The sequence below is a fragment of the Cornus florida genome, unplaced genomic scaffold (genome assembly GCF_030987335.1).
Source record: "Cornus florida cultivar Cherokee Brave unplaced genomic scaffold, ASM3098733v1 CherokeeBrave_3.0.0_Hap2_Chr04, whole genome shotgun sequence".
NCBI lineage: Eukaryota > Viridiplantae > Streptophyta > Magnoliopsida > Cornales > Cornaceae > Cornus > Cornus florida.
The window spans coordinates 23,241,441-23,313,529 of record NW_026775574.1 but is presented as its reverse complement, the minus strand read 5'-3'; the positions used below and the strand labels follow the sequence as shown (position 1 = coordinate 23,313,529).

General features: G+C 35.8%; 2 pseudogenes; one reads left to right on the top strand and one right to left on the bottom strand.

Moving 5' to 3' along the window:
- The first annotated feature begins 31,450 nt into the window (after window positions 1-31,450).
- Window positions 31,451-31,549, top strand: LOC132305806 (small nucleolar RNA R71; annotated as a pseudogene).
- A 19,010-nt stretch (window positions 31,550-50,559) lies between these two features.
- Window positions 50,560-51,699, bottom strand: LOC132302993 (UDP-glycosyltransferase 74B1-like; annotated as a pseudogene).
- Window positions 51,700-72,089: the final 20,390 nt, after the last annotated feature.

Below are 72,089 nucleotides of genomic sequence, written 5' to 3'. Positions count from 1 at the left end.
ATGCTAGCATGCTAAACAGATATAGTAAATGGAAAATAAATCATCTATATCATCACATAACTACCAGATAGTTACGTATCCTAAACATGTTTCTACGGCATGCTAAGGCATACAAACATGTAAAAAGGACTATGCAAATAACAATCCCACAAGTCAAAAGCAACAAGGGATGAAATGCCTCTTAAAAGGATGAACTCACTGAAAGTGAATCCCAAAAACCCGGATGGTTCCAATCTCTCACTGTGAAGAAAGGAATCGTCTCTCAGAGTGAACACTAAGGCTCTCGAAACAAAGAGTCTACAAGTCTTTCCTAAGACTAGCTCAAACCCAAGATGGAATCCCAACGCCACACAAGACAAAACAACGACCCAATGGATAGTTCCAACACTATCCATTACGAGACATCAACAGAGAACTCAACTCAAGATGCTAACGAGTTCGATGAGAATTGGACAAGATTATAATGGAACCCTAAAACACCACCCCAAGTCTTAAATGACAAGAGAGAGTAATTAATTGAACCAATGCAATTAATTACACGAAACCACACACAACCTAACAGTAGCTTGTAAGAGCTATTTGGGCAACACCAGAAAGATCCTAGGTCGACACACCTAGACATATCCCGAAACCATTACCCCAAGAAGGCAAAACATGAGAACCTCACCGCTGAGGCTCACATGGCAACTTCCCTAATCCCTAAGGAAGGACTCGAGTCAATCCTGACTCATCGCCCTATGATGATAGAAACAAGCCCTAATAACATCATCACATCCAGGTCATCACAAAACCTCAAAAGACAAAACCAACACCCCGGACACTCCCCGACCACGTCGTAAAGCCACGAAGAAAAAAAGAAATGAAACGGCACCTCCCTGGGCCACGTCTCACTCCTCCAGACAAGGACTGTGATTCAACGCTCATATGAGCCTTACTCACATCAACCGTCAGACCAAGGTCTCGAGACAACCAAACTGACAAGAAGAACAACAAGGTTCCCGTCGTGGGTTCCTTACAGAATGAATTTTTCCTACCCAAGGAAGAAACTCAGCAAGACAGGAATGCATCTAAGGGATACGACAGACCCCAAGAGACAATGCCCTGGCATTAATCTCTACCAACCAAGCTGGAACAGCATGCAATGTCAAAACAAGACATAAAGGTAAACAACTAGCATACAGTATAGCAACAAGCTACCTACTCACACAAGTAGTAAAAATCACATAAGGCATGTCAGTGTATGTAGGAAAAAGACATGAAGCATGATGATATTCTGCATATAATCAATGACGATATACTGCATATAATCATGCTAAGATGAACAAACACATAAGACACGCTAAAGCAAACAAGCATATACAACATGCTAGGCAAACAAGCGTAAATAACATGATAACACATACAAGCATGGACAATGTACTAAAGCCTACAACCATATGCAGTTTGCTAAGGCAAACAAACATATACAACATGCTATAATAAATAAGCATATATTATATGCTAAGATAGACAAGCATAAATCATATGCTAAAGTAGTTAAGGTAAGCTTCTAAACAAGTTGCCATATAAGCAAACAGACTTGTTATTAAGAAGCAATTAAACACATAGAGCATGGCAACACAAGCATGATATGCACCCAAAACCCGTCGTCCAAGGTATTCAAACCTAGAAGCTCTGATACCACCTATGACAGCCCTGAACGGGTCCCGCCGAGTCGGGAAAAGTTGTATTTGAGCAGACGTGCTCAAACGGCAAAACACCGTGAATGAAAAATGACCAAAATGAAAAAATATGAACAACAGAAGAAATGGCGTCAAAAACTGAGTCCCGAATAGAGAGATATGCCCCAAACAAGTGTGGCGCTAACTAGGGCCGAAAACCCGAAAGCTATAGGGTTCAACCGCAAGACAATTCTAAGAGTACATGACTCAACGAAATGTGAAAACGAATCCCGTACGAGGATCCAGGCTCAAAATGAGGTATCTTGCAATAAATTTCGTTAATTGCAAAATGGCCCCTACAAAAAGGGATAACTGCAAAACTTCCCAGAATGAAAATATCTTCCAAAAGATATTTTCTTAAAAACCCCAAAAATAAAATATCTCCAAAATATATTTATGAAAAACACCCCAAGAAATAAAAATGTTTCTGAAGAACTTTGCATCAATGCCTCTATGGACATCTGGAGCAACCAGAGTACTTTTCTACAAAAGTAAAGATACGTATTTCGTGGAAACCACTTAGGATGAAGGTTCATGAAGTCAAAACTCAACTCCAAATATGAAAAGTGAGGTTATGCCAACAAAGTGACAAACGAGGAAAAGGACGAAAAGTGCATAGTGTCAAAAAACGAAAAATGTGAAAATGACGCGGTCCTTTAAGGAAGTTATCAATCCAAGGGAAAGAGTCTCAGAAACCATTTTCGAGGGCTCGAGATGATACTAAGTGATGAGTAACCATACTTAGAAAGGAAAAATCAACGGAAAAAATTTAACCATAAAAATCTGAGAAAAAGGAAAGGAAGGAAAATGACCGGGTCATTACAACTTTGACATTGATACTATTATTTTTGCGGCCAGTCTGTTGGCCAGACATTGTATTGTACCTTATACTAACTTTATTTTCTTTATCATATGCATTGTATTTTTGGATGTCAAGTTCTTATATTGATATATTTATCTGTGATTAACTCCATTATCAGCTGCCTTCCAGTGACTTCAGTGAGATAGTGCTGCCCAAAAATTTTCAGGTCCATCCTTATTCCTCTCTCTTAAGTATATTTATTATCCCATTTACACTTGCATATCTACTGTGCACTGTTATTATCCTCTTTGTTATCTGATCAGCTTTTCTCCTAGTGCCATGTTTTCAGGACCACAGTCAATCCCAAGTTTGGGGGTTGTACCGCCCACTTCAGATACTTGTGTCCCGGCCATTCTTTGCCTTAACTGCACTGGTATACTCTTTCCTTTGTTTCTTTGCACATTGAGGACACTGTGCCGTTTAAGTTTGGGGGTAATGGGTGTTATTTGCAGTGTTTGCTTTCAATTCAAAATTTTGAGCATGACTGGTGTATTTGAGGGATTTTCTATGATTGGTCTATGACTAGCTATGATTTTGATCTTTTGAGGACTATATTGCTTTGAATTTAAAATTTGCTCGACTTGAGAGTCCAATACTCCTTGTATGCCTTGTGGATCCCATTTAGGAGTAAATTTTTTGAAAGATTAATATCTTGGTTCCACTTGTGGTCCACATCATCCTGATTTTGTGATTGTTCTGAGATTCACTCTAGGATTCTACACTAGCACAGGCGCATACTAGCATTCATTTGTGGGGTACATACTTTGTTGATTATTGATTTGGTTATATCCTAATTGAGCTAGTAGTGCATTGAAAAATTTCATTCTTAATAAAGGTGGATAACAAACCCTTTTCATTGAGTAGCCAGGATTTTAGCTTCATCAAGCACTGAATTTCTCGCGCTGAAAGGTGGAGGGCCTAAACTTTAGGTTAATAAATGAATTCTTTAAAAAAAAAAAAAAAAAAAAAAAAAAAAAAAAAAAAAAAAAAAAAAAGAAGTTGCAAAAGCAATAAAAAAGTGAGGACTTCTCCCAAAATGTGAGAAGTGGGAAATGATTAGATGGAGGTTGTTTTGATTTGTAACCTAGTTGATTTGAGCTTGTAAGTCCTTAGGGGTGTTTTAACACCTAATGCCCTAAAGCCGTCTGGTTTAGGAGTCATTGACCTAATACTTGACCTCATGGATTGCTAGAAAGCTTAATAGATTAACACATTGCACTATGCTTCCATCTTTGATCCTTAGGGATAAATAAATAAATAAAAAGTGAGGACTTTCCCTAAAAGGTGAGAAGTAGGAAATGATTAGATGGATGTTGTTTTAATTTTTAACCTAGTTGATTTAGCTTATAAGTCCTTAGGGATGTTTTAACACCTAATGCCCTAAAGTCGTCTGGTTTGGGAGTCATTGACCTAACGCTCGACCTCATGGATCACTAAAAAGTTTAATAGATCAACACATTACACTATGCTTCCATCTTTGATCCTTAGGGATAGAAAAATAAATAAAATAAAATATCGAGTGAAAAGAATAAGCACACCTAGATGAATAAAGCTTTAATAAAAGGTCCACTCTTTGTCATGATGATCGGTACTAGATTTGTGTGCTAGTTTGAGGATAAGGATGTGATCATTTCTTTAGTTGGCTTAGATAGCAACATATTTGATGTTGGTTCACTCAAAAAGGATTCTAGAGTTGTTTTGATTTGCATGATCATTTTCTTGATGTGTGGAGGACCATATTTGTTTGCTTGATCTTAAAATTTTGGGAGATTGTTTTGAAAGGGTTGAAAAATTACATACTTGAGGTAGTTTTCTCCCAATGCTTGTTTGCAATATTGGTGCCTCTTTTATGAGAATGAGCTTAATGTTTGTGGGTATCATTTCTGGAAACCCTCACGAGACTTCACTCATCCACTAGGGGTAACCTAGGAGTTTAAAAGGCTTGTTACATGTGCTAAATGCAATCATGTTCCCTACAAAAGTGGCGTTATCCATTTATTGCTTTCTAGTTCATAGTTGCATAGTTGTTCATTTCATTCCTTTATTTTGTAGTTCATTGCTAGGGCTAGTAATATTTAAGTTTGGGGTTGTGATGAGCGCTAAAAAGTGCGCATTTAAACCTCTTAAGCTCGAGTATTCTAGGACCTTTATCTATCTTATTCTCCCATTTTAGACTAATTTCATGTTATTGCCCTTTTCAGGCGCTTATCCCTAAAATAAGTCAATTCAGCCAAATTTGAGTATAAAAAAAGCAATCTCAAGCTGAATAGAAGAGTGGAGCAAAATGGAAGCAAAGTGGTAGAAAACAGGAAGTTTCAATTGATCAAACACATCTTCGATCGATCTCACAGTGATCGATCCAGCCCTGCCAAGATGGATCAAACCCCTTGTCCTTATCCTCAAGAATTCCCATCTTCGATCGATCCAACTTTCTTCAGATTAATCGAACTTCCTTGATCTTATCCCTACCTACCACTTTTGTCTTTTTCCCAAAATGTCCCAAAAATATCTCAGATTTGTCTTATTTCAAAAAGGCGCCGCCAAAGATTGATCGATCTGGCCTTACTTTGATGGATCTGGCCAGAGTTTAATCGATCTCATCTGAATTTGATCGATCGAACCTCCTTAAGTCTGAAATAAAACAGAGTCCAGCTCATTAAAAGATGGCTCATGGTGCAATCATTGAGAGGACCCTAGTGCACGAGACCTGAACATTGGGTGTGACACTTGAGCTACCTATATAAGAATTTTGAGCCATTTTTACATCATATCACAATATATCTTATATCATATCATCATAAAAATCTTGGAAAGGAGGCTAGAGAGTAGAGAAAAATACACTATTTGGGAGTTCTTCCATTTTTCTAGGGTTTCCATCAAGAAGAAGATCATTCCTACCATAGAGATGACCCTTGAGGGTTAGATGACTATATCAATGAGTGGCTAAACATCTTCTTGGGGCTAGAGTTAGCCCTAAGCATGCCTTCTAGACCATGATGTTTTGTATCTTGAGGGGATTTGTGTTGTAATCTTGTCTTGACATTTGATTTATATATATGAATCTTGTTTTTACAATGATTTATGTTGATTAATACTTCCAATTGATCATTTCATTCTATCCATATGTCTGTGTATGTTTGAATAGATGTTCATGTGTTTATCTCTTGGTTTTGTGATATTGATGCATGTCTATGTGTATTGATGCTATGAATCTAGAGATTGTCAAGGCATAGTGCTTAAATAGAATACTCTTGTAATTTGTTTGATGGTTCATACTCATTTCTTGATAGATTGTGCCCCTACCTTAGATTAATTAGTTTAATTTTCATGTCCTTAGCTTAGATGTAGTGTAGTTGCTTTACTTTCTTAGATGTGAGGACAATCCATGCTTGTTGTTTGATGTTCCATACTTATAAATGCAAGTGATATAATTCTCTAACTTGTTAGTGTGTTGATTGTGAGCTTAAATGAAGGAATAATGGCTTAGTTTGATATATTGTGCTATTCACTAGGTTGTTTAGACAATGTATACTTAATTAGTCAATCTATGTTTGTTGATTCAATCAATCACATCTCTTTGTATTGCAACATATATTTCCCCTCATTCATTACACATTGAGTGTCTAGACTGATGATGTTTAGGGGTGACCTCTGGATCCCAAGACCTCTCTCTCTTATTCTCTACCCTTTATTTATTTTAATTGCCTTGTATTAAATTTATTTTCATTGTAGTTTAATTAACCAATCAAAACACCTTTTGATCATTGGCCCTACTAATCCAACCTTGTTTCTATATTAACATTGCCCCTAATCCCTTGGGACGATCCTTACTCACCCTAGCTATATTAGTAGTTAGAGGTAGTAGTGGCACTTTATAAATTTAAACTTGGCCACACTTTTTATATGCAATTTGGGGTGCTACAACCTTGAACCACACCACCTAGGCCTGTTGGTCAATAGCTTATGTCTTGATCAGATCGAAGTTCTGGGTCCATTGATCGAAGGTTTGTGGCCTGGTCGAATCGAGGTTCAAGGCCCATCGATCGACTTTGGCTTGGTTAGATTAAGGTTATGGGCCCATCAATCAATAGTTTATGGCTTGGTCAGATCAAGGTTCAGGGCCTATCGATCTACAGTTTGTGGTTTGGTCGGATCAAGGTTCTAAGCTCACCGATCGACAGTTTCTGGCTTGGTTGGATAGAGATTCTGGGCATTGATCGATAGTTTGTGACTTGGTCGGATAGAGGTTCTAGGCCCATCGATTGATAGTTTGTGGTTTGGTCGGATAGATGTTCTGGGCCATCGATTGACGGTTTGTGGCTTGGCAGAATTGAGGTTCTGAGCCGATTGATTGATGGTTTGTGGCCTGGTCGGATTGAGGTTCTGGGCCCATCGCTCGACAGTGATGGCGTGGTTGGATCGAGGTTCTGCCCATCGATCAAGTGTTGACCACTTTTGTGCTTTTATTATTTTATTTTTGAAGCCGGCACTTAGGTGATGTTAGCTTGATTTGACTTTTAATGACATGGTATATCTTATGTCCACAGAAGGTATTGTTTTAGGAAGCTTTATTTTTATTTTTCTCTACTTTAAAAGCTAATTTTGTACATATGTATGTGCAAGTGTGTGCAGAGATATATGTGAAGAGAAAGATGTGATTAACTCAATTAAAATGGATCAAATACGTTCTGGTTCTATTTTTGTTATATTTTATATTTTATAAAATTTGAAACACTTGTCATAATTTTATTATGCCACCTATTGAATGAGTAGAGACATTTTTATTAACAGTTATTATCATAAAGTGACTTGATTTAATTTCCATAGGTGTGTTTGGTTAAGAAACTCCCCCATTTTTTCTGATTCTAGTTTTTTTGTAATGACCCGGATTTAACGGATAAATTTTTTTCCGTTGTCTTTTCCCTTCTAAGTTTGGTTTCTTGTTGATTAGTATCGTCTCGAGTGCTCTGAAGTGATTTCCAAGACTCTTTTATGTGGATTGACAACTTCCTTTGAGGACCGAGTCAGTTCCGCATTTTTCGTTTTTCGACACTATTCACTTTTTGTCTTTTCCCTATTTTATCTTTTTTCCTATTTCGTCCTTTCCTCGTTGTCACTTTATTTGCGTAACCACACTTCTTGTGTTCGGAGTTGGTTTCTGACTTCACGTATCTTCATTCTCAATGATTTCTAAGAGATACGTATCTTTACTTTCGTGAGAAAGTACTCTGGTTACTCCCGGTGCCTATAGGGGCATAAGGGCAAAGTCCTTTGGAAACATTTCCCTTTCTTGGGGTGTTTTTCGTAAATAGCTTTTGAAGATATTTTATTTCAAGGGTATCTTAGAAAATATCTTTTGGAAGATATTTTCATTTTGGGGCAGTTTCGCAGTTTTCACTTTTTGGAGGGGCCATTGTGCAATTAATGAAAGTTATTGCTCAATGCCTTGTTTTGAGCCTGGATCCTCGTATGGGATTCATTTTCATATTTCGTTGAGTCGTGGACTCTTAGATTTTCCTCCTGGTCGATGTTTTCCAGTTTCAGAGTTTCTGGTCCCGGTTTGTGCCAAACTTATTTAGGGCATAACTCTCTGGTCGGGACTCGTTTTTTGACACCGTTTCTTCTGTTATTCATATTTTCTCATTTTAAATCTTTTTTATTCACAGAGTTTGGCCGTTTGAGCGCGTCTGCTCAAATTTCACTTTTTCGGACCCAGCGGGGCCCGTTTGGGGCACTTTTTGAGATTTTCTATAAATAGGGGGCCTTAGAAAGAAAAATCAGATTTTTCTCTCTCTCTCCTCTCTCATGGCCGGTCCAAGCTCCATCCATGGCTGCCATCTTCTCTCTCCTCTTTTGGACTTCTTCCCTTCATTAAAAAGTGGTGATGCCTTTATGTTTATTGTTCCCCTCGGCGAGGCCTTAGATTCCAACCGATTGGAATCTTGTCTTGGCCGTTTCTTGAGTTCGGGTTTGAAGTCAAGTTGTGTTTTTGATGGGGCTTCCTTGGGATTCATGTTCGTGATGTTGTCCCCGACAAAACCTAGGAGTTTCGTCTAATTCAGAGCCGATTTATTTTGGTGGGGATTTGAGATTTCATCTCAAATGGAGGTAGGGGATGTTTTAGGATTTTGTATGTGTTGAATGGGGTGTTTTCCATGATTATACAACTTGATTGCATGACTTGTATCAAATCTAGAAAATTAGTAATATTTAATTCTTTGTATAGGATTAAATTTACATGGATGTACCTTGCATGAAATTGACTTATAGCATGCTTTTAAATTAAGACTAGGCATGTTGTTTAACATACTTAAATTTGAAAGCATTTGGATAAGTATGAAAATCTAGAAACTTTAATTAAAATGATTGATTAAAATCGATTTAATGGTTCCTTTAGCTTAATTAAGTTTTGACTTGATATTTGAGATGACTAGGACTTGTATACTAGTATGTGTTAATATGGGACCATTTTATGTTGTTTTAGAATTTAGGGATTTGATTATCATGATTTAATTAAATTTCATTTTGTTATTGAATTGGTCTAATCAAGTTTTGGAATTGGTATATGCAATGACCATGCTATGTTGTTTAACATGTGTAATTTGAGGCCATTTGGTTGAGAATTGCAACTTAGAAGAATTAATTAGTTTACTTGATTAAATTCCGTTTCTATTGCATTATGGATTTAAATCATGTGTTTAACGTTGATTGTATATCTAAAGCATGATTTTAGACTTGTAATGAAATTATGAGATTATGTTTCAATATTGGATTATATTGTTATAGCGTGTAACGAATCGCACACTAAAGATTCGACATGTGATGTTATTATAGCGCGTAACGAATCACGCTCTGAAGATTCGACATTTGTCATCCTATAGTAGTTGTGGATTTAGAGCATGTAATGTGTGGTTACAAACTACTTGTGCATGGGATGTGGTTTCGTATATATATAAGTTGTTAACTTATTTATTTTGGAGTCACTTGGGACATGGTTACTATGATATGGCTAAAGTTCGGCTTTAGTGCGGGAGGTATGTGTTCTCCCCAATTGAGATAATGCGCACTTAGGGTGGTTTTCCCTGCGGGTTAGTGCCCGGAACAACCATTGATCTCTGCAAAATTTCGAGTCTAGATGTCCAAGTCTTCCATTATTTATTTTCATATTTAATTCCAAGTTAGCAATCATGTTTATATTGTGACTAGTGATTTTGGTTATCGGCGATTTTGATGTTGTTAAGTACATCCATGCTTTATGATCTTTGTAGATTTTGATGTTGCCAAGTACATCCATGTTTTATGATTTTAATAAATCATTTTAATGTTATTAAGTACATTCATGTTCATGATTTTTAATAAATCATTGTGAGCTGTTAATGTTATTAAGTACATTCTTGTTTTATGATTTTGATGAATCATTATAAGCTTTTAATGTTGTTAAGTACATTCATGTTCATGATTTTTAAGAAATCATTGTGAGCTTTTAATGTTGTTAAGTACATTCGTGTTTTATCATTTTGATGAATCATTATAAGCTTTTGATGTTGTCAAGTATATTCATGTTGTGTTGTTCAAATGTAAATTAGGAATGATCTTATAGATTCATTTGGAACATAGACGTTAGGTGGCATGATCACTTATGTCGTTTTCGTTCTTTAGATTTCAAATTGATGACTTTGAGAATCTATGTTTGTTGCTTTGTGTAAGCATGCTCCTATGTTGTTGCTTTGTGTAAGCATGACCCTATGTTGCTAAAATAGCATGAATGAGGTGATTGATGCTAGAAATGATCTTAGGTAGCTAGGATGCTCCTTGAGTCTCACCTTTAACATAGACGTTAGGTGGAATGAACCACAATGATTAAATCATGCAAACTTGTAAAACGTAGGTCGATGCATGCTCATTTCCTACGAGTAGCTTTATGTTACCCACCCCTATGATACTGGGGCATATTTCAGGTACAGGATTCAATGTTAGAGATTCTCAACATGCTTGAATGATTTGGGAACTTGAAGGGTTCAATTCTTGTGAAGGTTGGCTTGAAAAGCCATTTGTAACCTTATATGTCAAATGTGTATATTTGCTTCTAGACTTGTAATGTGTGCCTTAGCACACTTTTTGATTCTCATTTTATGTATATGACACGAGGCCAATGGCCAAACTCTTTTTGAAATTACATTTATGTCATGGATGTTAATTTTTGCTTTTAATGAGAACATATGGAAAACCATGTGTTTTAATATGCTATTTTGCACCGGAGCATGCATTGTGTATGAACTTCTTCCATTGCCATTCATTTAATATGCATGAAGTGTGGCCAAGGGCCAAACGGCATTTCGAAACCATTTCATGATTTTAGGTTTCAAGTTTTCATTCCAAACTTCATTTTTGGCATTTTGGCCGTTGGGGGGTCATATTTTGTGTCGGCCATATTTTTGAGTCACGGACCATTATAGCACATCTTATTAGGTAAGTTACATTTGCGCGCATGGTCATTTCCGGGCAAAGTTTCTTCTTTGGTGAAATGAGCCTCCTACGGACTCATTTTACATTTTTGTTGCACATTCTGACCTAAGGGTATTTTAGGAATTTTCTTTGGAAAATAAATTCTGTTCTTCACATGGTCACTTAGAAAATGTGATTTTAGGGGGGATTTCTTTTTCGTGTTTTTCCAGAAAATGCCATCTTAACATCAGAAATCGCATCCAAAGTTCAGCTCTCAGTTTTTAAATTTTGCAGCTTTTTGGACCCTCTGGACCAGTTTTCATGGAGGGGCATTTTGGGCATTTCACATTGCATATTTTTAGGTTTTCCACACAATTCACGTAGAAAACTCAATTTTGAGGGGGATTTCTTCTTTGAGTTTTTCCAGAAAATGTCATCTAGTACCTCAAATTTCCTTTTTTCTTCCAGAAAAACCCCTGCTGCCAGAATTTCTTGTTGCCCATTCTGCCTCCTTCACATGTAAACGGTTACGAGAAGTTTGGTAACCGGTTACATGTGCTTGGGCAGTGTTTTGGTCAATTTTTTTTGTCTCCTAACCGGTTAGGAAGGCTTGGTAACTGGTTAGATGATCTAGGGTTTGCACTTTTTGACCGTTTTGCCCCTTCTTCTTCCGTAAGCCATATCTTCTTCATCCGGACTCCGAATCAAGTGATTCTTGAGTCTAAATTCATTAATTTTTCATTGTCTTTCCAATGGTGTACTCGGTGGCACCCACTTTTAATCTGGAAATGAAGATTTTGCCCCTAGGTTCAATCTTGTTCATTTTTAAAACGTTGCTTCCCCATTTAATTCCTTTGGGTTCCGTGACCTCGTTGAGGGTCATAATGGTGTCTTAGAGCCATGATGTATCTCTAGAGATCGTTGTTTTGTCTTTTGCTTCCACATTTTGAATCCGTTATCGGGTCATCTTTCGGTTCATCACTAACGCACCGGGTTGAAAAACTTGGGCCGTCACATTTTTGATATATTTAGTGTGATATCCCTCGATTTTAGAGCCACGAGTGATTAAGTCCGAGCACAGATCCGAGGGATACCAAACAATTAAGTATGTAAATGAACACAGAATACAAAAGAATAATAAGAAATAATTAAATAAGCTGAAAAGAATTCTAAACAATAATCCTTTAAAATGCTAATTAAATAATCCTCCAATATAATTCATAAAATTCTCCAATAATAGAACAACTTGGGAATCCATCTAGTGGACCCCTAATAATACTCTAGCTGGAAAATAAATAACAGAACTAAAGGAAAACAAAAACTAAAACATAAGTAGTGGTCCTACGTAGTCGGAGGAGTAAGTGACTGTCTCTGCTCAGCACGATCAACCTCTAAGCCTGGAACTCTCGAACACCTAAAAAATGATAGTGGGTCAGGCCCACGAGCAAGTTCTATTCTATTACAATCCAAACAGAGACTCGATATGCATGTACATCCTAGACAACTCAACAATAGCTAAATAGTCCATATATGTGTAAGTACACACTATAGGACGCTCACTAGATCATAGGTCTGTCTCAACCTAAATAAAAGGTAACATGCAAATCGTATGTAAAGTGGGCATGTATACCTTGACCTACCAGGGACCAGGTGTCTATTATGTCCAGTTATCCATCCTAGGCGATATACACACCCTAACCATGATCCTGAGACTCAAGCTCATATCATGGTACTATAATCATATATATATATAAATCCATCCAAAACCAAGGTATGTCATTCCATTGTTTATTGGCCTGACACAGATATAAATAAGACTTAACTTTTATAGTTAAACCATTTCCTTTTAATAGAATAGGTAAAACTTAGTGTTTTGAGCTAATCCATTCCTAATATGCCACCGTCCCATACCGGTGCATATAATTCACGAATCCAATAATTGATGAAGTAGAAATAAATAGTTCATCAATCATAATCTAGAATAAGCATAATAAAAATCTGATATGTATATGTTCATATTATGCATCCAATACAAGATTTAAAAATCATGTCACAGTCATTTAAATTGCTAAATATAAAATTAAGCAATTAAATCCTCTATATCCGTTAACAACATGCAAACTTGAGTAAACTTTCATACTGTTCAAATCATTAGCATTTAGATATAAATTATACATTATAGGATTTTAATATATCATGAAATATTATTTAGAATCCAATTATTAACCCAAAACAGTTCTGGAATCCCAAAACATCCCAACCGGTGCTTAAAAAAAAAAAACTCTAGTACGTATCAAAGCAAAAAAGCCTACTCTTTTCGAAAAAAGCCTACTCTTTTCGAAAAGAGCCGCCTCTTGACCTACTGTAGCCTTTCTTCTCCATCTCTAGCGACCTTCAACCCCTCTGTTCTCCATTGTTAATGGTCCTAAGAGTCCGAACTATGTCCCGAATAACTCCAGATTGTTATATAAATCCATTATGCATTTGTTTAAACCAATCAAAGCAAGAATTCATACAAGAAAACTTAAAATCACGCAATTAAAAGTTCTTTAATATATACTTTAATTTAATTTAACATGTATAACAGATTAAATTTAAAGTTTATTTACTCCTAGAATTAAATAGGTATGTAAAGAACACGAGTCAAAGGGAGGGAGTTAGATATAAAACTTGCCTTTGAGATTTCTGGTTCGAAACCTCAAACTCCTTCTTTGCTAATTAATCCGACGAACTTGGTTGCTTCCGCAGACCCTTTGTTGCTCCTGGTTCAACCCACGAGCAAGCTTCAACGATCCCTCCTTGGTTCAGCCTTGTTCCTAGCCAAACCCTAATTCTCCTTCTCTGTTTTCCTCTCAAATCTCTCTGTATATCTCTCCGCCTCCACTGTTACATGAATAGGGTCTCAAACCCTTAGCAGACATACAACATATATATATAGGCATATAAAACCTAATTCTAATTATATTAAGAGAAGGAAAAGAAAAATAAAATAAATTATATATCTAAATCTGCTAGCTCTCAAAGTCATAATCCGATATAAATATAAAATCCTAAGACTATATAATAATATATACTGAATATTACCACTTATTTAACCATTAATTTTTATTAAAAATGAAATTAACTTTATATACATATATACCCATGGGTAAAACTGTACCCGTTTAATCTCCTATCCAAATAATCCATACTATCCAAGCCCAACTCCTTAAAAAATATATATATATATATATACATTTAATCAAAACAATTAATTTAAAAGTCCACCTAAGCATATAATTTCAATTAACAAATAAATCAATTTAAACAAGTAATTCAATTCCACATGAGGATATAAGTTCAATTAAAACAAATAAATCCATTAAACAATTAACCAATTAAACAAATAGCCAAAAAACAAAAATGAATATAAAATTGCAATAAAACCATAAAAGAAAATACCGAGACTATCATTTTAAATAAGGGGTATTACATTTGGTCTGTGAGATCTTTATTTATAGACCAGTTAGAGTAACCAAGATGGTTAAGTAAGAAAGAGAGGATGACAAATTTGATTCTTACTATGTTAGTGGTTTTTTATTCTTATTGTGGTGGTGTTGAATTGGTTATTAACAATTTTTTTTCCAAGGCTTTTGTCTATTGCTAGTTCCTCATTATCTGGAGCTAAGTCACATAATTCGCTCAAACCATTAGCGCTCCGTCGCTCCATGCTCGAATCGGCATTTTAAGAGTGAATTCGCCAAAAATTCCCGCTCTCATGTTTTTAAATTTGTGAATTCATAATTTTGAATTCGCGAATTTAATTTAAGAATTCAGCCGTTTTTAATATTCAATTTGACGAATTGTTTAAGGAGAAAGCGCGTATTCTATTCAAGAATTCGATGACTTTGGAAAATAAATTCACGGATTTAATGTGAATCTTAAGAAATTTCAGTTTTACCTCCAACTTAAACATACCAAATAAGGTTAATTATGTCAAAAAGTAAATAATTTAATTTAATTAACTAAACTCTATCCTTTATAGGTCAAATAATATAATAATAGAGTTTAAATTTAATAATACTTTCCTTCAAATATTTATTAGTAATGAAATAAAGGAAGGAAATTTTTTTCATATTCTTGGATGATTTTGCTTATGTAGATGATTTGGATAATGATTTAGAAAGTATCGATAAATGGGAGCAGGCTACACTTTATGTTGATGAGATTGAGGCTTCAAGTTCTTCTTTAGATAATGCAACATCTAGTATTTCTTTGCCATCCACTCTAGGAGTTAACATGTCTCAAATAAGCCGTAGAGAGGAAATTTCCCCAGGCAAGAGGCCACGGATCAACTAGATTGTAGCAAAATAGTCTATAACATTTTGTTTTTGTAGTCTCATTTTGCTTTTGGGTTTGGAAGTTTGGATATTTCATGTCAGTTTTAAAGTTTAGTAGTAGAATTTGCAAATTGGAGTTTTGTTGTCTTTTTCTTTTGCTTTTGAACATTGTTATTTCAAAGACAATGATTGTCATCTTGAGAGCTTAAAGCAGGTCAAATGTATAAAAATGAATGAAATTCATTATTATTATTATTATTATTATTATTATTATTATTATTATTATTATTATTATTTTGTTGTTATGCAGTTGTGTTTGGAAGTAAATTTTTTTTGTTTTTATAAAGTAGCTTGTTTGATTGTCATGTTAGATTAATTTATGCATTTTTATAAAGCAGGTTTTATTGATTGTAATTGACTTATATTTGATTTACTATTTTGTCTTTTTATTTGCATGAAATTTATTTAAAACATATATTTACTATTATAAATGAATATTTTATAAGTTTATATCGCGGTGCTCCTGCTCTTAGATTTTTTGGGATTTCCCACTCTCGCGTTTTCGCTCCCACTCCCGCTCCCGCTCCCGCTCTCGCTCCCTCTCTATGTGATTTTGATTTGGAGCTTATATGGTTTCTTCTTAAAGTAATTTTTGAAAAATAGAATTCAAAATAAAAAGAAATAGTTTTCAATGAACTTCAAAAACCACTATCTGAATTAGACCCCTTTTGAACTCCTTTTCATAGAGAATTTTGAAAATCTTTCAATCCTGAGAAAGGTAAACTAACCTTTATAAAACTAAACCAATTAGGCTTCTAATTTTTTATTTATTTTTAAATATATATATTTAATTTTTTTTAATCATTTTTCAAACTCTGCGTAAGAATGGCAACATGGTGGAGTTAGCTAAATCTTACTCCACCCTATTATAAATTATGTCATTCCAACTCTTTCCTTACTTTGGGATGAGTTTATAATTCATATACCATCTATGTCCCTACTCTGGCAAATGACAAAGTACTGACTTTGGCCCGCATATTCCGTTTAATTGAGGGGTAAAAGCAGGATGGGTTATGCCATCTTTATTATTTAGTAAAAAAAGAAAAGAAAAAATAGCCCACTATACTCAAATTGGATTAAAATTAGACCATTAAAATGGAATTTAGATAAATAAGCTCGCTTAACTTTTTAAATTACTGGATACTGAGTATTAGTATATTAATTGACACTTCCAACAAAATAACAAGGTCTTTAGGATATAATAAAAAATAGTTTTCCGGTTTAAAGAGTTGATAGAATGAGGTTTTAAAGTGTGAAAATCTAGTTGCTCATTAAAAAGTTTTAGTTTGCCAACATGAATTATAAATATGAATCCAGTATTCTATGACTCATTAAAGTTAATTAACAATGGGAAAAGATGAGGTGGGATTATTAATATGAATCGACTATACTATGGAAAATAAGAACTTTTGGTGAAAATAAAGTAATCAATAAAGGTTAATTTACTATTTTCTAGAACATATTTTACATCCAAACAAATGGGAGTCCAAAGTGAAGCCTTTTTTAAAAAAAAATAGTAAATTAACCTTTATTGATTACTTTTTTTTTTTTTTTGGTGGTTGGTTGTCAAAAATTTAAGTAAGATGTTTACGAAATAAAATATTTAATTAAAACATAATTACAAATAATTTTCACATCAACTTTCAACAAGTTATTTATATGTCCAACCTGATAGAGTCGACCTCAACCGACTTAGATCAACTTCTATCTAGATCTTTGTCAAATACTGATAAATAAAAATAAAAAATATATATTTTTAAGTTGAAAAAAAAATGGTCAAAACAAACAGAGCCTATGGTGGTGGTGGTGGTCGTCATCCTACCACAAGCTTGGAGAGTGTGCATTAAGGCGAGGGCCAAGTTTTACATTTATAGAAGCCACTACTACCTTTCACTATAAATATAGCTAGGGCGAGTAGGGATCGTCCCAAGGGATTGTGAGGGTCGAACAAGGTTGTGGAATCGCTATTAGGGCTAGTAGGTCAAGTGATCAAACAATTGGTTGGTTGGTTGATTAGACTAGAGAACAACTAAATCAAACTAAGTAATAACAAAAGAATGCAACAAAGAGCAAATAAGAGAGAGAAGAGTCTTGGGGTTTAGAGATCACTACCAAGCAATGCATTTCTATACCATTGAAAAGTGACTAATGAGGGCAAATGGTGTGTTGCAATATTGGTGTGTGTGTGTGTTTGGTTGATTCAACAAGCAAGGATGACTAGTTAAGCATGTATTGTCTAAACATCATGTGAAAGGCACAATATATCTAAGCAATGAAGCATATATTGTCTAAATAACATGTGAAAGGCACAATACATCAAAACAAGTCATTAATCATTTCATTAAGCTCACAATCCAAATACAACATAAGGTTAGAGACATATGCTACTTGCATTCAAAAGCATGGATCATCAAACAATAAGCATGGATTATCCTCCCATTTAACACTACACTACAACTACACTACATTTACACTACTAGCATGAAAATAAACTAAGGGAGAGGCACAATCCATCAAAGAATAAGTATAAACCATCAAGAAAATCACTAGAACATTCCATTAAGTACTATGCTTTGACAATCTCTAAATCTATAGCATTAATACGCATAGACATTCATCAATAACACAAAATCTAGAGACAAGCACATTAACATCTATTCTAACATACATAGACATATGGATAGAATAAAATGATCAATTGAAAGCATTTAACAACATAAATCATTGAACAATCAAGATCTATATATATCAAAGTGTCAAAACATTAATTACAACACTAATCCCTTAATAATACACAAGATTAAGATATAGAAAGTATGTTTGGGGCTAACTCTAGCCCCAAGAGGATGTCTAGCCACTCATGGTGATGTTGCTCTAACCCTCAAGGGCTAACTCCATGGAAGAAATCTGTTCCTTGTTAACGAAGAACTCCCCCCTTTGTGTCTCTAGCCTCCTCCTCTTCTAAGCTTGCTCTCCAAGAGATGATATGATATAATATTGACTCTCACTTGTAAAAAGCAATCCTTATCCTTATATAGGTAGGTCAAATAACACCCAAAATGAGCTGGGGTCGTGAACACAAAATTCCTTAATGATTGGATAAAGGACAACTTTCAATGAGCTGGAAATTTAACTTTTTCGCACTGGAGGAAGTTCGATCGATCGAACCTTGGACTTAGATCGATCGAACTTGGCTGAGATCTATCGAACTTAAGCTGGATTGATCTTCAATGGTAGCGCTTTTTGGATAAAGACAAATCTGAGATATTTTGAAGATATTTTTGGGAAAAGGACAAAAGTGGTTGGTAGGGTGGTACAACTAAATAAGATCAATCATTTGGATAAGGACAAAGCAGTTCGATCGATCGAAGAATGGTGTTGGATCGATCAAACTTTTGAGATCTCTGAAAATGTCATCATGGCTCTGATCCATCTTAAAGTGCTGAGATCGATCATGTTGGATCGATCGAACTTTGATCTGAGATCGATCGAAGATGTTGATTTCCACATTTTTCTTCTTTTTGCTTCTACTTGGCTCCTTTCTTTGATTCATCCCAGAATTGCTTTAATTAAGCTCTTATTTGGCTGAGTTAACTTATTTTCGGAATAAGTGCCTGAAAATGGAAATAATACGAAATCAATCTAAAACGATAAAGTAAGATAGATAAAGGTACTACAATACCTAAGCTTAAGGGATTTAAATACGCATTTTTCAGCACTCATCACACCCCCCAAACTTAAATATTGCTAGTCCCTAGCAATGAACTAAAAAGTAAAGGAATGAAATGAACAACTATACAAGTATGAATCTAGAAAATAATAAATGGATAACGCCACTTTCATAGGGAACACGATTGCACTTAGCATATGCAACAAGCCTTTTAAACCCCTAGGTTACCCCTAGTGAATGAGTGAAGTCTCGTGAGGGTTTCTAGAAATGGTACCCACAAACATTAAGCTCATTCTTTCAAAAGAGGTACCAATATTACAAACAAGCATTGGGAGAAAACTACCTCAAGTATGCAATGTTTGAAACATTTCTGAGCAACCTCCCAAAATCTCAACATCAAGCAAGCAAGTATGGTCCTCCACACATGAAGAAAATTATCATGCAAATCAAAATAACTCTAGAATCCTTTTGAGTGAAGCGGCATCAAATGTGTTGCTATCTTAGCCAACTAGAGAAATGATCACATCCTTACCCTTAAACTAGCACATAAATCTAGTACCGATCATCAAGATAAAAAGTGGACCTTTTATTAAAGCTTTATTGTTCTAAGTGCGCTTACTCTTGTCACCCGATTTTTTTATTTTTTTTATTTTTATTTTTTTAGGATCAAAGGTGGAAGCATGGTGCAATGTGTTGATCTATTAAGCTTTCTAGTGATTCATGAGGTCGAGCGTAAGGTCAATGACTCCCAAACCAGACGGTTTTAAGGCATTAGGTATTCAAATACCCCTACGGACCTACAAGCTCAAATCAACTAGGCTACAAATTAAGACAACCTCCATCTAATCATTTCCCACTTTTCACCTTTTGGGAGAAGTCCTCACTTTTTTTATTGCTTTCGCAAATTTTTTTTTTTTTTTTTTAATCATTGAACAATCAATTATTAACCTAGAGTTTGGGCCCTCCACCTTTCGGCACGAGAAATTCAGTGTTTGATGAGGCTAGAATCCCGGCTACTTAGTTAAAAAGGGTTGTTATCTACCTTTATCAAGAATGAAAGCTTTCAATGCACTACTAGCTCAATTGGGATATAATCAATTCAATAATCAACAAAGCATGTACCCCACAAATGAATGCTAGTGTGCGCCTGCGCTAGTATAGAATACTAGAGTGAATCTCAAAACAATCACAAAATCAGGATGATGTGGACCACAAGTGCAAACAAGATATCAATCTTTCGAAAAATTTACTCCTAAATGGCATCCATAAGGCATACAAGGAGTTTTGGACTCTCAAGTCAAGCAATTTTTAAATTTTAAGCCATATAGTCCTCAAAAAATCAAAATCATAGCTAGATATGGACCAATCATAGAAATATCCCTCAAATACACAAGTCATGCTCAAAATTTTGAATTTAAAACTAACACTGCAAAGCACCATTCCCCAAAACTTAAATGGCACAATGTCCTCAATGTTCAAAGAGAACAAAGGAAAGAGTATACCAGTGCAACTAAGCAAGAATGATCAGGACAGAAGTATCCAAAGTGGGTGGCATGCCCCCCCCCCCCCCCCCCCAAACTTGGGATTAACTGTGGTCCTGAAAATTGGTACTTGGATAAACTCATCAGATAACAAAATGGGATAATTAGTGCACAGTGGACATGTAAGTGTAAATGGGATAAACTGATAAAGAGATGAGAGAGGTATAAGGGTGGTCCTAAAAATCGAGTAGCACTCTCTCACTGAAGTCACTGTGATGCACCAGATAGAGTTAAAAGGACAGATGTATCAATAAAAGCATATGACATCCATCATAGATAAAAACAACAATAAAGTGCAATACATCCAGTGTCAAAGCCGACAGACCCGACTGCAAAAATAATAGTATCACAAGTGTTGTAGACACACAACATAGATAAAGAGCATAAAAAGATAAAGAGACTGGGACTCTCAAGTAGAGGGGGCAGGACGAGTAGAGCAAACTTCACGGATCTCCCTGGCTAAGTCATCAATAGCAGTCATGTACGGCCCAAGTTTTTCAACCCAGTGCGTCAGTGATGAACTGAAAGATGACCCGATAACGGATCCGAAATGCGGAAGCTAAAGACAAAATAATGGTCTCTAGAGATACAACATAGCTCTAAGACACCATTACGACTCTTAACGAGGTCACGGAACCCAAAGGAATCAAATACGGAAGCAACGTTTCAAAAATGAACAAAAATGAACCTAGGGGAAAAATCGTCATTTCTAGCTTAAAAGTGGTGCAACTGAGAACACCATTGGAAAGACAACAAAAAATTAATGAATTTAGACTCAAGAATCACTTGATTCGGAGTCCGGATAAAGAAGATATGACTGACGGAAGAAGAAGGGGCAAAACGATCAAAAAGGTGACAACCAAGAACATCTAACTGGTTAGGAGACCTTCCTAACCGGTTAGGAGGCCAAAATTCATGACAAAAACACTGCCCATGCACATGTAACCGGTTACCAAACTCCTCGTAACCGTTTACATGTGAAGAGGGCAGTAAGGTGCAACCCAAAAACCAGGCAGCAGGGGTTTTTCTGGAAAAAAAAATGGGATTTTGAGGCCCTAGATGACATTTTCTGGAAAAACAAAAAGAAGAAACCCCCCTTAAAATTGAGTTTTATACATGACTCTTGAGAAAAATTGAAAAATACGCACTGTAAAATGCCCAAAATGCCCCTCCATGAAAACTGGTCCAGAGGGTCCAAAAAGCTGTTAAATGGGAAAACAGAAAGCTGAACTTCATGAACGATTTTCGGTACCAAGACGACATTTTCCGGAAAAACATGAAGAAGAAACCCCACCCCCCCCCCCCCCCTAAAATTACATTTTCTATTCAACCATGTGAAGAATGGAATTTATTTCCTAAAGAAAATTCCCAAAATACCCTTAGGTCAGAATATGCAACAAAAGTGTAAAATGAGTCCGAAGGAGGCTCATTTCACCAAAGAAGAAGCTTTGCCCGAAAACGACCATGCACGCAAACGTAACTTACCTAGTAAGATGTGCTACAATGGTCCATGGCCCAAAAATATGGCCGATACAAAATATGACCCCCAACGGCCAAAATGCCAAAAATGTAATTTGGAATGAAAACTTGGAATTCAAAACTATGAAATGACTTCAAAATAGCGTTTGGCCTTTGGCCACACCTTATACATGTTAAATGAATTCTAGATAACAAATTTCATACACAATACACGCTCCGGTGCAAAATAGCATACTAAAACGCATGAATGTAATATAATCTCATTAAAGGCAAAAATCAACATCCATGACATAAATGTGATTCTAAAAGAAGTTTGGCCCTTGGCTTCATGTCATATACATAAAATGAGAATCAAAAGTGTGCTTAGGCACACATTACAAGTTTCGAATCAAATATACACATTTGATAATTAAGACTACAATTGGCATTCCGAGCCAACCTTCACAAAAATGGAAGTCTTCAAGTCCACAAGTCATCCAAGCATAATGGAAGTCTTTGACGACGGCCGCTCCAATACGCCAAACTAAATGTAGTGAATGTGTGGTTCAAGAAAAGCCTTTTATGTCAAATTTAAATTTATAAAAACCACTACCAACACCACTACTAACGTAGCAAGAGTGAGTAGGGATCGTCCCAAGGGATTATACGTGTTGGAATTTCAACTTCGACTCTAGTGTACCAAATGATTGCAAAAGAGAGTTGGGTTGGTTGATTACTTCTAGAAAAGAATTAATTAAAATGCAATAAAAATAAAACTAAGTAGAGATAGGGATTTAAGAGATGAGAAGGAAAGGTCTTGGGGTGTAGAGATCACCACCAAACAATACTATTCCAAACCATAATCAAGTGACTAATGAGGGAAATGAATGTGTTGCAACAATGTTGTGTGTGTAAAAGACATTCAATTGGTAAGGGTGACTCAATCAACATGTGTGAGGCCACAATACATCTATTGGTAGAGGAATATATTGTCTAAACATCATGTGAAGATAACAAAATAATAATTCAAGTCATTGAACCTTTCATTAAGCTCATAGTCCAAGCAATCCATAAGGATGACTTAGTTAAACATGCATTATCTAAACATCATGTGAGAGGTACAAAATATCTATTGGGAGAGGAATAAATTGTCTAAACACATGTGAAAGATACAACATATCATAACTAGTCATTAATCCTTCATTAAGCTCACAATCCACATACAACACAATATTAAAGGAATATGCCATTTGGACTCACAAGCATGGAACATCAAACATCAAGAGTAGATTGTCCTCCCATCTAACTTTACACTACTACTACACTAAATCTATACTACTAGCATGAAAATAAAGCTATCTAGACTAAGGGAGAGGCACAAACCATTAAGAATAGGCATAAACCATCAAATGAACCAAAATAGCATTCATTAAGCATATCATCTTGATAATCTCTAGATCTATAGCATCAATACACATAGACATGCATCAAAAACACTAAATCTAGAGATAAGCACATGAATATCCTACTCTAGCATACATAAACATATGGATAGAATAGAATAGTCAATTGGAAGCATTAAACCATACAAACCATGAAATAATCAAGATTTATATATACATGAATATCAAGATGTATCATACAACACTAATCCCTCAATAATACACAAGATTAGAGTATAGAAAGCATGCTTGGGGCTAATTCTAACCCCAAGAGGATGTCTAGCCACTCATGGTAGTGATGATCCAACCCTCAGGGGCTAACTCCATGGCTGCTCCTTGTTGGTGAAGATCTTCTCCAATGGTTGCTCTAGCTTCCTCCCTTCCTTCCTCTCCAAGAATAGCCTCCAAGATGATTTTCAATGTGTGACAAGAGACTCTAGAGACTCTCTCAAAAAGTGTATCATATTCCTTATATAGGTAGGTCAAATACACCCCATGATGAGCTGTGGTCGTGCAAGGCATATTCTCCAATGATTGGATGAAGGACGGAATAAGTGAGCTAGACTTTAACTTTTTCTCGCTAGAGGAAGTTCGATCGATCGAACCTTAACTTGGATCGATCGAAAATGGGTTCGATCGATCGAACTGCATCTTGGATCGATCGAAGTGGTCTGACTCCTCCAGATAAGGACAAGGCTGAGATATTTCGAAGATATTTATGGGGAAAAGGACAAAAGTGGTTGGTAGGCGTACAGCTGTGGATAAGATCAATCATTTGAATAGGACAAAATAGGGTTCGATCAATCGAAGGTTATGTTTGATCGATCGAACTTGGAATTTCAGCAAAGGCCAAGGTTGGATCTATCGAGAAGTACTGTGATCGATCATAGATGTTCGATCTATCGAACTCTAAGTTGGATCGATCGAACTTTTCAGCTGCACAACTTGATTCCTTTTTGCTCCTTTCTTTCTCCACTTTGCTCCCTCCTTTGGTTTATCTCAGGATTGCTTCAATTAAGCTCTTATTTGGCTGATTTAGCTCAATTTTGGGATTAGTGCCTGAAAATATAAATAACACGTAATAAGTCTAAAACGGCAAAGTAAGATAGATAAATGTACTAGAATGCTTAAGCTTAACGGGTTTAAATGCGCACTTTTCAGTGCTCATCAGTCTCAACTTTAATTCTTGTACCTGAAATATGCCCCAGTATCGTAGGGGTGCGTAACATAAAGCTACTCATAGGAAATGAGCATGCATCGACCTACATTTTACAAGTTTACATGATTTAATTATTGTGGTTCATTCCACCTAACGTCTATGTCAAAGGTGAGACTCAAGGAGCATCCTAGCTACCTAAGATCATTTTTAGCATCAATCACCTCATTCATGAAATTTTAGCAACATAGGGTCATGCTTACACAAAGCAACAACATAGGAGCATGCTTACACAATGCCACAACATATAGATTCTCAAGGTTATCAACTTGAAGTCTAAAATGCAACATCAACTAAATATATCAATTTAGCATAATTAGAATATCTAATACGACACATCAAGACATAGATTCTCTAAGTTATCAACTAGAAATCTAAAAGTGTGAAATCAACTAAATATGTCAATTTAGTATGGATGTACTTAACAACATCAAAATCGCCAATAGCCAAAATCACAAGTCAACAAGGTAAACATGATTGTCAACTTGGAATTGAATGCGAAAATAAATAGTGGAAGACTTGGACATCACGCTCGGAATTCTGCCGAGACCTCAATGGTTATTCCGGGCACTAACCCGTAGGGAAGACCACCCTAAGTGCGCATTATCTCAATGACTTAGAGGACTCACGTCTCCATACTAGAGCCAAACCCTAGCTATCTCAACTCAACAATGTCTCAAGATTCCGAAATAAGTCAAATAAGTTCACAACTTATACATATTACTACTACATAGTAACACGTTAGCAATTTAACTCCCAATAGTGCATAATAAGCATTTCATATCCATAATGCTATGAAATCACAAGCCAACAATATATTCATATTAGAAACATACTCTCATGACTATAAATTAAACAACAATACTCTTCAATGCATATAACACAATCAAGTGAATATATCACAAGTCAAAATCCATGCTTTTAAAATAGAAACAACTTCTAAAACATGATTAGATCCATGGATAAAAAAGATAGAATTTAATTACATCAAAATAATTAAACTCTCTAGATTTCAAATCATTTCCAAATGACCTCAATTTAATATATGATAAAAGACATATCATGGTCATTACATATATTCACACAAAAGCTTAATTAGGCCCATGAAACCACAAAATATATTTTAATTAGTTCTCTTAATTAAAGTCTCTAGATTTCCAAACTCAACCAAATGCTCTCAAATTAAAGTATGTTAACAAACATGCCAAAAATTAATTTAGAAGCATAATACAACTTAATTTCATGCAAGATACGACTATGAACTTTAATCTTTCACAAAAGATAAATATTAATTAAAAAGAGCAATTCTTATTTAATTAATCCAAATTTAATATATGTTAACCAACATATTAAAACAAGATTTTCTACCATACCACAATTCAAATCAAAGTTATATATCATCATGAATTTTAAATCTTATACAAAGAATTAAAAATTACTAACTTTCTAGATTTGATACAAGGCACATATATAAGTTGTATAATCATGCTAAATACTCAATACAACACACACAAAAGCCTAAAACATTTCCTACCTCCATTTGAGGTGAAATCTCAAATCCCCACCTTCATCTCAAATCCCCACCAAAATAAATCGGCTCCGAATCCGATGAAACTCCTAGGTTTTGTCGGGGACAACACCACGAACATGAATCCCAAGGAAGCCACATCAAAAACACAACTTGACTTCAAACCGGAACTCAAGAAATGGCCAAAACGAGATTCCAATCGGTTGGAATCGAAGGCCTCGCCGAGGAGAACAATAAACATAAAGGTATCACCACTTTTTAGTGAGGGGAGGAAGCTCAAAAGAAGAAAGAGAAGGTGGCAGCCATGGCTACCATGAGATCTGGCCAAGAGAGGGGAGAGAGAGAGTGAAATCTGATTTTTCACTTAAAGGCCCCCTATTTATAGAAAAACTCAAAAAGTGCCCCGAATGGGCCCCGCCGGGTTTGGAAAAGTGAAATCTGAGCAGACGCGCTCAAACAGCAAAACTCTATGAATGAAAAAGATTCCAAATGAGAAAATATGAACAACAAAAGAAACAGCGTTGAAAACCGAGTCCCGAACAGAGAGTTATGCCCAAAACAAGTTTGGCGCAAACCGGGGCCAGAAACCTTGAAACTGGAATACATCGTCCAGGAGGAAATTCTAAGAGTCCATGACTCGATGAAATCTGAAAATGAATCCCATACGAGAATCTAGGATCAAAACAAGGCATTGGGCAATAACTTTCATTAATTGCACAATGGCCTCTCCAAAAAGTGAAAACTGCGAAACTGCCCCAGAATGAAAATATCTTCCAAAAGATATTTTCTTAGATACCCCTGAAATAAAATATCTTCAAAAGATATTTATGAAAAACACTTCAGGAAAAGAAAAAGTTTCTAAAGAACTTTACACTTATGCCCCTATGGGCACCAGGAGCAACCAGAGTACTTTCTCACGAAAGTAAAGATACGTATCTCATAGAAATCACTGACAATGAAGATACGTGAAGTTAGAAACCAACTCCAAACATAAGAAGTGTGGTTACGCAAACAGAGTGACAAACGGGAAAGGACGAAATAGGGAAAAAGACAAAATAGGGAAAAGACAAAAAGTGAATAGTGTCAAAAAATGAAAAATGCGGAATTGACTCGGTCCTCAAAGGAAGTTGTCAATCCACAGAAAAGATTCTTGGGAATCACTCCAGAGCACTCGAGACAACACTAATCGACAAGAAACTAAACTTAGAAGGGAAAAGACAACAGAAAAAATTTATCCGAAAAAATTCGGGTTATTACAAGTCAAGATCTCCGTACGGAGGTGAGCAATGTCAGCTCTAATGGCAGCCAGCATATTCAGACGAAGGGTAGCAATGTCAGCTCTAAGGGCAACCAGCATATCCTCCAAACTCTGAAGTTACTCCTCTAAGCGACATATCTGATCATGAGCCTTAGGTGTGGCTAAAGTAGAAGAACTGTCATTCTTAGTCATGGTCTGCAAAAAAGAAATCTTGCAATGGGAGTTAGCGCTAGAATAAAAAATTGAAAGCACAATAGAAACGTGTATGTCAAATAAGATGGACAAAACATATATGACATGAATCTATGCAAGTGATAGGATATGAAGCATACTAAGCAATGCAAGTATGAAATGCATCCAATGTGGAATATCACAGGCATTGGGCATAAATATGATAGCATGAAGTGAATATAAGACGAATGAAGTGTATATGTGAGATCGATCACAAAGGTTGGATCGATCGAAAGTAAATGAGATCGATCTCACAACTTTGATCGATCTGAGACATAAGTTTGATCGATCGAACTGTGTTCTGTGAAAAATGAGAAGTCACAGATCTGTGACTGTGGAAGCACGGGACCCACATGAACATGTTCATGGGCCCATCAACACAACAAATCATCAATTACCATCACCCAAACAAGGCCCATACTCCCAAAATCGAATCTAAATACACAAATATATACAAAATATATACACATATATACATATATAAACTCAATGTTTCGAAGCTCATCAATGGTAGATTTATCATGAAAATGGCATGGATTACACATGTAAAGCATCTATGTATAAAATCTAAGCTTCAAAACCTAAATGAAGCCTTGGATCTTACCTCAACCGAAGAGAGAAGTGGAGATGAAGAGGGAGTGAGATTCGGGGTGAGCTTGATGTCGCCGGAGGTGTCACCGGAGATGAGGAAGATGGAGAGTGCACAGTGGCGATGACGAAAGAGAGAAGGGGGGTTAGAGTTTGAAAGAGTTGGATTGATCTTTGTAATCAATCTCACAACTCTCAGTTTCTATTTTAAAAACAACCCCGACAAAGTTCGATCGATCGAACCTCAACTGAGATCGATCGAACTTTATCTTTTCTCTTTTCTTTTTTTTTCTTTTTTTTTTAATTGAATAAACAATAATAATTAAAAACTAAATAAACTAAGATATTTTTGTATTTTTGAAAACTTTTTGAAAAATAAAATAAAATAAAATAAAAATGAAAATATTTTTGGATTTTTGAAATTTGAAAATTCAAAATAAAGTCAAAATAATGAAATGAAGAACTGAGATCGATCAGAACAAGAGTTCGATTGATCAGACAGAAAGTAGGAATATGCAGGTTTATGGCTCAGAAAATTGGCCAAGTGTTAGAACTTGAGATCGATCGAACTTGAATATTCGATCGATCAAAAAACTTCAGATCGATCTTGAAATATTTTCGATCGATGAGTCAGAGAGCTGAAATATGCAGGTTGATGCAGGCTCAAAATTTTCTAAGTGTTGGATGCAGGTGGAAGTTCGATCGATCGAACTCTCATTTAAGATCGATCGAACTTATGCAAAATGCTTAATCATAACACAAAAATTTATGCAATCCTAATCACAGTTCCTATCAATGCATATGAACCAAAAACAAGTATTTAGACTTCGCAAGAAATGAAATTTAAGATAGAAATGAGGGAGGAATAGGGTTTTGACACCCTACGATATGTTTTTGCTAGTCTTTAACGTCTCTAGCAAGACATTGGGCTCTTTTAGCCCGGATCAAAGATCTTATAATGCATCCCCTCCTTGTTGGGGTGATAGATGCTTTGAACTCCACCCAACAAATGGTTCTTTGAAGAACTTGTTGGATTAAGCTCAAAATAAACTTTTGATCCTTTGTCTATGCAATCACAACCTTTGGGCTTCCATACCCTTTCAAAGCAAGAATTTGAAGCAACACTTTGAGAATGCAAGGTTGAACATGATTCCTTTGAAGTTTTGGTCTTATACAAAAGCTCACTTCCTTGACATTAAAGATCATGACATTTATCTACAACATTAATCTCTCCGTCATATTTGTCAAATGAATTGTGTGTGGGATTGAAAATATTCAACTTCACCTTCATGTGGCCAAATGAGATTTTCATAATCCCCGTCCTACAATTAATGTTGGCATTAGCAGTTGCCAAGAAAGGACGGCCAAGAATAACGTGAATTTGGCTTTTAGGATTGGGGATCGGTTCCGTGTCTATGACAACGAAATCAACCGGGAAGAAGAATTTATCAATTTTAATTAAAGCATCCTCAATGAGAACCCTAGGCTTCTTGATAAATCGGTCGGCAAGTTGCAAAACTACCGACGTCGGTTTTAATTCTCCTAGGCCCAATTTAACATAAACCGAGTATGGAAGAAGGTTAGCACTTGCTCCTAAGTCAAGAAGTGCCCGATTAATGATATGATCACCAATGATGCATGAAGTAGTAGGTGAACCAGGGTCCTTAAACTTTGGCAAAGTGTTATGTTGCAAAATTGAGCTTACTTGCTCAATCAAAACCACTTTTCTTGGTGCTTGGCTCTTGTTCTTCCGCTTTTGGGTGCACAAGTCTTTCAAGAATTTGGCATAAGCCGGAATTTGCTTGATTGTATCCAAAAGTGGAAGATTAACTTTTACTTGCCTAAACATTTCCATAATTTCATTTGCCTTTTGCTTTTCCTTCGAAATGGACCCTTTTAAGGCATCCGGAAATGAAACTTTTTCAAACACTTTTTCAGAATTTTCTTTTGAACTCTCTTCAACACAAGAAGTTTTCAAATCACTTTGTTTCAAATCATTTTTCAGCAAAACTTTTTCAATATCATTTTTCAAACACATTTTTCAAGACTTTCTCATTCACAAGATCATGTATATGTAATGAAGAAGGAATGGGATGTGAAACGGGACGGGTGACAACTTAAGGTTGCACCGGTTCACTCTCTTCATTGGACACTTCTACTTGATTGTCCACAACCCTACCGCTCCACAAGGTGGTTACCGCATTAACATGTTCAATGTTGTGGCCTTCGGATGAGGAATGGGTTTCCACAACTCATTGTTACTTAGGTGGGACTTTAATAGTCATCTTTCCCTTCTCTCTTGCTTTAAGAATGCTTGTTATTTGCCCTACTTGGGTTTTTAGCTTCGTAATAGATTGAGAGTGAGAATGGAGCAATTGTGTGTTAGCCTCTAAAGTGCCCAAAGCATTTAAAACTTTTTCTTCAAATGCGGGACTTCTAATATTTCCTTGGGAATAAGATTGGTTGGGAAAATGAGAATTAGCAAATTGATTCCCTTGTGATTGATAAGGTCTATAACCTTGGGATCCTTGGTTTTGAAGTGGAGGTGGAATGTACTTCCCTTGAAAATTGCCTTGGGAAGCGTTTGAGCCCTTTCCTTGGTTTTTCCAAAAGAAATTCGGATGATTCCTCCAACTTGGATTATAATGAGTACCATAAGGATTGTTCCCTTGGTTCACAAAAGCTGCATTAACTTGTTCATTTTGTACTTGTCCGTGAGGACAATGAGAAGTAGAATGAAGAACCCTAGAACAAGTCATACATGTTTCATTTGATGCACGATGAGAATGGTTAGGGAAGGAAGATACTTGGTTCGCCGAGTTTTGGTTAATCAAAAATTGATCAAACCTTTGAGATAAAGACTTCATTTCGGCGGCTATTTCATTTGAATGGTCGACTTGATTTACGCCAATACTCTTCATACCTTGTGAATTTCTACTATTCTTGGATGATAATGTTCTATGCAAATAATTTTCACTCATGCTCTCATAAAGACGCCACACGTCATCCTCATGCCTATTAATGTATGAGCCATCCATAGAAGCATCAACCATACCCTTATAATTATCCGATAAGCTCTCAAAGAAATATTGAACTAATTGCCATTTGGGCATGTCATGATGTGGACACTTCCTAAGCAACTCATTGAAGTGTTCCCATGCCTCATGAAACGTTTCTTCATCCCCATGTGTAAATTCTCTAATTGAAGTTCTCATAGCATTGGTTTTTGAAACCGGATAGTACTTCTTCAAGAATTCTTGTTGCATTTCTGCCCAAGAAGTGATTAAAAAAGGCCTAAGATTGTTAAACCAATACTTTTCCTTGTCTTTTAAGGTGAATGGAAAAAATTTAAGTCTTAAGACCTCTTCCGGCATGTCCGTATATTTTACGGTGGAACATATTTCAAGAAACTCATCCAAATGCATGTAAGGTTATTCACTTGGAAGTCCATGATAGTTAGGAAGCATTTGAATGGTTTGTAGCTTAATTTCATAATGATGTGCTCTAAATGGAGGCAATTGGATGCCTGTAGGTGCATTATACTCATTAGGCACATAATGGTCTCTTAAAGCAAGAGGTGGATTAGCTACTTGAGGTGCAACATGAACACCTTGGTTTTGAATTCCTTGATTAATGATGGGAGGCTGTGGAGCATACATTGGCCTTGGCATTCCATATGGAGCTTCACCTTGTTGTTATGGTGGTTGGTGAATGTATGGCCTAGGCATGCCTAATGGTACTTGTATGTTCTTATAATGCACATTTGGATGAAGGATACCTTGTTGGTCTATGTGATCAAGGTCTTCAACATGATCATATTATTGTCATCCATTGATAGATTGGTTCTATTTGAACTTCCTCTTCCCCTAGGATTTCTAACGATGGATTCAAGATACAAATCTAAAGGGATAAGAGTGGGTCTCAATGAACGATGTCCATGCATGCACAATGCAAAACACAACAAGCACAAAGAATGACAAACACTATGCCTTCACAACAATGCAATTAGACTTCTTCCACAAACACTTAATTCATACTCCCATGCTTCAACAACAATGATGCAAAGAACAAATAAGAATGCCTCCACGCGGGCTCACGATTTGTCTAAGGGATTGAGTAAAGAAAGTCTCACAAAGGTCCTTTAGCACTTCAACTCCAAATTTAAAGCTTAGCTTAGCAAATTTTTAAAATTTTTAGCTTTTTATTTTCTTTGCTTTGCTTGAATGCTCCTTTGCTTGCTTCTTCTCCAACAATGCACTGAGTCAAGTAAGAACAACACAATAAGTAACCAAAAAGAAAAATAAAAATAAAGTAAAGACACGATCAAAAGAGTAGTAATCCTAATTGATTTCACAATTTCGACGTTGCCAAATCAAATCAATCCCAGGCAACGACGCCAAAAACTGGTGGTGGTCGTTATCGTCCTACCATAAGCTTAGAGAGTGTGCATTAAGGCGAGGGCCAAGTTTTACATTTATAGAAGCCACTACTACCTTTCACTATAAATATAGCTAGGGCGAGTAGGGATCATCCCAAGGAATTGTGAGGGTCGAACAAGGTTGAGGAATCGTTATTAAGGCTAATAGGTTAAGTGAACAAACAATTGGTTGGTTGGTTGATTAGACTAGAGAGCAACTAAATTAAACTAAGTGATAACAAAAGAATGCAACTAAGAGCAAATAAGAGAGAGAAGAGTCTTAGGGTTTAGAGATCACCACCAAGCAATGCATTTCTATACCATTGACAAGTGACTAATGATGGCAAATGGTGTGTTGCACTATTGGTGTGTGTGTGTGTTTGGTTGATTCAACAAGCAAGGATGACTAGTTAAACATGTATTGTCTAAACATTATGTGAAAGGCACAATATATCTAAGCAATGAAGCATATATTGTCTAAACAACATGTGAAAGGCACAATAGATCAAAACAAGTTATTAATCCTTTCATTAAACTCACAATCCAAATACAACACAAGGTTAGAGACATATGTTACTTGCATTCAAAAGCATGGATCATCAAATAACAAGCATGGATTGTCCTCCCATTTAACACTATACTACAACTACACTACATTTATACTACTAACATGAAAATAAACTGAAGGAGAGGCACAATTCATCAAAGAATAAGTATGAACCATCAAGAAAATCACAAGAGCATTCCATTAAGCACTATATTTTGACAATCTCTAAATCTATAGCATCAATACACATAGACATGCATCAATAACAAAAAATCTAGAGACAAGCACATGAATATCTATTCTAACATACATAGACGTATGGATAGAATGAAATGATCAATTGAAAGCATTTAACCACATAAATCATTGAACAATCAAAATCTATATATATCAAAGTGTCAAAACATTAATTACAACACTAATTCCTTAATAATACACAAGATTAAGATATAGAAAGCATACTTGGGGCTAACTCTAGCCCCAAGAGGATGTCTAGCCACTCATGGTGATGTTGCTCCAACCCTCAAGGGCTAACTCCATGGAAGAAATCTGCTCCTTGTTGATGAAGAACTCCCCCCTTTGTGTCTCTAGCCTCTTCCTCCTCTAAGCTTGCTCTCCAAGAGATGATATGATATGATATTGGCTCTCACTTGTAAAAAGCAATCCTTATCCTTATATAGGTAGGTCAAATGACACCCAAAATGAGTTGGGGTCGTGCACACAATATTCCCCAATGATTGGATAAAGGACAACTTTCAATGAGTTGGAAATTTAACTTTTTCACACTAGAGGAAGTTCGATCAATCGAACCTTGGACTTGGATCGATCGAACTTGGCTGAGATCTATCAAACTTAGGCTGGATCGATCTTCAATGGTAGCACTTTTTGGATAAAGACAAATCTGAGATATTTTGAAGATATTTTTGGGAAAAGGACAAAAGTGGTTGGTAGGGTGGTACAACTAGATAAGATCAATCATTTGGATAAGGACAAAGCAGTTCGATCGATCAAGGAATGGTGTTGGATCGATCAAACTTTTGAAATCTCTAAAAATGTCATCATGGCTCTGATCCATCTTGAAGTGCTGAGATCGATCATGTTAGATTGATCAAACTTTGATCTGAGATCGATCGAAGATGTTGATTTTCACCTTTTTTCTTCCTTTTGCTTCCACTTGGCTCCTTTCTTTGATTCATCCCAGAATTACTTCAATTAAGCTCTTATTTGGCTGAGTTAGCTTATTTTCAGGATAAGTGCCTGAAAATGGAAATAATACTAAATCAATCTAAAACGGTAAAGTAAAATAAATAAAGGTACTAGAATGCCTAAGCTTAAGAAGTTTAAATACGCACTTTTCAGCGCTCATTAGCCTACCCTCTTCTCTTCACCAATCGTCAAACTTTAGACCTAGGGATTGACCAAGCTAGCCAACTCCCAACTCCTAAGCCAAAGAGGTTTCTTTTTACTTTCATGCATGAAGTATCTCGTAGACCTCTTAACAATTAACACAACGAGGATTGAAGGATTTGTCTGATGATTTCAACATTCCATTATGGGAATTGTGTTCCAACTAATCTAAGAATTAATTCTTAATATGGTAATAGACATTTCAAGAATGCGCAGTATGAAAATAATTGTGAAGGATTTGTTCGAAGATTTTATCCTTGAATTATATTTGTGTTCCAGCTAACATGAGAAAACATTCTTATCAAAATTGAAACATGGTAGGCATAATGAAAGTCATAATAAAGTTTCGGAGACTGTGTGCCTTGGAATAGTTGAGCAGTCACTGTTGTGTGAGCTAGCTAGGTTTCAGCGTGGACTGAATTTTTTCATTTTTCTTTTTGCGTGTGTGTGTGTGTGTTTTTATTTAAAGGTCCGCATCTCCTTTGCATAACCAGAGATTAAGGGGTTGTTTTCAATGACTTATTGTAGAAGATAGCAGCAATTAAAAATGGACAATACTTGCCTACTCATCGGTGAGTAGGCAATCTCTCCTGAATAGGTAAGTGGCACAATAAAATTATGACAAGTGTCCTAAAATTTATAATATATATATATATAACAAAAATAGAATCACAACTGGTTTAACCAATTTTTAATTGGATTAACAACATCTTTTTCCTCATTTATGATATGATATAACAATATTTTCTAATTGTGCTATTCTAGCTTCGATAGTACACCAACCGATCTTATACAAATCAAAGGCCTATAGTATACTATATATTATCCCTATAAATATCAGAATATGTGTCCGGGCATTAGCAAAAAAAAATTGAATTGATATCTAGCAATAGCATTTTGAGGGGCTGGTTTACTCTCTACCTTCTCAAAGTGGAGAATGTATATGTGATTGATATAGAGAACCATTACTAGAATCATATAATGCTTCTGGTTTGTGCTTAAAATATAATAATAATACTAAATTCTTGCTCTTTTCTCATCCACCTTAGGATTGTTGTAGTGAGAATGAGGATTACTTTGGAAGTGGAGGCGAATGGGTATTTTAATAACATTATTTTTGTTTCTTTATATATATATATATATATATATATATATATATATATATATATATGTATATGTATGTATGTATGTATATGAATTTATATTTGTACAGCTATGGTGGAACCTAAATTTTGATCTTTCGATTCTGAGGAACAAAAACAATGTATTGTTTTAGGAAGATATTGTTTTTGTAAGGTGTAAGTACCTGATTTTTGAGTCAAACTAAAAAAGAGAATGTATCTGGGAATATCACTAAAACAATATGAGTAATACAGAAGAGCGGGTTGAGGCGGGGAAAATCATCCTAATCTAAGAATTGAAAACAGTGGTAGAGAAGAACGAAATCTGAAGTCTGACAAAGCCCAATTTCTTCCTCTCATCCTTTTTCGTCAACCACCCCTTTATAGCCCTAGGTCATCCAAGTTGTATCCATTGGGCCTGTGGATAAAGTCAGTCGGGCCCATGTCCATTTACGACTTATGATGCCGTAAGCCAAACTTTTCCGGATCTGTTGCCAGGTGTACATACCTTCCTTAAATGACCTCAACAATGGTGCTTTAAGGGTCTATATCCTTCCTCTAGCCTGTCTTTTGTGTTTTATCCTCAAATTAGGTCTGCCTAGCAAGGCTTAAAGCTGATTCTCCATCCTCCATTCCAAAATCCCTTCGGCATTCCCAATAGCTTCGAAGAGTCCTACCACTACTCTTTATTATTGGTTCCATCAAATGGTCAGAATATTAGTTAAATGAATGGTCCATCGATTGAAGCTTTGTGGCCTGGTTGGATTGAAGTTCAAGGCCTACTGATCGGCTGTGGCTAGCTTGGTCAGATTAAGGTTCTGGGTCCATCGATCAACAGTTTGTGGCTTGGTCATATTAAGGTTCTGCGCCCATTGATTTATGGTTTGTGGCATGGTCAGATCGAGGTTCTCGGCCCATCGATTGACGGTTTGTAGCTTGGTCGGATCGAGGTTCTAGGCCGTTGATGGACGGTTTTTGGCTTAGTTGGATCGAGGTTCTGGGCCCATCGATCGAATGATTTAGGGTCCCATGCTTGTGGGCTTATTGACTGTCTGTTATCGCTTTTGTTGAGCTGGGTGGAATTCTTATATCAACCAAGTGTTGACCACTTTTGTCCTTTTATTATTTTATTTTGAAGCCAGTACTGAGGTGACGTTAGCTTAATTTGACTTTTGATGATGTGGCATATCTCATGTCCACAGAAGGTATTGTTTTAGGAAGCTTGATCCTAATTTCTCTTTACTTTAAAAGCTAATTTTGTACATATTCATGTGCAAGTGTGTGTGTAGATATATATGGAGAGAAAGATGTGGTTAACTCGATTAAAATGGATCAAATACGTTCTCATTTTATATTTGTTATATTTTATATTTTATAAAATTTCAAACGCTTGTCATAATTTTATTATGCCACCTATTGAGTCTGTAGATACTTTTTACTCACCGGTGAGTAGGCAAGTGTTGTCCATTAAAAATTATTGGCAGTATTATCATAAAGTGACTTGATTTAATTTTGATATGTGTGTTTGATGAAGAAACTCCCACATACTTAACTAAACAATACCAAGAAGAAGAAGGAGAGTCAGTCTTAAAGGTTCTTGTCACGCGTTTTAAAGGTTCTTGTCACGCGCAGGATCCGAATGGAGAAGGTCTTGAAATGTCACATGCTTAATGAAGTAATTCTTTTGGGTTGGATGGCAGCGCGGCCCAATGTTGTTTTTTTTTTTAATTGCAAATCAATAACGTGACCATTCGCATTCATTGGTCCCATGTAACTTGTGAGATTGAGTTTTAAAGTTTTGATACTATTTTACATTTCAAAGTAAAATATTAAGAGTTCAATTTCTCATAAAGATAAGTGGAGGTGCGAGTATATTTCTTGCCAAAGTGATCTTATTACAAGATCATGACAGGATCTCCTCCCATGCGAGCATATTCCAATTTAACAAATTTCGTGAGTTTTTCATTTTCTATTTTTGTTTTTTCTTTTAATTTTCATATATAGAAAAAAAATTAATTTACCATTAATTCTTTTATACTTTTTCACTTAATCTTCTTACTTTGGGTATATATTATCGTGTTATGGTGTAATAATATATATATTTATATATATATATATATATATATATATAATCCGGTCTAGTGCAAAGGCATGATGATCAAGTGGATTACTGAACAAAAATGAAACGGACTTATAATGCTTTGACACTAATTATATCTCAAATAGGCTTGTTTAACACTGGGTGTTGTTTGATAATGTAATTCAACACTTAATTTTGAATCGATTAATCATTTATCTAATTCAGTGTATTTGATAGCGCAGATTGAATATCACTAAAAATTAACGACAAGCTCAATTTAAAATGTAGTAAAATAAGCCATAGTTTTTGTACTTTTGAACGAGTTCAGATAAGAGTTCTTGAGCCATTGGCTCTGAATGACTTCAAGTATACATCCTCATTTCTGGTATGAGCGAAGCCACCCACATCGAACCCATGGAGTGGGCACAACCTTGACGTTTGGTGCTTGAATAGACTTGACAATGTGATGGGTTGTGGCTAGTGTAGCTTTTACACCATTGGAGGGGAGGATTTATGTGGCCTTGGCTTGGATAAGGGAGCACTACTACATGGGCTTCGTATCGTTTCTCTCCCATTTTTATTATATTAGTGGTTGATTTATTCTCTATGTGGTGGCATTGAAATGGTTATTTGCAACTTTTTCAAAGGCTATTGTTGATTCCGAGTTCCTTACATAAAGCTTATTTAGTTTATTTTTATGAAAATAATTTTGAAAAAGAAACAGTTTTCAATGACCTACAAAAACCATTCCCTAAATTAAGCCCCTTCTTTTTTAACTCCTTTCCATAGAGAATAATCCATCAATGATGACAAGGGAAAACTACTCTTATAAAACCAAACCAATGCCTTTAGAGCTTGTTTGGTTTTTAATTCTGAAAAATTCAATGAACAGTTAATTGTTCTCAGAGAATAATAGAGAATAATTTTTTATAATTTTCTGAAAATGGATATTTTCATAATTGAGTTTTCAAAAAACAGTTTTATAAAGACTAAATCAAATAGAAATTTTTGTACTATTTTTGTTGTTAGAAACTCTTCAAATTGAGAGAAAGAATATGATAAAAAAAACTCTCTTCAATATTTTATTCACGATGGTGTTACATTCAATTTATAGAGTAATACCTAGCTAAAATAGGTAACTAAATATATAATGAATGGGAAACTACTTACCTACCAATTAACCCTAAATCAAGGAGAAAATATTGCAATCCTACAGCTGTACAATCTGTATAATCTCGGACTACAAAAACTAAAATCTCAACACTCCCCCTCAAGTTGGTGCATAGATGTCACACATGCCCAACTTGTCTAAAAATTTTGAAAACACTTGATTTGAGACTACTTTGGTGAGAATGTTGGCTAGTTGATCCTTAGATCGAATTTTAGGCAACTTCACAATTTTTCCATCCAACTTCTCCGTAATAAAGAATCTATCTATTTCGACATGCTTCGTACAATCATGTTGAACCGAATTATGGGCAATATCACATGCTACTTTACTGTCACAATAAAGTTGAATCAGTTGCCTAGGTAGATGACCCAAATCCCACAAGAGAAGTCTTAACCACAAAGTTTCACAAATTCCAAGCGCCATACCTCTGAATTCAGCTTCTACACTCGAGCGAGTAACAATATTTTGTTTCTTATTTCTCCATGTAACAAGATTACCTCCTACAAAAGTGAAGTAACCAAAAGTAGATCGCCTATCATCTATAGCTCCAGCCTAGTCAGCATCAGTATATGCATCTATGTTTTGATAACTAGCATTTTTAGTGAACAAAATTCCTTTTCCATGAGCAGATTTTAGATACCTCAAAATGCTCATAACTGCATTCATATGTTGCTCTCCAGGATCGTGCATAAACTGGCTAACAATGCTCAATGCATAAGCCAGATCTAATCTCGTGTGTACTAAGTACATCAATCTCCCTACAAGTCTTTGGTATCTTCCTTTAGTGGCAGGTACTTGGTTGGACTCAACACATAACTTCAGTCATTCTTCCACTGGTGTCTCAGCTGGTTGGCATGCTATCATGCCAGTCTTTTGTAACAGATCTAAGGCATATTTTCTCTGAGATAGAAAGATTCCTTTATTAGATCGAGATACTTCGATCCCAAGAAAATATTTCAAATGACCTAGATCTTTCATTTCAAATTCACTGGATAAATACTTCTTGAGAGCCTTCGTTTCTTCAAGATCATTCCCTGTAACCACCATGTCATCTATATATACAATGAGTGCAGTGATCTTACCCTGTTGTTGTTTCAGGAATAATGTGTGGTCTGAATTGCTCTAACGGTAGCTAAAGGCTATCATTGACTTTGTGAATCTTCCAAACCATGTTCTCGGAGATTGTTTCAACCCATATAATGATTTCTTTAACCTGCAGACCTTCCAAGTTTACTTTTCGGGTATCATGCATCCTGGTGGGGGATCCATTTAGACTTCTTCAGATAATTCACCATGTATAAAGGCATTCTTTACATCGAATTGTTGTAATGGCCAACCCAAGTTCGCAACTTAAGATAACAAGATGTGTTGATTTTAGCTACAGGTGCGAACATCTCTGTATAATCGATTCCATAGGTTTGGATGTAACCTTTTGCCACCAATCTTGCTTTAAAGCGTTCAACTGTGTTATCGGCTTTATACTACACAGTGTAAATCCATCGATATCTTACTGGTTTCTTTCCTGGTTGAAGATCAATGAGTTCCCAAGTTGTATTTTTCTGTAAGGATTTCATCTCCTCTTTCATAGCTGCTTTCCACCTAGGGTTAGCTAAGGCTTCCTACACACTGTTAGGAATAGATACAGAAGATAATTGATTTACAAATGACAAATTTGATTCTGACAAACGATGGTTCGACACATAATGACTCATAGGATACTTAACTTTACTAGAAAGTTCGGGTTCATATGTAAGTTTAGTAATACCTCTAGTGTGACGTTGTGGTAATTGTTTTCTGAGTGGCTCAGGCACTAACTCATGAACATCCTCAGTAGGTGATTGGTTTGGTATATCAGTTGCGAGGGACTCAAACTCGGACAACGGTGGGGTTATCGCCATATTTTCCATATCTGGGCATGCATCACTACTTTGATCCAAACTTATACCATTTGAATCCAATTCGCCCGATTCCTGATTAGCTAGTCCAATTTGTGAGTCATCACCACTAGAATCGCCATCCTCAAAAGTGTGACAATTATAATTGAGAGTCTGAATTTCTTTCTGGTACTCTCCCTAAAGTTTAGACGCAAAGGAAAAATACATCGAGTCTTCATGTAAGACAACATCTATGGTGATAAACATTCATCGAGTTGGAGGATGATAACAACGATACCCCTTTTTATGAGTAGCATATCTGAGAAATACACATCGCAATGCTCGAGGTAGCTTGTTGCATTGATGCTTATCGAGGTGTACAAATGCTACACAACCAAAGACATGAGGAGGTAGATTTAGGATGGATGAGGCAACAACTGCGTTAGTGAGAGCCTGTAATGGTGTCTAGAAGTCAATAGAGCTAGAAGGTACTCGATTGATTAGATATGCTGCAAAGGTAAGTGCTTCACCCCAATACGATAACGGCATATGAGCTTTTATCAATGAAGCACGAACAACCTCCAATAAATGACGATTTTTTCGCTCTGCAACCCCATTTTGCTGGGGTGTATTAGAACAAGTGGTTTGATGAATAGTTCCATGTACTTCTAAATATTGTTGAAGATCAAAACTCTGATATTCTCTACCATTGTCACTACATAGAACCTGAACATGTGCATTGTAGTGAGTTCAATCATTTTATGGAACTTTTGAAACAATAAGTTCACTTCACTTTTAAAAATTAAGCACAACCAGGTCATCCTGGTACAGTTATCAATAAAAGTAACAAACCAACATGATCCACCTAAAGTAGTGACTTTGGATGGACCCCAAACATTAGAATGTATAACCATAAAAAGAAGTGGACTTTTATTCAAACATAATGGAAACGAAGCACGATGGCTCTTTGCTAGTTCACAAACATCACAGCGGAAACTAGAACCAGCAAATTTTTCAAATAAACTAGAAAATAATTTTTTCAGATAACCAAAAGAAGCATGCCCCAGACGTCGATGCCACAGCTAGATTTCATATTTCTTTTTCTCCCCCTCAGAACCATCCACTGTCAATACTTGTAGTAGCTTGTCAGAACTTTTTGACATCGTCCAAGTAATACAGCTTCCCTCGCCTAATAGCACAACCAATCGTCTGCTTTGTTTTGATGTCCTTAAACACACAAAAATCAGGCCAAAAAATTACAACACAAGATAAAGTTGTGGTTATTTGGGAAACTGACAAAAGATTATAAGCTAAGGATGGAATAACTAAAACAGAATCTAAATGCAGATTATCAGGGAGTATCAAAGATCCTTCCCCAATAACCGGGGTCGAAGTACTATTAGCAGTAGAAACAAATTGCTGTGACGAGGAAGTAAGTGGTGATACCTGTCTAGAATCAAATGTCATATGATCGGCAACACCAGAAGCAATTATCCATGCACTATTAATAGCATGTGTAGAAATATTTAAAAACTTACCACCATTATCTCCAATTACTACCAATCCTAAGGCTTTTTTAGCACCATCATTCTCGGTTTTAACAACTGCTGCAGTGGAAGTCTTTGTCAAATTCTTCTTCCAATAGCTATGATCCCACCATTCCGGATATCCCACAAGTTTGAAACAACGACTTTTGGTATAACCAGTCTGATTGCAATGGGTGTATTTGTAGGTAGACTTGTCTACACCGTTGGTGACTTTATATTGATTGGGTTTAGTACGATCTTGCCAGTTTTGCTTCGATCTATTGCGAGCCATCATGACTGAAGCTTAAGAGTTTTCGGACTCCCCTTTTAGAATTGTACGACGTACCACTTCTCGTCGAACCAAAGAGTAGTAGCCTTTTAAGTCTGGAACTTGGTCGTTGCGTAGAATTTCTCCACGAACTTATTCAAAATCACCATCCAATCCAGCAAGAAAGATGTGAACCCTTAGTCGCTCGATAAACTTCCGATATGATTCAATGTTTCCGGATCTTTCATAACCACTTTATCTCAATGGTCCATTTCGCGGAAAACCTCAGTTAGCTTTCCATAATATTCAGATAGAAATTTTCCATTTTGTTTGGCAGTGAAGGCCTTTTGGTTCAAGGTGAAAACTTGCAACTCATCATTTCCATCATAAAAGGCCTTTGATAGAGCACTCCAGAGTGGGCAGTGGGTAAGCGTAAATAACGCTTCATAATTTCTGGAGTCATGGACATTAATAGCCACCGCTTCACTTTCTGATTTTCGGCATACTACTTGTCATAACCATCCTCTAATTCAGCAAGTGACTTAGTCTTGCCACGAATATAAGAGAGTTTCTCCCTTTCAGCAATATGCATCTCCATCACTTGGGACCAAACGTCATAATTGGATTCTTACTTCAGATTAGACAAAAATAGGAACTGATTTTATCCAAGAAGATTCAATATTTTTTTCACTCATTTTTTTTTTCTTCTTTATATATATATATATATATATATATATTATATATATATATATATATCTATATAAAACAAAAAAATTTCAAGAAGACTAATTCGTCTCTGTTAAGAGATAGAAACAAAAAAATAAAAAACTGAGATGAGAGCCGAGATGGCTGGTTCAGCGGCGAAGGAAAATGATGGCCATACAGAGCAGCCGTCGATCTGATGACGAAGACGGCGGCTGGTTCGGAGAGGCGACTGAAGAAAATCCGGCGGCGATGATGGAGAAGATCCGGCGACGCTATCGACAGCGGTTCGGTGATGCGGATCCGGCCTGTGACTGCGGTTCGGCGATGATGGCTGTAGATCCAGATCTGGCTGACAGTGAAGCAGATCCGGCGATGGTTGACAGCGAAGCAGATCCGACAACGGTGATGGACGATGATCTTGATCCGGTGACGGTGTTACAACTTGTGCTGGCTCCGGCTTGTGACAGCAACGGCATGTGAGCTTGTGACGGCAGTGTATGTGTATGGGTCTGTATGTGGATGGGTCTTTGAATTGAATTCGGGGTTGGTAATAAATGTGTATGTGTATGGGTTTGTGAATTTCACAGATAAATTCAAAGAGAGTTATAGGTACGTGAATTTCACGGATAAATTCTATAATTCAATAATGGCTCTGATGCCATCTTCAAATTCAGAGAAAATATTTTATTTACTATGATATTACATTTCAATTTATAAAATAATACTTAGTTAAAATAGATAACTAAATATATAATAAACAAAAAATTAATTACTTACTAATTAGTCTTAAATTAAAAAAAAAATAATGCAATTTTACAATCATACAATCCATATAATTTCAGATTACAAAAAATAAAATCTCATCAGAAACCATGCAAGCCTATTTTATTTTTTATTTTTTTTTTTCTCTTTGTAATTTTTAGAGCTACAAAACGACACATTTGCAATGAGACCTGCTAACATATGCAATGTGACCCACCACAAGAAAGTTGCTGACATATGCAATGAGACTCACCACAAGAAACCTGCTGACATATGCAATGAGAACCCACTGCATATGCAAGTAGTCAGGCGTCCGCATGTATGTAGTTTTGCGTGTTGATAATGAGACAGCCACAATGTGGACGAAGATTTTAGGTAGAAGAGTATTTTGATTTGGTGGAGATGCATTCACAAGATAATATTCCTGGAGTCCGGACAATATTATCTATGTGATATAATTATCTTCATTATCCATAATTTGTGAAAGATAAATGATGAAAACATCGAGGCAATTACCCGTGTGTTTTATATTGGCAGGAACTTGGGGAAGCAATTGTAATCTCTTTGCATTCTTTTAGGAAGTTAGTTGTTTTAGGACCTTTTTTTTTTTTTAATATTTGTGAACGTAGTTTTTGTAAATCGTCCAACACCACTCATACAATCGTATCAATATAATTATCTTTTTTCAATCTTGCTTTCTAAGCTAAACTTGATTTCCTTAGTTTAATTCAACTTTCCTAATTTAATTCAATTTATTATTATTATTATTATTATTTTTTTACTTACTGTAATTAAATTATAGTTTAGTTTCTTTTGTTAATTAATTGAATTCTTATTCCGTATCAATACAATTATCTTTTTTAAATCTTGCTTTCTAAGCTAAACTTGATTTCCTTAGTTTAATTCAACTTTCCTAATTTAATTCAATTTATTATTATTATTTTTTTTAACTTACTGTAATTAAATTATAGTTTAGTTTCTTTTGTTAATTAATTGAATTCTTATTCCTTGTTATTTTCTTTCACGTTGATTCAATTATAGCAGCTACCATAGTTTTCCATTCCATTCTAGTTTAATTCCATTTCAATTCTATTTTATTTCATTGCAATTCACTTTTTAATATTTGCACTACAATCTTAAATAAAATGACAATTATAACCTTAACTTTACAGGTAAATAATTATTATTTTTTAAATGACACAATTGTTCTTTCAGATTTTCTCTCTCTATCTTTAATTTTTGACAACACAAATAAAATAAAAATTGAATAATTTTTTTTTTTTTAAGGGACAACTTTTTTTTTTTTGTTAAGTTGAATAAATTGTCTCTTTTACCGGACCAAAAAATAAAAAGTAACCACTAAAAAAAATTTCTCTTTTGACATGAAAAAAAAAAAAAAAAAAAAAACCATCAAAAATATATATTTATTGAAGAAATTATCTCTGTTGTCAAGGTCCCAAAAACAATAAAAAAAACAAAAGGGAGATGATGAAAAAAAAAAAAAAATTTTATCTCTATTGACTAAATTATATCTTTCGATAAGACCAAAAGAAAAAGGTTATTTTTATCGAATAAATTATTTCTTTTGACTTACCAAAAAATAAAGTGACCTAGTGAAAAAAGTTAATTTTGTTGAATAAATATCGATTCCTTTCAATTGTATTAAAAAAAAAAAAAAAAAAAAAAAAAAGAAGTTATTATGGAATAATTATCCGTTTTGACAAATTAAAAAATGCATTCCAATTCATTTCGGACATTTTTTAGTTTTAGACCGGAGGATCCCGTGTGGGTCCGAGGTGGCTTAAGTGCATGGGAATGTCGAGTGCCTAAGTGAAAGATCATTGAAGGGCATTATTATTATATTTTCAGTGGATTTTTGCCTTAGGGTAATTTCATGGAAGTTGCTTGGAGGAATGGAATAATTAGCTATAGATTTTTGGGGTTAAGTGATGTGATTAAAGGAAAGTTGGGAGGGGATTATAAATAGGAAGGGTTTGCCAAATTTCCCCACTATTCACCTTCTTCCTCCCCACACTTTCTCTCTCTATTTCTATACATATATCATCCTCTATGAATAAGCTTTGAAAAGCTTCGATTTGGAGGTCATTGCCTTTGATTTTGAGTGTACCCAAAGCGAGAAAGTTATTCTCCTCTTTCTCTTCTACATAACCATGATAAGAAATTAGAGTTTTGACCATATTGAGATTTTTGAAATTCTTAGAGGTTGGATTTGGAATAGGGGCTAGTTAGAGATGTTGTAGAGCATCTCTTGATCAACAAAATTAGGTGATTTCGGAAGCCATTGGGGCACTTTGAGATTTTGACCTAGCCTTGAGCTTGAGCTTTTGGGGTTGCTTCAAGAGGAAATTTTGTCCTTCTTACTTTCCTCTTCACATTGATGGGGGTGGACTTCAAATTGGTGGAGTTTCAAGCTTGGAGCAAACTAGGGTTTTGCATCTTTGAGGTAAGGGTTTGCTTAAATTGTGTAGACCTAGGTTGTGGTAATCAAATCTTTATTTTCCCCTTGAAAGCATGCTAAATTGGGTGTAATTTGATTGGATTTGGGTTTTAGGGTTTCAATCCTGATCATTACTTGTTAAATTGTTATTTAAATTGAAATCAATTCCATTAAATGTTGCAAAGTATGATGATTATGTTAATAGGAATGCTAAAATGGAAGACTATATGTGTTATGTTGTTTATCTCATGTTGTATGTGACTAGTTGAAGTGAATGCTTGTGATTTTGGGGTAAACTAAGTCTAGCATGCTTATTATATGACAACTTGCTTACATGAGACTATCTTTTACATTGATGTTAAATGCTATGTGGTTTTGTTGTCAGTATAAACTTCTTGTTCATTTATAAGCAAAAGCATGCATATTGTTCTAATTGTAGTTCTGTGTTAATGGTGGAATGTATGGTTATCCTAGATTTGTTGTGAAACATCTTTATGACATTACCATGGTGTTGGTGTGGATAGAGTGGTGTGTGGGAAGTTATAGGTGGAAACGAGTTTTTTTAAAGTTTGTGGAGTAAAGGTTTATCTTAAAACCAGTATTAGGGAGGTACCCCCTTAACAGCGGTACTAATTGGCTATAAGGACAGAAGGAGGTACCCAAAGTCCTGCTACTTAGTACATTTCTGGTGTGAATGCGTATGAGTCGATTGTCTGTGTGTGGAGTAAATGCATAATGCATGGCATTCATCAGATATTTGGATCTTAGTTTATGTGCTTGATGGTTTATTAGTGATTAAAGTCCCTTGCATGATCCCTCTCTATCTTATTATGCTCCTACGTGGTTGTTATTATTTTTACTTGACTTAAGGAAATGCCATTTAGGCATCCTTTACTGAGCGGTGGTGCTTACCCTTTATCTTAAACATTTCTCAGAACTTGGAAGTGATGGAATGGATGATGCACCTTTATACGTTTTGACGTAGTTAGGACGTTTAATTTCATCATTTCTTGTAGTCAGAACTATTTGTAAGGTTTAGGCATAAACTTGTATTATTTTATAACCGTGGCAATGTCAATGTAAAGTTATTCATTTGGTTATGTATATTATGAAACTTGTCATTCATTTGATATAAGTATCTATGTTTGTGGATGTTTCGGGACAGGTTTTGAGTGGTATGGATGTGTCAATTATCATAAATTCAATGTAGAAACCAACCAACTCTTCCTAAGAGGCTAAATTGACCATTTTCTAGGTTCATTCGAGCAATTGAGCTTCCACTCGATCGATTGATGCCTTCTATACTTAGAAAAATTGAGAAAACCTCAAATTTCATGCTCTTGGCTCCACCGCACAAGCTTAGAGTCGATAGATCGGGCTTGGACTCAATCGGTCGAGTTAGGCTCGATTGATAAACACTCTTGCTTGTCCAGTAGTTGTTAATCCAAACTTCGAATGGCCATAACTCCCTTATTTCAAACCCAAATTGGGTTGTTGTTTAGCCTAAACTGACCGGCTCGAAGTCAGTTTTCCAATAATATCAATATTATCCTCAAATTTCAACCGCATTGAGAATTATAACTTTTTTAGTAAAGAGTTATCGGAGAATCCTTCAAACCGAGAGTAGGTAAATGTTGAAAATTGTTGGCCATTAGAAACTTATGGAATTAACTTATTTGGTTAATGTGTGGTTAGAATGACCCATTTGACTTAGCATGCTCAACTCATCTTAAATACTTGCCTTGAAATTACCATTTTGCCCTTGTGTGCCCTCAAGTACAGGTAGGGACCCTGTTAACGATTCGGACCCCCAGGTTCGGGTCATTAGAATTGGTGTCAAAATGAAGCCCTTGCCATGCTCTCCAATTTCCCTTCTTACTCTTCATCAAAATCTTGCACTTCTTGTTCTTCAGTATGGAAGACATATATGTATATGGATATAAAGAGAAAAGGAGAAAGGTTAGAGAAAGAAGTGACATGGCCAAAATGAAGAGGAAATGGGGATGTTTGCTTGTCTTGCAATTGCATACATGGTCCATGTGGTGCCATTTGTCAAGCCTAAGATGGTTACTAATTCTTGGCTAAGTTACTCATTTGCCTTTCTCCTTTCATTGCAATACCAAACTCATCCCCAAAATATCTGCCTCAATGTATACTTACATACATATGTATATGTGTGTGAGATGCCCATAATGCCCCTCACTTAAAATGAGAAAAATGGGAGAAGTTCCCGAATCCGAAAGTCGTCTCGACTTTCGAAAAATTCTAAAAATGGCCCCACCACCTCTAATTGACTTAAATTAATTAATATGCATTTCTAAAACTCCCAGCTCGAGAAAATGACCTAAACGACCATCGGGGCCCGCGTGGCACGAAAAATGAGGTATGAAAAATAAATAAATAAATAATTGAAAAAAATCCAGGGCATTACATAAGGTGGTTCTGTTGGAATGAGTAAACATTGGGGTACCGGCAATTTGATATGCAAGGATGACGCTAGTTGTTGGGTTATCAAGATGAGTTGTTGGATAACTTTAGGTGTTTGTAAGATAGTTTTTATCCTATTCCTTATTTTAGGACTCTTTTTATCTGGCTTATAAATATTATTGGAGATAGCCTATGTAAAGGGTCAAACACCTCTCGAACATTTATATCTATATAGTTTTTTTTTCTTCAATCATGGTTTCTTAGTTTAACTTGATTTCTTTAGTTTAATTCAAATTTCGTAGTTAATTAAATTCTAGTTTAGTTTCCTTTATTATTTATATTTTTTTCTGCAAATTGAATTCTTATTCCTTGTAGCCTCCTTTCACGTTGATTCAATTTCAGTAGTTATCATAGCTTTCTATTCCAGTTTAACTCCATTTCAGTTTTACTCTATTTTGTTGCAATTAGGTTTTCCTTTAAAGTCTTGTTTTCCTTCAAGGCAATTAGGAACCTAACTCAGAGTTTTCTATTCTCTCTCTCATTTATCGTTTGATCTACAACTTTCTATTTAAGAGACTAGATCTTTTTATTTAAACCAAGTCATTGGTTCTGGCACGCCAACACTAGTCAATTTCTAAATCGACTGAGCTTGCTGATTTAAAAGGGTCAACAGAAAGAGCTATAGTTGTCTGTCACTTGCCCTTTTCAAGGGTATGTATTTGGGTATGGACTATTGAGTAATATTTTAATAAAATTAATAAATATATTCAATTATATATTAAGTTACATTATATTAAATACTATTTAATAGAATGATTTATTATATTTATATTAATGAAATAATTATATTTAAATTCTCTATTAATGTTGCTACAGCCGTTACACTCTTTTATACTATAAAAAGGTTGTATGTTTATCATTCTAAAGAGGGAAGTATGGATACATATATATAGTGTGAGTGAAACACTAAAAGAATAGTTTTTCAGCTCTCTATTATATTTTTTCATATATGTATATGTGTATACTGTATTTGAGAGTATTTTACTTGGACCTAGTCTTACTATGGTCGTGCACATGGAGAAGACGTCGATGCGAGCTGATTAGGTCGTATCTTGGAGTTGACTAGTTTCTCTAATACCCGCACTAAGGGGAAGACTATCAACTTTAGGTCAATGTGTTTACAATGCCTCAACAATCAGTCCAACACTTTCTTACCTATTTTATTATTATCGTTTTACATCTTAATTTATATTACTGAGCTAATATTAATATTATATTGATGAATTATTTATTTTGTTAAATTCATGTTCATTGTTATATGCATATTGTTCAAATAATGTATTATTCAGTTTAATGAAGAATTATTCTTTAATTATTCATTGGTGTTATTGTTCATTATTTTTGAATCATTGTGTATGAAAATTGTCTTTATATTATTTCTATAAATATGATGGAATTTTCACAACATGGACTATGGAAGAGGTTTAGAAATCCATGTTCTTGCTTGGGCTGGACCACATTGTTCAGGATTATGTAATAATTGCTCCTTAAAACCCTTATATTTTGTCATAAAATTGCATAGGAAAGAAAAAGATTCCGTATAATACTTTATTATATTTTGTCAACAATCTGCGGTTACACAAATGCACACTACAATGATACTTGAGAGTTCATACAAAACAACATTCCATGAAAAAACACAGTTCCCCAGTCCCCACCCTAAAACTAAAATAAAATTAAAAAGTAAGACAAAAAAGAAGAAATAAAAATAAAAGAGGAAGGATATAAAAACCCCAAAACAAGGACATTGGTGAGTCCAAAAGATTTTGCTTGTCACACACAGGATAAATTCTTAAATGCATAAAAAATTATGTATTTCCATAACTAAGTGTGACCATTTAGGTACCTTCCCTCTCTTTTCTTATTTGAACCCTTCAAATGCTCCACATATTCACTAATACACTTATCTGAACTCCCTCCTTCATTAACTGCTTCCTTAGACAACTCCCTCCATTTACTGGCATTCTTCCTAATCTCATCACTTCTCTCCCCTTCCATCACTTCCTCCAAACACCATATAAGCTATTCTCTTCTCACAATTCCCTTCTCAACCTCTTTAGCTCTAACCCCCACACCCCATATCTCCTCTATAAACTTAGCATCAGTCATTTGGTCTGCCGTTGTGGCATTCATACCATCGGCACACCAAGGCTCAGCCCTTCAAGTGTTGAGTTCCGACCACAATAAGTCACAAAGCAGCCAATGGATCTATGAGCCAACAGTTCTAGTTGGTTGCACCATGTCACAATCAGACCTTTTTCTTTTGTTGAGTTTATGAACTCATCAGGCAACTTATGGTGCTCGGTCTCCTTCACCACCCACAGGAAATGGAAATTGCTTCCGTTCAACCCCCACGCGATCTCTTCCATTTGTTTTGTTGACAATGAAACCATGCTTCCAAATGAAATGTAGACTACGAATTCTAATGGCTTTGTTTTTAGCCATTCGATGCACTCACCGCCTAATGGCTTCCATAGGCTTGCTCCATATCCTTTGTCCCCCTCAATTTGGCCATCGAAGTAGGCTGATGGCACCATTGGACCAATCAATTGCATAATAAAATCATGACAAGTGTCATAAAATTTATAAAATATAAATATAAAAAAAATAGAATTAGAATTGGTTTGACCTATTTTTAATTAGATTAATAACATCTGATCAATAATACACCATCTGATTGTACCATTGTTCGATAGTACACCATCTAATCTTATACAAATCAAGGCCTCTAGTACACTATATACTATCCGTATAAATATCAGAATATGTGCCTTGGCATTACAAAAAAAAAAAAAAAAAAAGAAAGAAAGAAAAAAAAAAAATGAATTGAGATCTAGTAGTAGTGTTTTGAAGGGTTGGTTTACTCTCTACCTTCTCAAAGTGGAGAATATGTGATTGATACAAAGAACCACTGCTAGAATCATTAAATACTTCCAGTTTGTGCTTAAAAAAAAAAAAAAAAGTTTTACGCTTCTCTTGTCCAACTTAGGATTGTTGTAGTGAGAATGAGGATTACTTTGGAAGTGGAAGTGAATGTGTATTTTAATAACATCATTTTTGTTTGTTTATATATATATATATATATATATATATATATATATATATATATATATTTGTGTGTATATGTATTTATATTTGTATAGTTATGGTGGAACCCAAATTTTGATCTTTCAATTCCAAAGAACAAAACAATGTATTATTTTAGGAAGATCTTGTTTTTGGAAGGTGTACATACCTGATTTTCAAGTCAAACTAAAGAAGAAAATGTATCCCGGAATATCACTAAAACAATATGAGGAATACAGATCGAAGAGTAGATTGAGGGAGGTAAAATCAGCCCAATCTAAGAACTGAAAATGATGGTTAAGAAGATAAAAGTATGGAGCCTGACCGAGCCTGATTTCTTCCTCTTCATCATTTTTCATCAACCAGCTCTTTATAGCCCTAGGTCATCCAGGTTGTATCCATTGGGCCTATGTATAAAGATAGTCAGGGCATATATCCATTTATAGCTCATGATGCCCTAATCCTGACATTTCCAGATCTATTGCCAGTTGTACGTACCTTCCTTGAATAACCTAAACATATGGTGGTTGTAAGGGTCTCTGTCCTTACTTTAGCCTGTAATTCATTTTTTCTCCTCAAATTGGGTTTGCCCTAGCAAGACTCAAAGCTAATTCTCCATGCCTTTATTCCAAAATCCCTTTGGCATTCCCAATAGCTTCAAAGAGTCCTACCACTACTTTTCACTATTGGTTTTATCGAATGGATGTGGCCTGCCGAGGTCCTAGGCTCGTTGGTCAACAGCTTGTGTCTTGATCAGATCGAAGTTCTGGGTCTATCGATCGAGGGTTTGTGACCTGGTCAGGTCGAGGTTCAAGGCCCATCGATCGACTTTGGCTTGGTCAGATTGAGGTTCTGGTCCCATCGATCAATAGTTTGTGGCTTGGTCAGATCGAGGTTCTGGGCATCGATCTATAGTTTGTGGCTTGGTCAGATCAAGGTTCTAGGCTTACCGATCGACAGTTTCTAGCTTGGTCGGATTGAGATTCTAGCCATTGATCGATAGTTTATGGCTTGGTCGGATAGAGGTTCTAGGCCCACCGATCAACAGTTTGTGGTTTGGTCAGATTGAGGTTCTGGGCCCATCGATCGACGATTTGTGGTTTGGCAGGATCGAGGTTCTAAGTCGATCGATCGACAGTTTGTGGCCTGGTTGGATTAAGGTTCTGGGCCATCGCTCGACAGTGATGGCTTGGTTGGATTGAGGATTTGGCCCATCGATCGACTGATTGAGGGTCCCATGGGCTTATCGACTACTTGTTATCACTTTTGCTGAGTTTGTTGAAGTTCTTATATCGACCATGTGTTGACCACTTTTGTCCTTTTATTATTTTATTTTTGAAGCCGGCACTGAGGTGACGTTTGCTTAATTTGACTTTTAATGACGTCGCATATCTCATGTCCACAGAAGGTATTGTTTTAGGAAGCTTTATTCTTATTTTTCTCTACCTTAAAAGCTAATTTTGTACATATGTATGTGCAAATGTGTGCATAGATATATATGAAGAGAAAGATGTGATTAACTCAATTAAAATGGATCAAATACGTTTTGATTCTATTTTTGTTATATTTTATATTTTATAAACTTTGAAACACTTGTAATAATTTTATTATGCCACTTATTGAATGAGTAGAGACATTTTTATTGACAGTTATTATCATATAGTGACTTGATTTAAATTCCATAGGTGTGTTTGGTTAAGAAACTCCCCCATTTTTACTGATTGTTGTTTTTTTGATATATTTGGTCTGTGAGATCCTTATTTATAAACCAGTTAGAGTAACCAAGATGGTTAAGTAAGAAAGGAGGATGAAAATTTTGATTCTTACTACGTTAGTGGTTTTTTATTCTTATTGTGGTGGTGTCGAATTGGTTATTAACAATTTTTTTTCCAAGGCTTTTGTCTATTGCTAGTTCCACACTATCTGGAGCTATGTCACATAATTCGCTCAAACAACTGGTGCTCCGTCGCTTTGCGTGTGAATCGGCATTTTAAGAGCGAATTCGCCAAAAATTCATGCTATTATGTTTTTAAATTTGCGATTTCATAATTTTGAATTCACGAATTTAATTTAAGAATTCTCCCGTTTTTAATATTCAATTTGACGAATTGTGTAAGGAAAAAATGCATATTCTGTTCAACAATTCAATGACTTTGGAAAATAAATTCACAGATTTAATGTGAATCTTAAGAAATTTCAGTTTTACCCCCAACTTAAACATACCAAATAAGGTTAATTATGTCAAAAAGTAACCAATTTAATTTAATAAAGTAAACTCTATCCTTTATAGGTCAAATAATATAATAATAGAGTTTAAATTTAGTAATACTTTCCTTCAAATATTTATTAGTAATGAAATAAAGGAAGGAATAACTTTTCATATTTTTGGATGATTTTGCCTATGTAGATGATTTGTATAATGATATAGAAAGTCGATAAAAGGGAGCAGGCTACACTTTATGTTAATGAGATTGAAGCTTCAAGTTCTTCTTTAGATAATGCAACATTTAGTACTTCTTTGCCATCCACTCAAGGGGTTAACATGTCTCAAAAAAGCCATAGAGAGGAAATTTCCCGAGGCAAGAGGCCACGGATCAACTAGATTGCAGCAAAATAGTCTCTAACATTTTGTTTTTGTTGTCTTATTTTGCTTTTGGGTTTGGAAGTTCGGATATTTCATGTATTGTTGTCTTTTTCTTTTGCTTTTGAACATTGTTATTTCAAAGACAATGATTGTCATCTTGAAAGCTTAAAGCAGGTTAAATGTATAAAAAAATAATTAAATTCATTATTATTATTATTATTATTTTGTTGTTATGCAGTTATGTTTGGAAGTAATTTTTTTTCTTTCTGTTATGTCCTATTCACTATTATGTTTTTGTTTTTATAAACCAACTTGTTTGATTGTCATGTTTGATTAATTTATGCATTTTTATAAAATAGGTTATATTGATTGTAATCGACTTATATTTGATTCACTATTCTGTCTTTTTATTTGCATGAAATTTATTTAAAACATATAGTTACTATTATAAATGAATATTTTATAAGTTTATAACGCGGCACTCCCACTCTAAGATTTTTTGGGATTTCCCACTCTCGCGTTTTCGCTCCCGCTCTCGCTCTTGCTCCCGCTCTATGTGATTTAGATCTGGAGCTTATTTGGTTTAGTCTTCTTAAAATAATTTTTGAAAAATAAATTTAAAAATAAAAAGAAATAGTTTTCAATGAACTACAAAAACCACTATCTGAATTAGACCCCTTTTTGAACTCCTTTTCATAGAGAATTTTAAAAATCTTTCAATCATGAGAAAGTTAAACTAACTTTGATAAAACTAAACCAATTAGGCTTCTAATTATTTATTTATTTATATATATATTTTTTAAATGTTATTTTTTATTTTTATTTTTTTTTATCATTTTTCAAACTTTGCTTAGGGATGGCAACAGGGCGGAGTTAGCTAAATTCCACTCCGCCCTATTATAAATTATATCATTCCAACTCTACCCTTACTTTGGGACGGGTTTATAATTGATATACCATCTATGTCGCTATTTAGTCTACGACAAGAAAAATAAGATAGATAAAGGTCCTAAAATACTTGAGCTTAAAGGGTTTAAATGTGCATTTTTCAGTGCTAATCACCCATCACAAAGCCAACACCAATTGCAAAACCAATTAACCTATATGCTCTCTGCAAAACCAAACCCAAACCATCACCATTGCAACCCAAATTAGCAGACCTTCACCACTAATCATCATCACCACTAATTAATTACAAAGCCAAGCCAAATAAATAAATAACAGCAATTGGAGAGCCAAATTAGCTTGGCTTTGGTTGAACAGATAATTTTGAGACATATGTTTGAGTATTTTTTACATCAAAAAAAAAAAAAAAAAAAAAACTGGAGAGCCATCACCGTTACCGCCACTTCAGCCCGTCGCCAAGCCAAGTTCTGGGAGGTGGAGTGCGCAGAGCACGGAATTTCAACTAGAGAGAGTGAACGTGTACTACAACGAGGCCAGAACTTCGCCGATGACACACCCCCTTTCGTCTTCACACTCGCGGCCGAATTTAAATTCAGATTGAGACCCAATTGCTCAGCCTCAAGCACCACCGTTCCATCCTACCAAACACCACCGCAAGCCTCTCTCTGTAATAGAGATGAAGCCTCTGTCTTTTGCTCCGCCGATGAAGCTGCCCATTGTGACACCTGCGACCATCGTATGACATAACTGCCACCATGGAAGGCGGCCGGAAAAGATAGAGACATAGAAGCTCTAAGACTTTCGAGACCGTCATGAAGTTCTGATAGGGCTTCTTCAACAGATTCGTCATTTCTCTCTCTCTATGTTTCAAGAAAAAACAGAGCAACCCAATATACCCATGCCACCGTCGTTCTTATCCACAGCCACCACCATCACACCGACACTAACAACAGCCCCCACCGCCTCTCCCCAACAACTACAGTCGCCGCCTCTCCCTAATAACCATAGCCGCCGCCATCACCAAGCTTTCCCCCAAGCCAGTCCTCCACGCACCGCCATTAGCACCCATCATCGTCGTCGCCAATCGCACAACCGAATCGCTGTTCACACAACCCATTTTCGACGACGATGGGAGAAGCGATGGATAGCCATTTGTAAAGCCGAATCATCCTCTTCTCTTGAAAGAGGTAGCTTTGTTCTTTTTTTTTTTTTTTTTTTTTTTTTTTTTTTTTTCTGTAAGTCAACTTCTCTCTCTTTCATTGCTCCAATTTCTCTCTCTTTCGTTGCTCCTAATCACAGCTTTGAACGGCGATGGGGCATCGTCTCTCTCTCTCTCTCTCTCTCTCCCTCTCTCTCTATAAAAAAATGAGAGCCTAAAATAGAGAAGGTTAATTAATTGAGGGTAATGTTGTCTTTTGGCTTTTCTAGCACCCTATTGTTAGTTTAAAGGGGTTAAATATAACAATTTGTTAGTTCAAAGGGGTTTTATGTAGTTTAAGGGGGTTAGTTGCAAAACCCTAATACTTCAGGGGGGTTTTTTGCGCTTTTCCCTAAAGTTTCCGAGACTGTGTGCAAGCGAATAGTCGGGCAGTCTCCATTGTGTGAGCTAGCTAGGTTTGAGGTTAGTGTGGACTGACTTTTTCATTTTACTTTTTGCATGTGTGTGTGTGTGTGTTTTTTTTTCAAAGGTCGGCATCTTCTTTGCACAACCAGAGATTGAGGGGTTGTTTTCAAAGAATTATTATAAATGGACAATACCGTAAGAAGTTCATGCGCACCCCTAATATGGCCAAAAAGTAATATGACAAGTGTTTTTAAAATAGAAAATTAAAAAAATTGAATTCTTACCAGGTCAATCCAAAATGGAGCAAATCAAATCATAATTTAACTTTCTTTCTCTTTCCCTCTCTCAAACTACTTCGCTAAAACTCTAATCTACTAATACCGGAAGTTTTGACTTTAATTTATCTTTCATGGTTTAATGTGTAATCCTTATATATACTTATTAGTTATTTTTATCTAAAGTACACCCAATTACTTAAAATCTTATTCACATGGTTTGATAAATGATTTGTTGATTGCAGGATGGGAAATGATTCTTGCACCAAATAGTTGCACTGAATTGCTAGACTTACTATTTTAATTGGCCAATTATGCAACAAATAAGAAAGTGGAGCCCTCAACCTAGTTGTATTTGATATAAATAACCAATTAAAAATTATTCAGTTAGGCACTTCACTCAAGTGTTCGATATGAGTATCACTACTCATACAGGATAGATTGTTATTGCTTATTTCTTGTCTTCTTTTTCTTTTGGTGGAAAACAAATATCTATGTATTATTACATTTATAGTTCTTCTTTCTATTCATCATCTAGGACTTTGTTTATATCTTGTAATATTATTTTATTTAAGAATTTTGGCTTAATTTTTTTTCTCTACTAAATCCCCTTCTCATTCACTCCCTAGACAAAAAGAAAAAACCAAAATAGTGAGAGAGAGAGAGAGAGGGAGAGAGAGAGTTAGATTTGGATCATATTAGATTTAATCCGAATAATCTCTCAAATCTTTTAATTTTTATTATTTTATATTATAGGGACATGTGTTCCACTAATTTTGTACCACATTAGGAGAGTATGAACTACCTACTCACCGGTGATGGACAATACTTGTCTACTCATCAGTAAGTAAGGAATCTTTACTGACTAGGTAAGTGGCACAATAAAATTATGACAAGTGTCCTAAAATTTATAAAATATCTATATATAACAAAAATAGAATCATAACTGGTTTAACCTATTTTTAATTGGATTAATAACATCTTTTACTTCATTTCTGATATGATATAACACAATTTTCTGATTGTGCCAATTTTTGACCATCCGATCTTATACAATTCAAAGGCCTTTAGTACACTGTATACTTTCCCTATAAATATTAGAATATGTGTCTGGGCATTACATAAAAAAATAAAAAAAATAAAAAAATTTGAATTGGGATCTAGCAATAGTGTTTTGAAGGGTTGGTTTACTCTCTACCTTCTCAAAGTGTAGAATATGTGATTAATATAAAGAACCATTGCTAGAATCATAAAATGCTTTTGGTTTGTGCTTAAAAAAAAAATGTTATTGCTCTTCTCTCATCCAACTTAGGATTGTTGGATTAAGAATGAGAACTACTTTGGAAGTAAAGGTGAATAAGTATTTTAATAACATGATTTTTGTTTGTTTATATATATATATGTGTGTGTGTGTGTGTGTGTATTTATACTTGTATAGCTATGGTGGAATCCAAATTTTGATCTTTTGATTCTGAAGAACAAAAATAATGTATTGTTTTAGGAAGATCTTGTTTCTGGAAGGTGTAAGTACCTGATTTTTAAGTCAAACTAAAGAAGAAAATGTATCCAGGAATATTACTAAAACAATATGAGCAATACAGAAGAGCTAATTGAGGGAGGGAAAATCATCCCAATCTAAAAATTAAAAACAATGGTAGAGAAGAACGAACTCTGAAGTTTGACAGAGCCCGATTTCTTCCTCTGGCCTCATCCTTTTTAGTCACCCACCTCTTTATAACCCTAAGTCATCCATGTTGTATCCATTTACGGCTCATGATGCCCTAATCCAAACTTTTCAAAATCTGTTGCCAGGTGTACGTACCTTCCTTGAATGACCTAAACAGATGGTGGCTATAAAGGACTCTATCCTTATTCTAGCCTGTCTTTCGTTTTTTCTCCTCAAATTAGGTCTGCCCTACCAAGAGTCAAAGCTAATTCTCCATCCTCCATTCCAAAATCCCTTCGGCATTCCCAATGGCTTCGAATAGTCCTACCACTACTCTTCATTGTTGGTTCCATTGAATGGTCTAAATATCAGCTAGATGAATGGTTTATCGATCGTGTGATGTTTATGATTTTTTCCTATTTTCTTTTTTTGAATTTTTTTTAAATTTTTTAATGTAATTTCACCTTTTCTCGTTTTTGTGATGGACACCGTGGGGTGTGCCACGTATGTCCGAGAGTTGGTTGGGGCATTTCATTGAGTTCAGGATCCTTAGAAATGCATCGGTTGTCATTTTGTCTTTTTTTCATTTTTCGGGCCAGACGGTCCCGGGTGGGACCCACTACCAGAATTGTTGCGTACGGGGGGTTTTGTTTGGGTCCATTTGCATCTCATTTATTTTATTTAATGTGATTTGTGTGGTTATAATATAGTTTGCATGTGTATATATATTTTTGTGGTAGAAATAAAAAGTAAAAAAGATATTATGAAGTGGTGGGACCCACCACTAATGTAATTAATATGGCCAAAAGGCCACTTTGGCCTCTCATTCTCTCTCCCCGGTTATCTCTCTCCCTCACCATTTTTTGCTTTCATTTTTCTTCTCCTTTTTATCAAGACTTCAATCTTTGATTTCTCTTTCAATTTTCAGAAATTGTTGGTGCCGTTTTGCTAGTAACCCAAAGATGCTTGGGTCCGGTTTTATTCCGGCTTGACGTCGAAGTTTCCGCTTGTTTGATTTCGCATTTTAAATTCCAAGTTGTTTACTTTGCGAATTTATATTTTTTTATTTGGCATTTGATGTTCAATGTTGTTTAGTTACTTATATATTGTGGTTTATGATGTGGATGTTCTAATGTAGCTTAGGATGATCCCATAGTCTCACCTTGGACATAGACGTTAGATGGCATAAACCACATGGATTGATTTATATCAACTTACAAGGACTTGCAAAACTTAAGGTTATACGCATGTTCATTTCTTACGAGTAAACTTGTTTACTCACCCTCGTTGTTGGGAAATTTTTCAGGTAAAGAACCTTACTTTAGGGATGTACAACATCCTTAAGCTTGCTTGTGGCTTGATGAAATTGGAGTATTTCCATTCATGCACTTACTAGCATGATTTTGCTTTATTTTGGGTTTATTATTTCAAAACTTGTAACTTCTATTTGGGTTATGTAATAAGTACCTAAATGCATCCTTTGGGACCTATTTGATATGTATGTGATGAGGCCAAGGGCCAATAACCTCATGCTTTACCTTTATTTATTTATTATTATTTTTTTCATGATTTTTGGGGTTCAAGCATGTTATATTTTGCATATGGTGTATTTTAAGGTCATGGACCATTAGGATGCATTTTGTTATGTATATTACATTTGTTATAATGATCACATTGCATAAATATCATGGTTGTATGTTATGGTTAATGGTAGACTTCAAATTTCTCATTTTAAGGCATTTTTGAGGTTTAATAAGTCAGATTTTGCATTGGGCATAATTGCGGGTCGTGGACGATTCCCACACGCTTTAAAACACTTATTATGCTTGTGTGCACAATCTTTTTAGCCCATAACTTCATAATTAGTCTTTTGAACACTTGGTTGCTCTCATTTTTACATTTTTTGCAAAATCTGGTTTAAGGGCATTTTGGGGATTTTTCTTTAAAAATAAAATCCGGTCTTGACATGGCCACTTAGAAAATGTGATTTTAGGGGAGGTTTCTTCACAACTTTTTTCCAAAAAATATCATCTTGGCCTCCAAAAGCCCGCGTCAAATCTGATTTCCTGGTGCACACTTCTTTAAGAAAAAAAAGTGTGATCTCAAGGGTATTTTGGGCATTTCAGGTCAAAAAAAAAAAATTTCTTTTGTCATAATCAACTTGGAAAAATTATTTTAAGGGAGGTTTCTTCTTTATGTTTTTCCAAAAAACGTCGTTTAGTTCCTCAAAACGGCACACGATCTTCAGCATTTTCTGCCCAGGTACTGTTCATTGCTGGTGCATAAGTCGCAATGATGCTCGTTTTGTTTTTACTCTTTCTCCCTCATTCGGACTCCGAATCAAGTGATTCTTGAGTCTAACTTCATTAATTTTTCGTTGTCTATCCAATGGTGGGCTTGGTAGCACCCAAAACTTTTTTAAAATTATGATTTTGCCCCTATGGCTAAACTTGTCCGTTTTTAAAACTTCGCTTCCCCATTTTTGTTTTCTTTTAAGTTTCGTGGCTTCATGGGAAGCCATGTTTGTGTCTTAGGGATAATGTACATCTCTTAAGACTTTGTTTTCACGTGAAATGACCATTTTACCCTTGGGGCATATTTGGTCTATTTTCACCAATTGTTTCTGCATTTGTTCTTGTTTCCGCTTCCGTATTCCGGATCCGTTATCGGGTCAACTTTTGGATCACATTGACTATCCAGGTTTGTGAAAATTCTGAACGTCACAAGCCGGGCCATATGAAGAAGGATTGTCCACAGAGGAAATGAGGCATTACTGTGATTTATTATGATGTAACAGGGTTACCTGTGACTGTGACGTAACAGGGGATACCTGTGAGTCGTGTCGGTTGTAACGGGGGACACCTATGAGCTTGCTTGTGTTGTAATGGGGGATACCTGTGAGTCGTGTCGGTTGTAACGGGGGATACTTGTGAGTCAGTTTGTGTTGTAACGGGGGACACGTGTGAGTCGTGTTGCATGACTGTCTGTGAGTTGTGTTACATGGTTATTTGTGAGTTGTGTTGTATAGTTGTCTGGGAGTAATGTCGCATTGTCATATGTACGTCTTATCATGTTGTTGCCAGTTTGTCGTGTTGTGTTGTAACGAGGGATACCTGTGAGTCTGATGCAGTAACGGGGTTACCTATGACTGTGTAACGGGGGATACCTGTGAGTTCTGTAACGGGGGACACCTATAAGATTGGGTGTGACAGGAGATGCCTGCACACTATTATTCTAGTTGTAACAGAGGCTACCTAAGAGTTTTATGCACTATCTGGTTTATTTGTTCCAGGATGGTGGACATGTCTCATAGTGTGGTCCCGGATTAGAGTGATACTGATGATGGTTAATGTGTGAGCCCTTGGGGAAGGATATAGATCGAGATATTTTGTAATAGTTTCATGTTGTAATGTTGTACCGGTTGTGACCACTATATATTAAAGCAATGACATATTTGTAAGACTATATGTGAATTCACAGACAGTTTTATTGGATAACGATGTGTTTCTATGAATGGAAGACATAGATTTTTGCTTATAAGGTTCTTCTTTTGGAAAGATGGGATATGATGTCCTAAGACTCGTTGTCTAACCTTTAGCATCTCTGGAAGGGGCACTGTTCTCTATTATGTATGGGTGTTAGGTGTACGAGTTATAGATTGAGTTGTTTCGCCTCTGTATAGTTCCTCTTTCTTGGTTTTTCGTATGCGAGGTGTCGATTAGTGTGTATTCAATTCTGTTGCGGGAGAGGGACTTGACCTTTATTCTTCTTGATTTGGTCTTAACTAAGACAGTGTTGCCTATGAGTTTCGTATCTCCATATAGGAGTTGTATGCGTCAATAGACGGATAGACTTTTGTAGAGTTTCCTCTTTTATTAGGGATCTCGACTTACCTCCACGGTAGGAGGTGAAGTCCTTGGCTTTGTGGGATTCGTTCTGAGAGGTTGGCATGAGACACGACTTGTTGACCGCTATGTATGTTTTCTCAGGGTCCTAGTGTTAGCAGTGGTATCTAGTAACTGTCATGTGACTCATGTATGTGGAATTGTTAGACTGTGTGTTGTGAACCGTGAGTCTTGAGTTAGACGTAGAAATTGGTGCATAAGTGTACTTGAGGATTGGACCTGAGGACAAGAACGACGTTGGTGTTGAGGTCGGATCGACGATGGGAATAGCTTGGCCAACCATTTCTCGAATTCAGTCTTTCCTTAACATAATGTCCGGTCAAAGGTCAACGATCATTGATTTTAGTATACTTAGTAACAGTCAGAGTACGGTGTGGTGCGTTGCGTATGTATGGTAGTACAATCCCATTTTTGAGTGAGTCTCGCTTAGGATTGATGGTATTCTTCATACGTGTTTAGGTGACTTGTTGTGAATAGTGGTATACTTGGTATGGGACTATGTGCCCAAGGAGTTTCAGTTGTTGGATCAGTTGATCCTTGAGCTATGCTGATGGGTTATTTTCCCGAGTATCTGATGGTACATTTGACAGGTCGAATGGTTTTCTCAATTACAGTCATGGGTGTTAAGCGCAGATTGTGTAGGGCGCTACTGGTTGGACCTACCGTGTATGGGATCTAACCGCTTTCTTGTGGGATGTAGTATGTGGACCGCGTTAGTTTGATTTTATGTATCGGATTGGTTTTAACCTAGGTTAAGTGTTTCCCTTGATCTCACGTGCAGGAGTAGATGATTGAGTGTTGTGACGACTTAGATTGAAGGATTCATTTTGTGATGTGTGTTATCGTGTAAGTTGACTGAAGTCGTCGTTTATGGATTTTGAACTGACTAGTGGTATGTTCTAGTTAGAAGCATGACAACCCTAATGGTTTCCAGTGGTTAGGACTCAGTAGAGTCACAGAGTTGGTTGTGGGCTTGTGCCTCATGTGCTTGTATGTGGCGGTAGAGAATTTTGTTCGACATATGGTGTGCCCCTATGCCCACTTAGTGTTGTGGGGGAAGGGTTGCGTTTGACTGTGGTTACTGCTTATTCATTGTTACGCTAGGTCACTATCACAGGGTTGCGAGTGACACAGGATGTGAGATTCTTTTGATTGGGATTTTGAGGTATAGCGTGCAGCGTGGGGTACTAGGAGACGTACTCTTTTTTTATATCCTTTTTATCTTTCTCTTGTAAAGTGGGTTGATTTCGAGGATGAAATCTTTTGAAGTTGGGGAGATTGTGATGTTTCTGATCTTTTCTCATTTTCTTTTTTTGAAATTTTTTGATTTTTCGAGGGCATTTTCATCTTTTCTCGTTTTATGTGCTAGACACCGTGGGTGTGTCAAGTGTATCCGAGAGTTGGTTGGGGCATTCCATTGAGTTCAGGACCCTTAGAAATGCATCGGTTGCTATTTCGGCTTTTTTTCATTTTTTGGGCTGGACGATCCCGAGTGGGATCCACTACCGAAATTGTCGCGTACGGGGGGTTTTGTTTGGGTCCATTTGCATCTCATTTATTTTATTTAATGTGATTTGTGTGGTTATAATATAGTTTGCATGTGTATATATATTTCTGTGGTAGAAATAAAAAGTAAAAAAGATATTATGAAGTGGTGGGACCCACAACTAATGTGATTAATTAGTGTGGCCAAGAGGCCACTTTGGCCTCTCATTCTCTCTCCCCGACTATCTTTCTCTCTCACCCTTTTTCTTTTCAATTTTCTTCTCCTTTTTATCAAGACTTCAATCTTTGATTTCTCTTTCAATTTTGAGAAATTGTTGGTGCCGTTTGCTGCAAAACGGAGAGCTCGTTGAGATCTACGCGTTGATAGGAGCTAATCACACTTTTGACCACCCTAGGGATTTCAAAAATTGGGCATGATTTGGGGCTTTTCCTCTATTTGAGGTAGAGTTTGTCTAATTGTCAAATTCCTTAGTTGTGGTAGCTAATTGGATGTTTTTCCCCCTCTCTAACTTGTCAATTTGAAGTTAAAATGCATGATTTACTTCTAAGGTTTTTGTTTTGCACATGAATTTATGAATTGAGGTGTTTTAAGTGATTAGATGTTTATCTTGTTTTTAAATTGCAAGTGACATGTTGTTGAGTTCCTATAAAATGATTTATTTCTTTCCTCTCATGTGGTTGTTGTGATGTTTTTTATTATGTATATGTTAGAGAATACTTGAATGTTGTAGTATGCAAAAATTGTCAAATTATCGTGTTGAGGCCCTAGAAGTGTCAATTATATTATGAAAGCATGATGATAATTGAATAATTGAATTTGGACATTTATGTATGCATGGCATATTGTTGTTCTCGGGTATGAGGGTTATGTGGATGTGGTGGAAGGGTATGTGAGGGCGTGGATGTGGTGGAAGGGTGCATAGAGCATTTCATACAAATTATTGCATATGAATATAAATAATGGTTATGGAAATTAGAAGTGTTGCATATGAATCCCTTGCATAATCCCTTACTCTTATTTCTATTCATTGTATATAAGGCATGTGATTACTTACCTTGCTTGAGGAGATGCCACTTAGGCAATCTCTACTGAGCCGTTGTGCTCACTCCTCCACTTATTTATTTATTTTTTTTCCAGGAATTCGGAGATGAGCCAGTGAATGATATGCATCTATGGATATTGATGTAACTAGGATTTTCATCTCATTTTTATTAAAGCTATGTAGTTTTGGCCATGGAGGCCTCATTCCTTGTATTTAAATCCTTTGAAATTATGTAGAAATGAGATTTGTACAATTCTATATTAAATGATGTATTGGACTCATATTTAGTTTAATTGAAGGCATAGGAGTTTAATTATGTCGTACACACTAATGAATTCATGATTGGGACAGGTTTTAAATTTAATTATGGACACTAAGGGACCAAGGGGGTACCCTTGTACCCAAGTGTTTGAATTAAGGCCTTTTCTTGTTATTTTTTTAGGTTCTGGACTTGGGAACCTGTACCTCATTCTAGAACCGGTTCCAACCCTCCAGTGTATATTTTTGCCTTGACAGTGTATCAACTTTGACCGCCTGACTTCGTTTGGTTATAAGTTCCTCATTCTAAACCCAAATAGGGTCATTCTGGAGTCTATCTTTAAGGATTTTGAATTAGATTTCCAATGAGACCAACCTAATCCTCAAGTTCCATTCATGTTGGGAGTTATGGCTATTTTAGTGAAACAGTGTCGGGATTTCTCTTGGGCCGGGTAAGAGCGCTTTTGGGGAATCACATCCAATGACCGTAGATACTCTTCAAATGTCATGGAATAACTAAAATGATTTTTTAAAACTTTATTTGACTACTTTGAAGGCAGATTACCTTCACGTATTGTTAAATGACCATTGTACCCCTAGTGTTTCCTCTGGTTCAGGTAAGGATCCGGTTAGCAATTCGGACCCCTGGGTTCGGGTTGTTACAGATCGAAGCTTTGTGGCCTAGTCGAATTGTGGTTCAAGACCCATTGATCGATTGTGGCTTGGTCAAATCAAGGTTGTAGGTTCATCTATCGATAGTGTATGGCTTAGTTAGATCGAGGTTTAGGGCCCACCGATCGATGGTTTATAGCTTGGTCGGATTGAGGTTTAGGGCCCACCGATTGATGGTTTATAGCTTGGTCAGATCGAGGTTCTAGGCCCACCGATTGATAGTTTGTGGCTTGCTCGGTTTGAGGTTCTCGGCCCATCGATCGATGGTTTGTGGCTTGGTCGGATCGAGGTTCTGGGCCCATCGATCGACAGTTTATGGCTTAGTCGGATCAAGGTTCTGGGCCCATCGATCGACGGTTTGTGGCTTAGTGGATCGAGGTTTTGGGCCCATCGATCAACGGTTTTTGGCTTGGTTAGATCGAAGTTTTGGGCCCATCGATCCACTGATTGAGTGTCCCTTACTTATGGGTTTATCGACTGGCTATTGTTTCTTTTGCTGAGCTGGCTGGAGTTCTTATATCAATCAAGTGTTAACCACTTTTGTCCTTTTATTATTTATTTTTGAAGCCGGCACTGAAGGGATGTCAGCTTGATTTGACTTTTGATGACGTGGTATATCTCATGTCCACAGAAGGTATTGTGTTTAGGATGCTTGATCCTAATTTCTCTCTACTTTAAAGCTAATTTTGTACATATGTATGTGCAAGTGTGTGTAGATATATATGGAAAGAAAGATGTGGTTAACTCGATTAAAATGGATCAAATACGTTCTCGTTCTATATTTGTTATATTTTATATTTTATAAAATTTCAAACACTTGTCATAATTTTATTATGCCACCTATTGAGTCAGTAGATACGTGTTATTTTCCGATGAGTAGGCAAGTATTATCCATTAAAAATTATTGGTAGTTATTATCATAAAGTGACTTGATTTAATTTCCATACGTGTGTTTGGTGAAGAAAGTCCCACATACTTGACTAAACAATACCAAGAAGAATGAGGAGAGTCAGTTTTAAAAGTTCTTGTCATGCGTGGGATCTGGATGGGGGAGAGTCGATCTTAAAGGTTCTTGTCACATGCAGGATCCGGATGGAAAAGGTTTTGAAATGTCACATTCTTAATGAAGTAGTCCTTTTGGGTTAGATGGCAACCCGGCTCAATGTTGTTTTTCTATTGCAAAACAATAGTTTGACTATTCACATTCATTATTCTCGTTCAACTTGTGAGATTGAGTTTTAAAGTTTTGATACTTTCTCGCATTTCAATGTAAATTATCATGAGTTCAAGTTTTCATAATGATAAGTAGAGATGCGAGTGTGTTTCTTGCCAAAGTGATCTTATTACAAAATCAGGACAGGATCTCCTCCCATGTGAACATGTTCCAATTTAACAAATTTTGTGAGTTTTTCATTTTCCATTTTCCTTTTTTCTTTTAATTTTCATGTATATAGAAAAAAAATTAATTTGCTATTAATCCTTTTATACTTTTTCACATAATCTTCTTGCTTTGGGTATATATATCGTGTTATGGTGTAATATATATATATATATATATATATATATATATATATATATATATATAATCTGGTCTAGTGTAAATGCATGATGATTGAGTTGATTATGAAACAAAAATGAAACATACTTATAATGTTCTGACACTAATTTTATCTCAAATAGGCTTGTTTATCACTTGGGGTGTTTGATAATGTAATTCAACGCTTAATTTCGAATCGATTAATCACTTATCTAATTAAGTGTATTTGATACACAAATTGAATATCACTAAAAATGAATGACAAGCGCAATTTAAAATGGAGTAAAATGAGCCCGAGTTTTTGTACTTCTGAATGAGTTCAGATAGAGTTCTTGAACCATTGGCTTTAAATAACTACAGGTACACATCCTCGATCATTTCCAGCATAAGCGAAGCCACCCACGTTGAACCCATCGGAGATGGGCATAACCTCGACATTTGGTGCCCAAATAGACTTGACAGTGTAATGGGTTGTGGCCAGGGGCGGAGGGACTGTGTGCCCCCCCGAAAAAACAAAAATTAGTACTATTATGTATTTTTTTTTTTTGAAAGTTCAAATATCCCCCCCCAATATATATATATATATATATATATATATATATATATGTATATATTTAATGATATATTAAGGGTGATTCAATTATTTTACCTATTGATGAGCGCTGAAAAGTGCACATTTAAACCCCTTAAGCTTAAGTATTCTAGGACCTTTATCTATCTTATTTTCCCGTTTTAGACTAATTTCATGTTATTGCCCTTTTCAGTCGCTTATCCCCAAAATAAGTTAATTCAGCCAAATAAGAGCCTAAAAAAAGCAATCTCAAGTTGAATGGAAGAAAAGAACAAAGTGGAAGCAAAATGAAGCAAAGTGTGGAAAATCAACAAGTTCGATCGATCCAACATTCCTTCGATCGATCAGAGAAAGATCGATCTAGACATTTCAAGATGGGTCCAAGCCTTTATCCTTAACTAAAAGATCTCAACATCTTCGATCGATCCAACCTTTCTTCAATCGATCGAAAATATTCGATCTTATCCTCACCTACCACTCCACCTACCACTTTTGTCTCTTTCTCAAAATATCTCAGAGATTTGTCTTTATTCAGAAAGGCACCGCCAAGGATAATCGATCTCTGCAGTATTCAATGGATCTCAGTAATGTTCGATTGATCTCAAGGCAGTTCGATCGATCGAACCTCCTCAAGTCCGAAAAAAATAAGTTCCAGCTCATTAAAAGTTGGCTCATGGTGTAATCAATTCAAGGACCATAGTGCACGAATCCAGACCATTGGGTGTGACACTTGAGCCTCCTATATAAAGAATTTGAGCCTCTTTTACATCATATACCATCATAACTCATAGGAGACAATATCATATCATATCTCATTCTTAGAGAAGAAGAAAAGAGATGAGGAGAGGCTAGAGAGTAGAGAGAGCTTTTACACATCTTTGGGAGTTCTTCAATTCTTCTGGGTTTCCATCAAGAAGGAGGTCATTTCTACCATGGGGATAGCCCTTGAGGGTTGGTTGACTAATTCAATGAGTGGCTAAATATCTTCTTGGGGCTAGAGTTAGCCTTAAACATGCCTTTTAGACTCAATGCTTTGTATTTTGAGGGGATTTGTGTTGTAATCTTATCTTGACATTTATTTTATATATGAATCTTGTTTATTCAAAAATTTGTGTGGTTTAATACTTCCAATTGATCATTTTATTCTATCCATATGTCTATGTATGCTAGAATAGATGTTTATGTGTTTATCTCTAGTTTTTGTGTTATTGATGCATGTCTATGTGTGTTGATGTTATGGATCTAGAGATTGTCAAGGCATAGTGCTTAATAGAATACTATTGTAGTTTATTTAATGGTTTATACTCATGTCTTGATGGGTTGTGCCTCTCCCTTAGTTTCTTTAGTTTAATTTTCATACCCTTAGCTTAGTTGTAGTGTAGTTGTCTTAGTTGTTAGATGGGAGGACAATCCATACTTGTTGTTTGATGTTCCATGCTTATGAATGCAAGTAATATTATCCTCTAACCATGTGATGTGTTTGGATTGTGAGCTTAAAGGAAGGATTAATGGCTTAATTTGATGTATTGTGCTATTCACTAGATTGCTTAAACAATATATGCTTAATTGGTTATCCATACTTGTTGAAATAATCAATCACACATTCTCAAATTGCTACACATGTTTCCCCTCATTAATTATGCATTGAATGTCTAGAATGGTGATGCTTAGTGGTGATCTCTAGACCCCAAGACCTCACTCTCTTAGTTTATCTAAATTTCATCTAAATTGCTTATGTTATATTGAACTTGTAGTTTAATCAACCAAACATACCATCTCTTGATCATTCGATGTGACGGCCCAAGTTTTTCAACCCGATGCGTCAGTGATGAACCGAAAGTTAACCCGATAAAGGATCCGAAATACGGAAGTAAAACCAAACACAAGACCTGTAGAGATATCAATCATCCCTAAGACACCCAAATGACTTCCCATGAAGTCATAAAAGTCAAAGAAATAACCAAAAGCGGAACTAGAATAAAAAGGTCAAATGATACCCTATGGCACCAATGACGACCAAAGGAATGTGATCTAGTTCAAACTAGACTACGTACACCATTAAATGGCATAAACGAGATCGACAAGGTTATGTTGGGACAAACAAATAAAGCCAACCAGCCGAAACAACTGACCAAGCAAAACCCACAAAACAGCTCCATTTCGGTCGACCGAAATAGAGCTTCGGTCTGCCAAAATGGACCAGGAAGAGAAGAGAAATGAGCCTTCATTTCGGTAGACCGAATTGACAAATCGGTTGACCGATTTGTGGCTCAAAGCGAAAAATGGCTACTGGAATTGGACTTTTACTATTCAATTGAAATTCAAAGGCCATTGGTCGACCGAAACAAGCCACCGGTCAACCAAAACAGGTAGAAATGCAAAGAATGAATCTGTTAAGCACCAAAACTGAAAAGAAATTCCTAAGTCTCAAATGGATCCCCCATTGCATGATTAAAATGAATTGTATGCAAGTGTGTGATGATGTAGACATACACGCAAGTGTAATATAACATTTTAAACATGCTGAAATAGCCTATAGCCTTATTACAATTCATTTACAACATTTGACATGTCAAACCTCCAAGTTAGAAAAATTATATTTCATAGGCAAAACTTAAACATGCTAACACTTGCATGTGAATAAGAATGCTTCTAAAGAAACTTCAATTCTGCAAATCACCAAAGCAAGTGCAAATCTCCAATCTTGTATCCTGTACCTGAAATATGCCCCAGTAACTTTGGGGTGAGCAACATAAAGCTACTCATAGGAAATGAGCATACATCAACCTAACATTTTACAATTTTATCATTTTAAGGTAAAACATGTGACGGCCCAAGTTTTTCAACCCGGTGCGTCAATGATGAACCGAAAGATAACCCGATAATGGATCCGAAATGCGGAAGCAAAAGACAAACAATGGTCTCTAGAGATACAACGTGACTCTTAGACACCATTATAACCCTCAACGAGGTCACGGAACCTAAAGGAATCAAATGGGGAAGCAACGTTTCAAAAACGAACAAGATTGAACCTAGGGGCAAAATTATCATTTCCAACTAAAAAGTGGGTGCCACTGAGCACACCATTGGAAAGACAACGAAAAATTAATGAATTTAGACTCAAGAATCACTTGATTCGGAGTCTGGATGAAGAAGATATGGCTAATGGAAGAAGAGGGGGCAAAACGGTCAAAAAGATGGCAACCAAGAACATTTAACCGGTTAGGAGACCTTCCTAACCGGTTAGGAGACCAAAAATTTCGCCAAAAACACTACCCATGCACATGCAACCGGTTACGAAACCCCTCGTAACCGTTTACATGTGAAGGAGGCAGAATGGGCAGCCCAAAAACCTGGCAGCAGGGGTTTTTCCA